This window comes from Apis florea, unplaced genomic scaffold (assembly GCF_048593485.1).
Source record: "Apis florea isolate Af1SG1 unplaced genomic scaffold, ASM4859348v1 contig_1630_pilon, whole genome shotgun sequence".
NCBI classification, from domain to species: domain Eukaryota; kingdom Metazoa; phylum Arthropoda; class Insecta; order Hymenoptera; family Apidae; genus Apis; species Apis florea.
The window spans coordinates 173330-245418 of record NW_028256425.1 but is presented as its reverse complement, the minus strand read 5'-3'; the positions used below and the strand labels follow the sequence as shown (position 1 = coordinate 245418).

Sequence of the window (72089 nt, the reverse complement as noted above, 5' to 3'; positions counted from 1 at the left end):
ATAATGAACATTCACCATAAATATAAATTAATAGTTTTGTATTAATAATATATATTCTTGTACGTGAAATTTTTTTATTTATAAAAAAAAATGATAATAATCATTCCATAGTTTCAATAAAAATGGCAATTTTTTTGAAGCAAATGTTTGATAAAAAGAAGAAGAAAAAATATGGAAAAAATATTTTGCTTCTTTTTCTATATAATCCCTCCCATTACTAATACAGTTTTATTTCCAGACAATTTTTGTGATCGCGTGCAATGCGATCGGTAGATTCAGTGTTTGCTTCGTAACAGTTTTTTAATATTTTAGAGCACAATAGCTCTAATTAAATTTATTTATTATAATCGGGAAATTAGAGTCAGTGTTTGTTCGCCGATTGTAAATTAAACGGACGCGTTAATAGTTTTTTATTTTTATTCTTTTTATTTTTAATATTCGTTTTCGGTACAGGGTAGAATCAGTGTTTCTCGAAGGAATAGGGCAATCATGCATCACGCGAAGAGGTAACTATTTTTATAAATTTTATTTCTTTAAATTTTGCTTTAATAAAAAAAAAATTACACTTATATAATAATGCTTTACATTTTTTTTAAAGATGCCTGACTTTGCCAATATTTATGAACATTTCTACTGGACTTCAGTTTTTGTGACCGCGTGCAATGCGGTCTGTAGAATCAGTGTTTGTTCCGTAACAGTTTTTATTTAATATTTGAGTGAATAATAACTTTAATTAAATTATCATAATTATTCGCGAAACTAGAGTCAGTGCTTGTTCGTCGGCTATGTTTTAAATCGACGCGATAGTTTTTTATTTTTTATTTTATTTTTTTAAATATTTTTAAATATTCGTTTTCGGTACAGGGTAGAATCAGTGTTTCTCGAAGGAATAGGGCAATCATCCATCACGCGAAGAGGTAATTATTTATATATATTTTCCATATATATATATATATATATATATATATATATATATATATATATATATTTTCAACATTTTTAAATAATCAATATTGTGTTTTAATTATAATATTTCATGTTTTGTTACAGTTTCAATTTTCTGATAATGACTACTTTGGCGATGACATCTTGACGACTACGACGACAATGCAGATTCTTCGCATCTTTTGGTGAGTCGCATGCATTTATGTTCCTCCGATCATTCAATCATGTCGTAGGACGAAAGGTCCTAATCGACACGGGTGATTGGTTGTATACGTAGATTTTTGCACGAGCACAATGACCGCGGGTATTTATCATACCCGTGAATAGTAACATTTCTTTCTGTGTTTTATTTATTAGATCAGGATAGATCTTCTTGCACATCGCGTTTTTAAAATAATATTAATAATTAATATTGTATAATTATATATCTAGTTATTTTAGTATGATTAATATGAGCGATACAAATTAGTTTGATTGTTTATAGTTGAAAATGCTTTCGCAATCATTTGTAAAATGAAGATTAAACAACTATATGAATCGAACTATTTGAATAATTATATGAATTTAGTAATAAAAACGAATATTCGAATAAATGAGAAATATCGAATTGATTATAATTAAATCTCTTGTAGTAAAGAAGTCGAATGTCCTGCGACTTTGTTATATAATGGATAAAAATATGCAATAAAATGCATATTATCATTAGTGGTGTAATAAAGATTTTTGAATTTTACTTTGTAATCATAATATGTGATTCATTAATATGTTATAAATCTATAATAAGTATGATTTGAATTGGATTAAATTAAGAAATCTTTAATTTCCTTCGTAAAAAAGAAATGAAATATTATGTGCAAGAAGATATTTCGCGACAGGTAGATTTCTGAATCAGAGCAAGAAGTTTTGCACATAGATTTTTCATTTTCGAATATATGCTTTAATGAAGAGATCGCCTGAGGTTATTTTTAATATTTTTAACATTAATATTTCATTTCGAGTCAATTATTTTTTATTATTAATTATTATAAATAAACATCTTTTTTATTTTCTAAAATTAATAATTCAATAATTCATTAAATTTGTTATGTCAAATATTTATTAAAGAATGACATAGAATGATATAATTTTAGCCCGTTAAATTTGCACTAATACTTTCTTTTTAGCTTAGGATTTTCAGGTTTAACCCTTTCCATGTCTATTGCCAGGATCTCACTCACGTGCCCAAGTGCTACTTGGGTGAGAGAGAGGCGATGGGCATGATGATCTTAGTTCATAAGCTAATAAACATTTTTTAGCGACTGACGATGCGTTAGTGTATCGTGCACGACGTACTTTCCACATTATGTGTGTGTGGTTTAGGCTGTGGAATTGCGTCGTTTCATTTATCATTCCATAACACAATATAACTTGAAATATTTAAAATATTCACGATTAATATCATTACAATTTTCAACAACAATATTTGTACGCAATATTATAATTCTTACTTTCAAATTATAATAATGGTCAATGGTGATCAAATTTTCATGCAACCTTAATAATTTAATTGCCTTAAAAGACATATCCATTCATTGAAATGGAGAGTACAATTAAAATTAAGATATACACCGGTTTTTATCGCATTTCACGCAATGGTCACTAGCCATCGTCAGTCGATTTCAGGAAAATGGTACGTAAAGTTAGAGTGTGCAAGTTGTGTGCCAAGCTCGGGTGTCGGAGGCGTCCCGGGACGCTTTCCCTAGTGTAGGCTTTTGCGCCCGAGTATTATGCGTGAGATTCGTAGAATGAACGTGTTGGTATGCCTGTTTTGCCATTTTTTAAATATAGGGTTAGGTAGGATAGGTAGTATACTTCTGGTGTGTCTGTTAATTATAAGTAGGTAGGGCCGGGCAGGTTGTCACAGTCTCTGGTCGGGTAGGCGCGTTTTCGCGTGACAACTTGTTTCAGGAAATATAATTTGAAAAATCGAGGATGAAGCTGGAACATGCGAATGGAGCATGCCATTCGTATTTGGCTTTATTCGTCGATTTTTCGAATTTCCCGCGGTCGCGGTCGCGAGGTAAATTCGAAACGAACGTTGCGCTCGAGATTCTGCACTTGTACGATCGACGATCGTAATTGATAGTTGGTCGTCTATGTGCATTTAGTTTCCGCGATTTAGTCTTTTTTTTTTTCTTTTTTTCTTTGATCTGCGATCAGTGAATCTCGAGCCTAGATTTAAGTTTCAGCGGGCATCGCGCCCGAAGGAGGAAGACCGAAGAGGCCCCGACAAACTGTCGAGAAGAGGGCTGCAACGAATGGTTTCTCATCTTTTGTATCTGTTTTGGATCCAAAGGATGGGAAGTCATTGTTACTATTTTGTCATTGTGCTCGTTTTAGTATATGTAGTAATTGTTGTTGTGTTGTCTGGCCGATTTGCATGCCGGCCCATCATCCAGCTGGATCCAGTCATCATGGGCATCGCGTTTTTTTTATTAGTGTTGCGATTGATTAATAACGGGTTGAATTAGAGTTGCGTTTTAAATTTCGCGTTTGCATTAGTGTTGCGTTAAATGAAAATCGCGTTTGTATCAGTATTATATATTGTTTTTTATATGTCGTGATTTTTTTTCTTATAAATTATTACATTTTCTTATAAAATATTATTATAGTTTATATTGTTATTTGTTTTTAATTTTTCTATTTTCAATTATTAATAGCTTTCTAATTCTATAAAAATAATGATTTTTATTGAATTTATTTTAAAAAGTAGCGTAGCGTTGATAAATAATCGCGTTTTTTCAAGTAGTGTTGCGAATATTGAATGCCCAAATTTCCACTAAAATTGTGGAAATGCTTATGTTCCTGAATCACCTTAAGTGGCTTAAGAAGCTACAAGGGTGACTGTACGACAGCAGTCGGAGGAGACTGCACTGGATTTTTCGCCATTAGTGTTGCGTTATTTAAATTCGAGTGCATAGAGTAGTGTTGCGTAAATAATTGATTCTCGCGATTATTTCATCTTTTTTTCTTTTTTTTTTTTTGTTAGCTGTAAATTTAATATTGCAAATGTATTAAAGCACTCGTCGCGTTTGATTTCTAAAAAAAAAAAAAATATATTAGTTTATTAGTTTTGCGATATAAAATGGACATTCCACTCACGGGTTTTTGCTCGGGTTCATGTCGAGTGGAAGATATTTTTTTTTAGTAGCCATTCTGGCTACTATTAGATTCTTTTCTTTTTCAGCACCTCTTATCACTTTCTACATTCGCTACAGAAAATATTGCCATGATATACATATTTGTTTTTATCGTTGGTAAGGAATTTTTTTTAAACTTTTTTTAAATTCTTTTTATTAAATTTTTCGTAATCAATGATGGTGAATGTTCATTATACATCTTATATTATTGCAGGTCATAGTATTTGAATTACGATTTTCTTTTTTTTTTTTTTTCGTTTTTCTTAAATTATTATATGCTGATCTTCTAAATAAGTTTGTTTCAGATATATCAACTTTAAAAAGTATCAATATTTCAGAAGAACGTGATACTTGAGTCTATTGCCAATTAATAATTATATCTTATGGAATTTTATTAATTATTCGTTTAGTTTAATTTGTTTTAGATACCATGGAGACTAATCAATTCAAAAGGATGCATACTTCATATAATACCTTTTTTTCTTTTCCTTAATGATATCTCTGTGTAAGAGGGGCCCCTGAACACATCTTAGAATTTTATATAAGTAGATAGGTAGCTCATAGGTATTTTGAGCATTGAGAAAAGCATTCAGATTCTATGTAGATAGGAATCATATGATTGAAAAATAAACTTATTTGTATATGTATTGTATTTGTGTAAAATTAAAAAAAGTTAAGAGTACAAAGTATAATATGTATAAGATCACAAAAGATTAATAAAAATTTTAACAAATATAAGTTACTACAATAACTTTTTTTATATTTTATTTTATATATATTATAAAGTAATATATAATTAATAATAAGTGTTTATATTATATATTGTAAAATAAATTATATAAAATGTTATTGTAGTAATTTATATTTGTTAAAAATTTTTACTAATCCTTTGTATCAGAGATTAATGGAATGAATGTAGAATGAGTTTGAAATGAGTGTGTAATCATTGAGATACTTGTATTTTTTATAATTCCTTTAATTTTATTGAAATTTTTTTGTAGAGTCTAGGTTCACCTATTTACAAATAAATTTTTGTATTATTGTATGGAAAAATCTTTGTAGACTAATGTTAAGAATATCTGTAAGGAATATGGTTAATTATATTCAAAATTAACATATTTCTATGGATATTTAATTAATCACTGATTTGTGAAATTTTGAAAATATATGTAATTGACCTGTAGAAAATTGCTTCTTTAGAAAACTGCTTAATCTGCTTAAAGTAGAATTTGTAACTGCATGCATAATTAGTGGTAATGGTAGTAGTGTTGTTGGTATTAACTGTGGTGGTGGTCAATAAAATAAATATAACTCTGTGTGAAATATATTTAATTTTGTTTCTTTTTTGGTTTAAAATCTCGTAATTATCGATATTTTGTATATTCATGGCAATGAATGTATAAAATATTGGTGTATATACGAAACAACGTATTTGTATCTCGTATAGAGTTATATTTTACATTAGATTAAGATATCATTTCAATTTTAATTTCAGGTTTAGCTTATCGCGTCGGTTTTCCTTTAAATTTCCTTTTGCTGTTTATTTTGCACAATGATCAAAGATTGAACGTTTTGCAAATCTACATCGAAAGGAAGATTTATCATTGATTTGATATAAATTTTTGCGCTAAAGGAGGGTGGATGGGACGTCGTGGTTAGGGTGGGTCTCCAATTCGCAGCAACCTCCAAGCCGGTGAGACCTGGGAAATCATTATTATTTACTATACAATTCATAATTATATCATGTGATACAATTATAAATTTTATAGCAAATAGTATGAGCTAATGGCTGCGAACGCGAATATATTTTTCATATGTAAAAAGTTTATCAAGAAATTAAAATTATACATTAAGTAGATTTTAGCTTTGTACTTTTTACGCGATTTATTTTACATGTATTTAGATTATAACATACTCAATGGCATAAGAATCATTCTTTTTCGATATGAAGTTTTATAAGATATCGCATTTATTTTATTCTTGTCTATGATAAAAAGATTTTTACGTTGTGGATAAAGTAGAGAAAGAATTGATCGTTAGTGCCCTCTACTTTGGGAAAATATTTTTGACACTCGTAAGATAATAATTTTTGTTCTACTTTATCTCTTTCTTCGTTAATAGTATTTTTGATACTCAGTAGATGGCGACAGCGATCCATGTTGCTTCATCTTTCTTTTACTCAATAGATATTTTCACTCAATAGATGGCACCAAGTCCTTAATTGTACCTTCTTTTGCTCATTGTTTTTGCTTATTAATATTTGCAATTATAAAAATAGTAGCATTCACACTTGAATCGCAATATATGAACGAATGAATAATTTATTATTATTATATTTGAATCCGTTTTTAAAAATATTTCGCAAATTATATAATAAAAAAATAATTTAATATAATTCGTAAGTATTAATTTATAATTTATAGGTCATAAATTATAATAATAATAATTTTATATATTAGTTAAAAGTTGAATATAAATATAATACGAATTCAATAATACATGGGAATATGTATCAAAGTATATATAAAAAAGTTATTTTTAAAATCTATTAATGGTTCTAACTTTTGTAATTTAATTAATTATAATTTCTCTATTTTCCATTTTAAATTCTTCTAGTAATCAACTATATTATTATTATTTTTTACTTTTTTAATGGTCAAACTTTTCCAACAATTTTACATGTAATATAAAAATGATACAAAAGAATATTCCCGAATCCGAATATTGGTGTACATGATACACCTTCGTCCCTTCAATTCTTGATTCATCTCATCTTGCTTAAAGCGACAGAAATCTCGCGAAGCATTTATACCATGTTTTAACATTACGTCACATCGCGACTTTCTACATCCACTTCACAGTACTGTTATAAAAATTTCCTCGACATTTAATCATGTGAAAGGAATCTTACAACTCTTGGATCAGAATATTCTTTCTGGCGTAGACTATATTTTTGTAGATCTACTCGAATTAAAAAAAAAAAAAAAAAAAATTCCGTTTGTCGTATTCATCGCAATAAAATATTACGACAACCATGCAGGATAATAGTTAAAAATATTAAATTCATTTTCGCAGCAATTGGAGTTGATTTCGTGTATCCACCGTTATTTCACGTGTATTTGAACATACTTATATCATTTTACGTACATTTAATTATACGAGTAAAACGTATTACACGTCGATAGAGCGAAATATCTATATTTGTCAAATCCAATATTCCTAAAAAATTTCTTACAACTTAGTATTCTGCCATCACGACTTTTGAATAAAAATAAATTTCTATTTAAATTTTTATCTACTTATATCTGATTGATCTGAGAAAATCAATTATTCCCTTTTTTCGTTAATTCTTCTAGAAAAAATTGATATATATATATATATATACACACACACACATTCATTCAATAGATTAACAACGAGTATAGAGTTTGTGTATTTCACTATGATTAAAAATCATAAATCTTGGAAATAAATTGCTTAAATTTCAAAATAAGTTACGATAAGTTCGTTAATAATTGCTGATTTTTTTCCACTCAAATAGAAGGGAAGATAAATATTGGGATATAAAATTTTGGTCTGAAATTAGAGGCTCGATCATAGACTATAGAACTTCCCTCTAAACATGCGTGTCATCCTTTCACGGTTGATTTTACATTGCACCGGAACCGTTTACTTTCTCAGCGGCGTTCTGCCGTAACACGGTGGACACACGTGTCCTCTTCCTGTTTTCCCTATCTTTTTCCCGGGACATTACCCCGCGATTAGATGGCGGAGGGAACGTTACGTGAAATTACGCAAGCTCGTTTCCATGAGTTTCAGAGCGTATTGCTGGCGTAATCGTCGTAAGCCGTTACTTTGATGAGATTGAGCTTCCTTCGACCACCAACCGGTAATGAACCGTATATTTTATTGAAAAAACATTGTCGTTTCACGGAGATCGATGGTTAATAGTTCATAAAGGAGTAACTGTACCTAAACATCGACTTGTGCATATACTTCCGACGAGTGAAAATGTATACACGTAGATATTCAGTAGTAGAAGGGAAGTAGAGAATTGATACCGCGATTATTGTAGTTTTATTAGTGAGGTAAATGGGTCGCGTAATGCAACGATTCGATAACGTTTTGTTGATTAGCACAGTTTGGCAAATATTTTAAATCCGTTGTTGATAAAGTGCAAAATTATCGAAGCATTAAAAATACGTGTTATTCCAAGATATTTGCTATTTTCAAAATGATAAAATGAAATGTTTATAATTTGGATTATTCGTCCGTGTTTTTGGGATTCCAATTATTCGATTATTCGTATTCGTATAGTATATATATATATATAAATATCAGATTTCATCAGATTTTGTTTTTAACTTACCGAAGTTTCTTAAATAAATCGAAATTCTTATATGAAAAGAAAAAGGATTGTTAAAAAAAATTAAGAAACAATTACATTATAACAATATATTATTAATGATAAATGTAATAAAGGCTAGATAAATTATTAGATTATTTTATAGAAATAAAAGTAAATAGGAATATTGAAAATTAGTTTTTCATATTGTGAAAATGATTAATAAGTATCGAGTTTATTTTATAATTATCATTATTTTTTATATAAATATAAATATTAATTATTGCAGAAGCATCAAAAAATATTTAGTTAAAAACTGTGAAATTGAGGAAATAGAAAATAAAAGAAATGAATATAAAATTTTTTCGATTCTCATTCAATAAAGTAAATGTTAAAAGAATTTATTTTTATCTATAATTTAATTGAATTGTCTCATCGTTTCCGGACCGATGAGCAAAACTTGGAAACAATTTTTCAGTGGATTTTTCTTCGCTTCAATTTTAATTCCGTTGGATTTCGCTTTCATATTCTGGTCAAATTGGCAGAAACGTGTATTATTATTTACTCTTAATTTATAATTCCTTCTATACTTTTTATCGTACCTCGAACCTCATTCTTTCTTTAACAAATTCTATCTAAATCTCTTTCGTTAATTTACATTCAAAGCCACTTCATGAATATGCATTTATGCATATTATGTAAATATTTTAATAATATTATATTATTTATAATGCGTGTTATATGTTATGTAAATATGCATTTTAATAATATTATATTATTTATAAAACTTTATTTTAAGTATTTGGCAATAGATGTGACATAACATACCAATATATTATGCAACATATTAAACGTATAAATATTTAATATTTATAAACTATGATGAGGTGATCAAAACTCATGATCGAAAATATTGTCTTTATCGACGCTAATTAGATCGAAGTATTTTTTAAATATTTCTTTTTTTTTAAATAAGCAATAAACCAATAACAATCCTCGAAATCCTATCTGTTAAACTGCGGATATTTGTGCTGTTATTTAAAATTTGAATGTATAAAAACCTACACGTATAAAAAGCACGATATTTTAAGAATATAGCAAGCATATACATGTTACATTTGAAAAATAAAACAAAAATCCCTTTAATTTAAACTTTATCTCCTTTTCGTTCATAATATCGATAGATATTCGATTTTGCATAAATATCGACGGTAAATAAAAATATTCGTCCGTAAAAATTATGCAGAATTGATTCTAAAGTGTAAAAAAAGAATAAAGTAATTAAATCAAAAAGATTCAGGAAACCTTATTTAATAAAATAAAAAATAACAAAAAAGAAAGAAAGAAAAAGAGCTTTTAGCAAGCAATATAATATCGACGCATTCAGTCTTGGCGAAGAATAAGAGGAATACGTTTTTTCCACACTTTCTTATACGCTTCGAAACGATGTGTTATCCGTAAATGCTCGAGTGCTCGAGTCCTTCGCCAACGATACTTAGCGCATCTGGTTAACATTCATGCCAGTGGAGGTGTACACGTTCGCCACTCGCTTTTGTGTATCGTCTCCTATATCGGGTGACCCGAATAAATAATACGCACCAACCTCTAATTTCTCATCCCCTCTAACTTTAATTTTCATCATCGAGCGATCGGATACGCTTGATTGCCTCTGCGAATCGATACTCGTCGATTGAGTAATCCGGCGTTGCTAGATACGACGGATTTTCGTTTTTAATTAACTTGAACTATCGTAACGTGTAATATCGGGATATATTAATCGATTACAATTATGTGATTATATTTTTTTCTCTCACAATAATGCTTCCCAATCTTTTTTTTTTTTTGCTAAACCTTGACATTTGTATATAAAAGTAAAATTAAAATTTAGTAATGTGATATTGGATATTGTGATAATAATTATTGGAATTAACAGAGACTGAAATAACTTTTATAACAAGTGAACAATCTGAACGTTCTCTCTTTGCATTTGCATAAAAATTAATCGATAGATCAATGTTCGACGTTAGTGATATTACGATTAAGAAAAATGTGTATAAATTTATGAAAAACAACGATAATTAATCAATAATTTTATATATATATATATATATATATTACTATTTTTGAAAATAAGTAAGTTTTAAAAAATGTTTCTTTAAAATTTATATTTCACCGTTAATATCGAAAAATCTTCCTCCAGTTTAAATTTCTCGATGCATTATTTCTTCGAGTCGCGATAGAGGAATTCCAAGTTTAGAGATTTATTTCTTATCGATCGTTGAAACATATTTATCGTTCTTGATTATTCGCGGATAATACTATATCGTTATTCCAAAGAAAATTTAATATTACAATTCGTTTTTTTGACTTAGATTGACCTGTCAATGATCCACCAATGCGACCCGTCCTTGCGAATCATCTCGCATATTAACTGACCCGAATAAATAATAAATATAAATGGCCAGGTTTAGTTTTAGCCTCACCTTTCATTTATATTCGCCGATTGCTTCTAATCCGCGCGTGCCTGGTTAACTCAATCTCTCATTATCGATTCTATTCTCGCCCATCTCATGAACTGAATATGCACTAATAATCTATTAATTGATGAAAAAACAAAGACAAAACACGAGAAAATATGTAGAGAGGGAGGGGAAGGGTGGAGTTAAAATTAAAGAAATGTTAATTATAAAATTTTGAAAGCAATTGTCAAATTATCACGAAATAAATCTACTTTTACATCGATGTTCTACTTCGATTTTTTTTTTTTTTGAGGGATTTAGCCGCGGTAAATAACGATAAATGGTGCGAGTCGATCTTCGAAATACGCGCCTTAACGGTTTCAAATTATAGGGCATCGTGTTCTCTGATAGCAAACCGCAGCATAGTTTCATATACGCGCCGTACAAAACGAAATATATCACGTATCGGCAACGATACACCCCGTGGCGAGCACGGGTGAAAATAAAATAGCACAGATATCCCTGTGCAGGGAACCGATATACTCAAATGGCAGTGAAAGTCCCAATCGTGGCCATATATTGCGGTAAAGCTGGCAATGATACCACGTGCTTCGTTATTATTGGTCTCGATTTAATGCACGAAATTAACGCGAATTAACACAAGTTAATACAATTTTTTTTTTTTTTCGAAGAAATTAAATTGAATAAATATATTGCGATTTTTTGGTTAATTTTACGGGTTATTTTTAAAATATAAATAATGCCTCCTCGAGTTTCCGTTTTAAATTTTAAATTATGAAAATGGAATTTTCATTTACCACTACTTATACGATGGCGAATTTGTTATTACGTACCGTGATTCATAAATCAATCCTTCGGAATACGAAATACGAGATTTCGCAAGATTCTGAATTATAATCAAAAGTTAGAGAAAATTTTTCCACCTCCGTTTTCCGAGTATAATTATAATTTTTATGCGCAATGGTTTCGATGGTTAACCTATTTCAGATAATCTTTATTAGTAGGCTAGATATGTTAAGCAAGAGAATGAAAGGTAATTAAAAAATAATAAAATTCTTTACACATTGATTCCTCATTTAACTCAACGCTGTTAATGATAAAAAAATTGATCGACGTTGATCAACGATCGATCGTGCAACAGGTCTTTGCCCTGGTCTTTGCTTAGACGTTAACCTGCATTCCAGGAAAACGGAAAACCGTCTAGCCACGTGACACGTGCGCGCATCGTACACTGGATAAGAAACAGAGTCATTAATATCGATGAAACGTGAACGACCCTGAACGAAACGACGTGTGACGCGGATGAATATGAATTCGTCCTTCGACAAGTAAGAAATTGTAAAAGCCTTCGAGAGAACTTTCTATAAATATGCGTTTTCACGATGATCGCGTAATGTTTATGGCATCTTTTGAATTATGGATGACATTATACCGTATGATGGAGCGATAAAATTGTTTCGTATTAGATAAACTGCCTTTGACAGTCGATAAATCGTTGATCGATCAAATATGCTCCTTTTAATTTAATAGGACTAAAATGGAAGACAACGAATCGGTGTCTATTGGATCTATATTTAAACAAATATTTCTTCTTTTATTCGAATAACGTAATAATCGGTGCGTCGTTGATGCCACGGGTTGGATGATCGCGTTATAGAGAGGAATGTGGACGATGTTATTACTCGAATAATGGCACACTCACGCATCATCTACCTTTGCAAAATCGTCTTCGACTCTCGCGTAATAAGACCGCACAGGTTGGCGTATCTTTGCGACGGTTAATTGCATTCAACATGCACGAACGCACCGCTTCGGTTCGCGCATTATCTGCACGCGAGCGTGCACTAATTCGTATAATGCGTGCAATTTTCTAAAATCGGGATCTTTAACAAAAGTTCTTCAGAGTTCTTTTCTCGGAAAAATCAAATGTTATTTTTACACTCGAGACAGATTTATTTTACTCTTCACCTCTTTACGTGTATTACGTTATATTAATATTAATATTATTATTCTTCGTTGAACGCAATTGTGCGTAAGTGTAATAATAAACTTAATTTTTCTTTCTTCTCTCTTTTATCTCTGTTTATCGCGAAATGAAATCGAAACTCGAAATAAACTCGATTCGACGTATCTTTTCGAACTCGTCGTCGTTGTTGATCGTTCAGAGAAAGAGATAGAAATACGAGATACGTAACAGTGAGATGTTTAGAAATGATTAAAAACTTAAGTAAAACGAAGATTATAACAACGATGATAAGAATTAAAATGAAATTATAATAACTAAGGAAAATGAATCCAATAAAATTATCATTATTATGGAATTTATCGTTATCAGAATAAAATTTGCATCTGCAAAGGAAGAAAATAAATTGTAATTGCGTCGTCGTATTTCAAACTTGTATTTAAACTACGTATCAATTAACGTAGTTTCATCTGTTTCAAAAATTACACATTACCATCCCAATTTCTTTGTCCAATTTTTTCTCAATTTAGAAAAATTAAAAACTATTTTCTTGACAATTTTATATTTATTTATACACCACTGTTCCTTCGGAATTTCCCAAATTTATTCGTCTGTTTTTTCTCTCTCTTTTTTCGTTTATAACTGCTCTGAAATTCTTTGGGATAAAAAAAAGGATATCTCATATTTCTATCTGTTCCTCTACACCCTATAGAAACACCTGGCACTCGGGTTAAGCGAGTATCTATAATACAAGCGCGTAGGTGGAGAGGGTACGGTCCCCCGTTCGAGGCCTCGTCGGCAGAAAATCGTATTGGGGAGTCGTTTTCGAGTGGGACAAGGAGAAACCGATAGCCGAGAGCGAAGAGGAGACGAGAAGAGAGATAATAATGGGACGGAGATGGCGCTAGTTGTGCCCAGAAGAGGAATCGCCCGCCATAGGTCTGTCGCTTGCATTAACGGTAGTGATGGGACTGACTCGATGTCTATCCGTCGGTTTTGAAACGTTAAACGCGCGTTAATTTGAATATTCGTCCGTGTCTCGTAAGAAAAAAAAAAAAAAAGAACGATCAGCAAATATCAATTACTTAAATTACCTACCCCCCTATGGGCAAATATATATTTCGCGTTTACAAGCTTCGTCTCTACGATTATCCCGTAATATAACCTCGAGTTTTAAGTTCAATGACTAATGCTCACCATTAATTTCGCAACATGCGTGAATATGACACATGCGCGCACGTGTTCGTGGAACAAATGGCTCGATTTCATGCGTACATAACCTGACTGACCAGCGGAGAGCAACGTTGAACCTGACACGCTAACATTTAACGGAGGGGAATTGAAAAAGTTGACGAGCAATCGACACCAGCCGCATGTCGTTTCCATCGCTAATCAATGGGGCCTCTCTCTCTCTCTCTACCTGTGCCTGCCTCTCTTAACCTGCCATCCCCTGGTAGGGGGAACGCAGCGCTAAAAAGAGTGGGTAAAGGAGTTGGGACCGAGGGGAGGGGAGAGAGAGAAAGAGCGAAAGAGGGAGGGAGAAAGGGAGGGAGAAAGGAGAAGGGGCCCGGTTCTTCCACCACTCGGCCCTGTTACGCGTCTCTTTCCCTACCTATGTCCGTCTCCGTCCCTCGAGAGGCCCCGGGACTAAAATTCAGGACGGAAAACCGTGCGGTTAGTTGTGAGGCTGGTGGCAGAGAACGCGTTACCGGCGATCGCGAGTCGATCAAGGTGTGGCGATTCGTCCGAAAGAGAGAGGAGAAAGAAAGAGAGGAGAGAGCGCGCAGAGGATCGAAACGAAGCGAGAGAGGGCCCAACGCTGAAGGATAGACGTAATCTCGACTCGAGTCAAGATCCGCCCGTTCTCTCTTCCACCCGTTCGTAAGCTAGCTCCTCCACCTTTCTCATTCCTTCGTCTCTCCCTTCATCCGCGTTTCACTCGAGCTGTTCGCGGAGGATCTCCACCGTGGAGTCAGTATCCCGTGATGGTTAGGTACGCGCGAATCCACTCGCGCCGCGTCGTTGACAAGTGAACTCTGTCTCCAACAAAAGCGACGCCTTTACAGGATCCCTAAGGAAATTTTTCTTTTTGCTTCCTTTCTCTCTCTTTCTCCCTCTCTCCTTCCCTCTCTCCCTCCCTCCCTCCCTCTCCCTCTCTCTTTCTCTCTCTCTCTCTTTTTCCTCCGAATTTCGTAAAAATCCTCGAACGTTCCTCGTGACTCCACGTTTTCGTTCCATTTCGTTTCATTTTCTTTCGTTCCACCGTATTCACTCGAGGTTTCTTCAAGCGTATACACAGAGTAAACAGAGAACAACGCGTAGCGTGTGCATATAAAGAAACGGTGGAGAGCGTGGAAAAGTGCTTTGGACTGAAATCGCGCAGCTGTCAGATCGACCGAAGCGAGCTTCTTTCTTCTTCTTCTTCTTCTTCTTCTTCTTCTTCTTCTTGTTCTTCTTCTTGTTCTTCTTCTTCATCTTCTTTCTCCGCTTCTTCTTCGACGAGCTAGTGTGCTCGGCCAGGATTTGTGTATACACGTATATACGTAACTACATATAGACAAGGTTGTGCATGCTGCAACACGTACGTGGGCCGTACGTACCGTACAACTTGTTCTTCTGCTCACTGAAACCAGCCGCCTCCGCCGCCGCCGCCGTCTGTCTACAGAAGATCCGTTGCCTCTCCGCTGTGCTGCGTTGCTTAATTCCTGTGAAAATCGCGGCGAGCATCCCGGACACATTTGCTGCTGGTCAGTTTTAAAATTTTGTTTCCTCTCATCTTTTTTACGCAGTATCTCTAAAAATTAACATCTTGGTTTTAGCTCAAGTTCTTTCATTTTCTTTCCTCTTTTCTCTTCTTTCTTTCTTCTTGGAAGGAGAATATATATAAGATGAAAGATATATATTCTCGCCAAGTAACTTTTGTATTTTTCGTAAGAAATATTTAGTCACTCCGGTAATTTGCGTGTTAACTCGATGTATCGCTCGAGGATACATGGTATTAATTGGCAGTTAATTAAAATCGTAGATATTCTTGGAAATATTGATGTTGGGATAAAGATAATAATTCAAGTAGGAACATGCACATTATCAATGATGAAATGGTCGATTTAACAGGGAAGTCGAGGAAATTCGTTTAATTATTTCCGGCGCGGTGATGAAAGCGGTAGATTTGAAAGTTGCGATTCTTACTAAATTTGACTCGCGACGTTCGAATAATCGTGGCAACGTTTAAACGATCGTAATTTCCATTCATAGAGACGTTTCGACTATCCGATATGAAGTAATAAATGATTCGATTCCCACGTCATGCGCGCAAAATTTATCCTGTTAATAGTTGCTTCACGCATGCTGCTTTCTTTCTTTCTTTTAACGTTACAACTTTTAGCGAAACGATTAAATTTATTACAGATTATTAATAATTAAATTAAAGTTGAATAAAAATATGTGGGTTATGCCCCATTTAAATTATTCTCAAATATTTTGGATCGTTTTTGATAATTGCATAATATTTTTCCAAGTCAATTTTTCTTTAACGAAATCATATATTTCTGTTATAATAGCAGATCCAATTTTTCATTTTTCACAAAATGTAATAAGGCTATCAATTTTTTGTTACGTAGTTTAACTTTAATTTTGTAAAGCCTTGTTCTTTTATTGGAATCGTCGAGAATTTTTGACCGATTTTTATGAAATTGTTATTATGCGTGTATATTTCTTAAATCATCATTTTGAGAAAATTCCAACAAAGTTGGCAGTTTTGGCGGAAGAAATCAAACCGATTTCCTGTTTTAGCTTTTAACTTTGAATGAGAAAATTTTCATTGATTCGTATTGATAATTTAATATTAACAACGATTAATGTAGATGTCGAAACTATTAATCAGAACTGATACGTTCGATGGTAATGCATAGCCGGATAAATCGAATGCGATTTATCGTTAAAAGAAACATAACTCTCCTCGTAAATAGTGTTGTGTCCCAAGGTAAAGCGAACCTATTACATATTTACGGGTACACGCGAGCGTATAAGATTTCGAAACGCGTGTAATGCATAAATAAAGAGAGCAAACCTATACCGTAAGAGCGGACAGTATCGTGTACAGTTTCGCATGATTCGATCGCGTGCATGTTGAGCGGTTCGAGTTCGAACATTTCCAAAACCGAGAATCCGATTGTTCGCGAAACAAATATCTTTTCATTTGTATTCCAGTCTTTAACTATATGGATTCAAAATTTCGCTTCGATATTCCTTCTTTAATTTCGCATCTCCAAATGTTGGGATAAATAAATAAATGTTTTTAGATATTTTTATAAATTATATCGACGAAGAAGAGGTAACAAACGCGGTAGAAGCTTGAATATTTGAACATATCTTGAAAAAATGAAAGATAACGATAGAATTACTTTTAATGATTTATAAAGATATCATTGTTTTAATAAATAATTATCCTTTGATAAATTTATGTTTACGAAATATATATAATTTCTACGTTTATTCGAATACGGTTAATTATAGAATCTAAAATGTGTTTCATTGGATCAAATATTAATTTCACTTTTGATATATTACAGTATTTTACGTTCGTATTATTGCATTTTCGTATTTTTCCTGTACACGTGTACATAAACATTCGTAACTTAATAGCCGTCAAGTATGAAAAGAATTATAAATAAAAATCAATTTTAATATGTTGTGTAGAGAACACAAAAATCGTGTCGTATTTCTTAAAAATAATAAATTATACTTTCACACTTGTTTAATTATGGATTTTTAAAATCTTTCTTTTTCTTTGACTATGATTAATTTCCTTGAAATATTCTGAAATATGAAATTTTTAACATTCTTCGACTTCTCGAACGAAGAGTTTAATCGTTGGAAGGATGTTTGAATAATTAATCGCGTAGAACGTATGAACGGGTTATGGATGAAAAATCGGTCGATAATTGGTAATACGAGGTCGACATTGATCGTGAAAACACGTTTCTGTTCCGGTTCCTGGGATATTTTCGCTCGAGATACGGCGATGCAGATCGGTGGGAACCGATTCTTCGCGAGACGGTTTAACCATAGAAAACGGGTTTAAGCGTGAAAGTAATCGAGGAAGCGGATGAACAGACAAGCAGTTTGTGTGTACTTTGCCGATCACGGTTGCAAGCTTGCCTGCTGTGGAAAATCGATGTTTTTTTCGCAAGAGAAAAGTTAGATATAGTTAGGTTACACGATACGTCCAATGAGAAAATACTCGGCTTTGAGAAAATTTCAGTAATTACTACGTATAATGAGAGATAATGCACTGGCCTTGATTAGAATCATACTCGAACAATACGTTCGATTAAATGTTGGGAAAATGCTTTACAATATTCCATTTCACGTACACAATATCGAATACTTCGTTTTAGTTTCAAATTTTCAGAATTTTTAACGTTCCAAATATTCGATCTTCTAAAATTTCAAATATCAAAATTTAGAGATTTTTCCATTTCTTCGATAACAATTTTCAAAGGATTCGATATTAAATTTCCTATTTTACAAAATTTGCAAAATTCAACATCTTACTATAGAATTATAAAAGATTCAAATCCAAACCTATATACGCGTTTTCCAGTCACGATATCGCGATCTTTCCGTCTGTTAATCCTCAAAGATTCGAATCGTGGAAAAGAATAAAAGCTGATAGACGATGCGTCTCTTCTTTGTTTCGAACAGTGAGTGATGGCCCTACGTCTGAGGAGCAGCAAGGATGTTAAGAAGAGCTCGTACTACGTTTGGTACTTGGGCGCGAGGGAGGCCAAGGGGGTGGACGCAATGCCCGGTGCCATAGCTTACCTGCTCGAACGAGAACGACTGCAGGAGCCTTTCAAGGTCACGCTACAGGTGAGCGCTACCATTTCGGAGATCCGGTTTCGTGACCGAAAATATCGCTGAAAAAAAAAAAAAAAAAAAAAAAGACTAATTGTTGGGGTCGAAAATTGGGAAGAGCATAACCATGTTTCTTCGTTTCGTTCGTTTCATTTTTTTTTTTTTTTTTTTTTTTTTATAGAAAAGCAGTTTTAAGTGTTAAATTTTTTTCGAGTAATTAAAATGATTACATTTCGAAATTTTATTAATTTTTCGTCCAATTTTTATTTGGGAGTTGAATTTTTTGAAACTTTTATTAGATGACACACAAAAAAAAATAGGAAATGAATAAAAAGTGGAGTTTTATTAAATTTTTCATTGTGGTTTTGATTTTGTTGCGTTCAATGCGCTCGAGCAAGCATTCATCGGGTGGCAGTGAAAGCAGTTTGCAGGTCGAATAAAAATCATCAATTTATGACCTCAGCCTACATACCAAAATCGCCAGGCCTCGACCTGTTCGAGACGGTTATCAGTTTCCTCGAAAACATTTGTGTTTTTCTACGAATTCGCCTCGAAATGAATAAAATCGGAGTTGAAGAAGGGAAGGGAGGGAGGTTGGACGTCGAGAATTGATAGCTTCTCGTAGCTTTTCTCAGACATAAAAAAAAAAACCAAAAAAACGTTATATTTTTGATATGCAAACGACTATGCGGTGATGATGGTGACTAAATTTTACGGTGACGTTATACAATCGAGAATTCACGGCGACAGAATTTAGGGATGGAACAAGTTTTGAGGTTTAGTGGCCATCGTAATCCGAGTTTTTAAATTCCTTTCTCTTGTAGAAATCGGATTTTAGAGTTCTTTTTTATTTAAGTCGAAAACGAGTTGGTGGTTGTTAGAAATGCTACGAATAAAAAATGATACAAGTTGATACTAAAGTATTATTTTTATAATCCTTTGTATTTTTCTCAAACTACCTGATATTCAGATATACTTTAATATACGTTTAAAAGTCTTATGTCATTTCTGTTTTTAACCTCTTAAATATAGTTAGTCTCAGAACGTGGTCTCTATAATGCCACGTATTTTTATATTTATATACTTTTTTTATTATATTTTTATATCTTGTTTTTATTTTATTTCGTTGTCACGATTTTACGAATACATAAGTATCATTGATATAATGAATATATATATGTATTTATCGTTTATAGCAATAAATTCTTATACTTTTTAATTTATTTAACTTTTATTAATTTTGAAGTAATTATGATAACTATTCTAAGATTTTTGAGCAGATTTATATAGCAGGAAAATGATGAACAATCTTATGCGGTTTCTTAAAATTAAGAAAGTTCTATTTGTGAAGATTTCTTCGAAAGTTAGATTCTGTTATTACGAAAACATGCCACGAGCAATTATTGCATCAGAAAATTTTCTGGAACTATGTGAACCAATTCTTCTTTGCCTATATATTATTGACCGAATTTTCGATGATCGATAATTCTTCCTTTTATTTCGATTATTTCATTTTAATTATACAATGCAAAGAGAGACTTGCAAAAACAAATCGAAAAAGAGAAGGATGAAAATAAAGTTTCTTCGTTTCGTTTCGTTTCGTTTTCAAGCGATTAGATATGAATGAATTATTGGTAAGACGTTATCGTACGTACTTAACATAAGTGAAAAATCTGGAATAAAATTTTATTCCTCAAAATTTTATTTTTGGAAGAAAATCAAAATTGAAAAATATATCTACGTTTAAGATGATATTCTTGTATCCTGTCTTCAAATTTAATTTTCTTTAGTTATTAAATAGAAAAATTTTATTCCATCAATCTTCAATCATGATCTATTTCTGCTGATGATTAATTGACAATAACGAATAGTGTCTCATCTTGAATACACAAGCGAATACACAAATTTGACAAATTTGACAAATATCCGTACTCGATTTTCTCGAAAAAATAAATGTTGAAAAAAATTGTATTCTTTCCTCTCGACTCATTCTTCTACGAAACCCTCTCTGAATTACTCTGTATTACTCCATTTAAATAAATCAAACTTAATGTAATTTCCCAGGGTCAAAGATACAATTAAACTGAGATTAATAAGAGATCTCATGGAGTGAGGTTAATTAGATAAGAGCAATAAAAGATTCATTGACCCGAATGTTACGGAAATGGGCACGAAGCTGATACACAATCCGCGTTCAATATGGGAAAGAGAAAATAAATGGATGACACCGAAATTGTATCGCGACCGTTAAGCTGGCATGTTACTCGACATTCCCGTTGCATGCCAATTGAAATTTGCTAAAGAGGGTTGCATGTCCGATTTAAAAATCATCACGTTATCCCTCCTTTCAAATTATTTCTTTATTTCGTGCGAGCATTATTGAATTATTTCTTCTCTGATCATGTACGTGAAATCCTATGTATGTATATGATTTTTGAATTTTATTTTTTTCACCTAAATTGTTGTGAATATTGTTGAAAAATATAAAGAAAATAGAATGATATAAATAGGATATATTTTAATATTTGGATTATTATCGATTATCTTATCAAATTATAGATAGTTTAAAAAAATATTTCAATATTAGAATTTTTATACTTTATTCGAATATGTTATAGTAAACAAATGTGTACGTATTTTCAAAATTTTCACGTGTTTTTTGTTTTCTAAACGAAACCATATATTTTTATTTTTAATAATTTTATTTTTTTTTATTCACAGTTGTTAAAAATTTATAAAAAGGTTATTAGTGTTACTTTTTATCGAACTAAGAAATATAATCGGAATAAAACGTACACCTATAATTAACTATTTTAGATTTAGATACAAAATTTTAAAAATGACTCTTTTTTTTTTTTTTTTTTTTTACAAAGATAGCTGCTCTTTATATGCATAAAGATAAATAATTTTTATCAAACACAAAAATATAATACTTTTGAATCGACAAAATTCTCGAATCAGGATGTGAGTCACAGGTAATTTCTATCGCAAAAAAAAAAAAAAAAAAAAAAAATTATCTCTTGGAATCGTAGTCCAAGGACTATTATTCGGTAATTTATCACACGTTTAAGAGCGAAGAAACTCGTCGAAGCTTCATCGCGTGGAAAACAAAGGTGTTCTCGTATCGCCTCGTTCAATCTTAATGGAAGGTCTTTTGCGTAGATTTAGGCGTTGTGTTAATTCACGGCGGGCATGCTTGTCTGACAGAAAGAAACAGAGAAAAACGAGAATATAGAGAAGAGGAAAGGGGGAGGGGAAAAAAAAAATATAAAATTATTACAAAATCCCGCAAAAGGCCCAGCTAATTATTGTGCAAGTGTAATTGTCGGTACCCGTTGCGAGAGATCGCTTGCCTTGAGAATATTTTAACTCGCCGAATTTTCGCGATGGCAGTTCGCGACAGTTTTAATGAACAGTCTTCCAGTTGGATGAAAATTACCCACGTCATTTTCTTCCCGACCGATTTCTTGAAAACCGCAGACGCGAGGACAGGGACTGATTATTGTTCGTTTCAGCATTGGATTTTGTAATTTTCTTCCAGTATCAAAGATGTGTATGGATAGAAATATAAAAGAGGTCGTTTTAAAAACTTAAAACTCGAAATCTGTATTTTGTTTTTTAGAAATGTTCAATTTTCGTTATTTTTCTTAAAGATCTAGTAGAGATAATGTCTATTCAAAGAAATATTAAAAAAAGTTTTAGAATTTTTCAGTATTTCAGTAAAAAACTTTTCGCATGCTATTAAATAAGAAAAAAATACACAATTTTTTTGTAATTGTTTTTTTAATCAAATTGGATAATTAAAACTCGATGCAAGATGTTTTTTTTTTTTATAATAATAAATCATTAGCTTATCAGAAGCTATATTGTTACTTAATTAATTATTAAACTATTAATAATTCGTTAATAGTCACAGTGGTTTGAAGTTATTTTTAGTCTTTTCATGTTTTTATAAAAACATTCTAATAAGTATAATTTTTCCGAAATTTCAATTTTACTTGATCTATTTTAATCAAGAATAATCTCTTCACAATTATTATTCAGGAAAATGTTCAATTTCGAGAAGAATGGAAAATTAGAAATTTATTCCTCGTGTAAAGTATCGAATTAAAATTCCAGGTATTATTTCTCCGCGATATTGTATCGCGTTAACAATCGGTTATGACGAAAATTAGTTATTCATTAGTTTATTCTTTGATTTTTAATAGATCTTCGCGATCATTAATGAAAGGATACGCAGGCAATTTTAACGCCCTGGCAGACAATAATCATCGACATGCTTGTACGCACATTCCTAAAAGTTTGATCGTAAAGAGAAAGTCTCATTTTTTCGTGTTCACTTTCATCGTTCTGCTGTTATTATTTGCTTTCCAAAAGAAAATTGCCTTTTTACGCATTCATATGCAAAAGACAGAGTATCGTTATTGTTATTGTTACGGGGAAAGTATTCTTTGTTCCCGATGACAACTTCACTTATCGAACATTATTGCTTATCGATACGTTCATGACTATCGCTGACATTGAATTGGAATGTATCAACAGGATATTCGAAATGCTGATGATATAAATGAATCGATGCAAACGTCAATTAAAATATTCTCTACGAAATAAGAAAAATGAAAGAATATGTAGATCGAAAAGCTGAAAATACTGAATAGAAACTTATTGCAATTGTATCTATCTAAAAATTGTTATTATACTATGAATTCATCGATTATTCATCGCAATTTCAAATATTTGTTAAAACGACTGATCCATTGCACAATTGCGAGAAAAACATCAAGAACGAAATACGTGAATTCCGAAGGAGGTCTCCACATAACCGAGGAAAGATAAAAAAAATTAATAACCTAGCATTCCCCCACAGTTTTTCAAGACCGCGTCTCCTTTTGAAGCATAAAATCGAGGCGACGTTTAACGTTGATTAAAACCCGGCTCACCGATGCGTTACAAGCGTGGAAGTAGCACGATCCTCGCGACTATATACGATCCATCGGTCGATTTGCATTTTAGTACGCAATAATGCCGCGCGTTTCCGTGCCCGTGTAACTCATCGTCGATGCTTGGCCCGCGTCAAATCACCGTTAAACGGGGCTGCTCGTTAAATCGGCGACCAGCTGATCGTACACGATTTTACGATTGCCAGGTGAGCAACAAGGGGCTGAAGATTATACAGACGGTCCATCCAGGCGGCTCGACCAGGTCGGCTGTGAAGCATTTAGTGCCAGGACACGCTGTACTTGCGGCCGTGCAACGAGAGGACGTCGTCGCCGCAACTCTTCTGCTTCCAAATCCGGCCACCAACAATCCTGTCCACGTGCACGCGTACAGGTTACCAGAAACTTGAGAATCATATTTTTTCTTCTCTCTCTCTTCTTTTCTATCTTCTATTCTCTTCTACCCTTGTCGGATGTAAGGATTATACCGCGAGGCTGCTCGGTTGGACGTTTCAAGAGAAATATAAAGCTCGAACGTGGTATACCGAAGATTTGAAACTTTAAGCGTTCTTCTACACGGTGAGACTTTTTTTTTTTTTTTTTTTTTCGATCAGATGATAGGATGGACGAGGCTGGAATAAGTCTCGTCATAAACTTTATACAGAGACGAGAGATTCGAAATAATACCAAGTGATTTGCATCGTTCTATATATAAAGCACTTTAGATTCTAGAATATCTTTAGAATTGTATATCGCTTTGACCGAACAGCGCGGGATTACGTTCGAGATTTTAATCGTTCAAGATCATTATACATTTAATCATTTTTCCTCGCCTTCAACGTTTCGTTATATTCCATCGTATTATCATTTTATATCGGTTGAATTTTAATTGGAAAAGGTGGTAGCATAATCGTAGGTCGGATGCATTCGTATTCGTATTCTTTATTTGAGTAATTTCTTGCAATTTCTTCATCGGCCATTCTCTTATTCGTATGATAATTGAAACAGCGAATCGAACGATTAGAATCTAGTTTATTGCCTTAGCTACGGCAATATTGTAAGATAATTTAATTCTCGAATTGAAATTCGAATTGAACGAAAGATGACCAATCGAGGTATGAAGTGAAAAGAACAAAACGACGATTCAATTAACCTCGACCGTCTAGAATTTTTGGACGACATTTCTTTCCTCGAAATATCGGATTTCTTGATTCGTGTTATCATAAATTATCATAAATTAAAGAGTATCTAATTAAAGAGTATATCGCGCGAAGCAACCAGTTGGCGCAATCTGATCGCATTAGTACCAATTAACGGATAATTATCCGGAAAACGAGGCGCGTTACCAATTGCATGGATCGTCGTGAGAGATCCGAGATCGAAACGCGTTAATTTCCTTCTCTATCTCCTCGTTAACCGTTGTCAGCGAGTTCGAAGAACGGAGAAATCCCTCTTCGAATCCTTCCTTTCTTTCCTCTTTTTTTTTATCCGCCAAAGCGGATAAGACGAATCGAGGTATGCAGCCATTTCATTCAGATCTCAGGCATCGTTTGTCTCGCTAATTAACGAGCTGCGCGATTCTAACGGGTCGCTAATAATAAATTCTTGAGACGGTGTTCGCACCGTGTTAATCCTATCGGCAAGAGAACAGCCTTGGCATTGAAAATTCCCGTATTTCCTTCATCTCGTGAGAAGAGTCTCGTGTTTCTCCACTATTGCTTCCTCTCTTTCCTCTTTTTCTTTTTTTCTTCTCTTCCATTCTTTTATCTCCTCTCGCATGGTGGAACGATTTACCATACGTAATGGAATCGTGGATTATACAACGTTGGCATTGAATTAGTGAATCGGCGGTTTCGATCGAAACCAGGTAAATGGTTCATTCGTCGTGCTGGCCGCGATTTCTTGCCGAGTTCATGGAAAATAATAAGTAAAGGTCATCGATTACGGTGAACGTTATCCCAATGCCGGGTGATTAGAATTTAAAAGAACGGAAACTAGGGATTACGAAGCTTAGCCTTGACTTCTTTTTCTACTCTATAGAGATAATGTAATGAAATATTTAAAACATTAGAACAACCAAGATCGTATAAATCAGTCAATAGTTGCTCGATCTTGTAAAATTCTCCCAAATTTTCTTAATTTCTTTATATTCGAATTAACATCGAGTGATAACAATTTTCAAGCGAATGATCCGAATGGCACGAAGGCTGCCTTCCTTACGGATTCCATTCTCTTCACTTTAGATGCGACTCGGTGGAAACGGCCGAATTGTTGGGCGGCCAGTTGAAAGCACTGGCGTCGCACACGGACAACTTGGCAAGGGTGAACTCGGTGGAGGGCAGAGCTCGTAGCAATTTAGGGAGCGACGGTCGAAGCACCAGGGAATCGGAATCGTCGGAAGGTAGCGGTGAACTCAGACACGATTCCGTGCAGACCACCACGATATACGAGTCCTTGGCTGCGGAATTGCGTGCCAAGCTGGGTGAGTATTCCCTTTCCGAGTTATTTCCTTCTTCTTCTCTTCGAATTGCGTCCTAGAAACGTCGTAGAAACATCCTATCTACTCGAAATTGAAATTATATTTCGTTATAAAAAAAAAACGCAGTTGCGTTTCAAATTACAATAACTTTAAAAATTTTGCACCGCGCGTGTATTTTAAAAGGATTCAATTTCAAGTTATACCGACTTGTGCTAATTGCATGTGTACGTAAAATTGCAATCCTACAACTAACATTTTAATTGTAAATTTTATCTGTATTTTCAATCGGTGTTTAAGTGCAATTGCAAATGCGAAAAATCTGCACCGTGTAACACATAAATTATAATTTTATTTACATTTCAAAGTTCAACCGTGTTTGCATTTTTCACTGCAACTGTAAATACAAAATTATAATTTTTTTTTTTCTACATTTCAAAGTTTGCTCGCATAAATATATAAATCGCGTATACATTGAAGTACAACCGAAGTATATTTTAATGGGACGCGATTAATAATAAAGGCAGAAGAATTACAAATTAGAAAATAAGAAATTGGATGGAAAAATTCAAGCAACAGTCTCGACTTGCTTGTTTTCAGGCAGAGGGAACTCGGGTGACAACGACGTGGGTCCAATTTTGCTACCTCCGCGAGATTACGATACCGTGCACAGACACAGAGGCAATCTGGCCGGGATCGAGTTCAGACGTTGCTTGAATCAAACGATCGTGGGCGGTAGCACTACGATCGACAGGGGAGGCACGAGAAGCGCTGCGAGCAGCGGGATAGGATCGGATAGCGCCGCTACTCCTCCGCCCTATCAGACCCATCATCCTTTGGGCCCCAGACCCTCCAGACCTTCCAGAGATTCCTCCTCGGGTAAGTGCTTTCTTATCTCGTATTTTTAAACGATCAATAATTATTGCGGATAATTAACCACGCTTTATTATATTTTATCTCGTGAAAATCCATCGTCGAAACTCTGTCTAACTAATTTTAGAGTTCGCGCTTTCATTTTAACTCGTATCTACGCGTTTATCGTAGAAGGTTAAATAATAATTAATTAAATATTATATCGTTAAATAGGTATAATTAATTAAAGTGGATAATATAAATTGAACACTAATTGAAATTGTTATCGAATTACGATGTTATCTATGATTCGATAATAAATTAGTTACGAATTAATCAGACGGTTCTTTGCTTTCTCTTCTTATGCTTCTTCATTTTTTCAAACATCGAGCCATAAGAAGGCAGAAATTCGACTTAATTGCAAAGCAATCAACAATGTATTAACGCCAGAAAAAAAGGAAAAGATTCGAAGGTTCAGTCTGTTTCATCCAAGTTAGCATAACTGTAAGAAAATCCTCGTCATCGTGACTCGTCAAGTCGGTCAAAATTTCGTGTCATAATTCGTTCACAATTCCAAACAAATTCACGATCACGAGTCACGTTACTACCCACGAGACTCTTCAAATTTTATTTTATATATTCGAATCGGTATCGCGAATTTATCGTGAGCGAGATGTCACGTGAAATTTTGAAATTTCCATAACGAAAACGTTGGCAAATAGCGCGAGAGGGAAGAAATTACGACAGCATGGAGGCGTTACGTTCTCGATAGTCATGCTGAGCAAGCTGTGAAATTTATCGCGAATGAAAAGCGCGAGTGTTCACCGTGACCGCGGTGCGAACGATACGTATTTATTTAAAAATCTCGATTCTCGAGTAATTGAAATTAAATTTACTCTCGGTTGCTTCTCAGCCGGAGCAAATTGTCCGAAGAGGCAATTAGAGGGACTCGTTCGTTTCATAACGTTCAATTACGATTCGCTAGTGGAATCGTGATCCATATAAGACGAGGCGCTGTTATTCCGCGCGAGTTTCAAAATATTTTGCAACCCGTGATGCAAGGATTTCGTTGCTGCTACGATATTCGCGCCACCGCTTTTGAAATGTTCTTCATTCAGAAAAGTAAACACGTTTCGGATCGTTGTTTGAATGAAAATCGTTTGCCTCGACACTTGTGGTTTTTACGCGAAATTATATAATACGTATATACACGTGGATCGATAAGACGTGCATATATCTGTATCTGCATAATAAACATAATCACGTAGATATCGCGTGTAAATTTGAATAGTTTTTTTAAAAAAGATTAATGGAAATATTATTGACAGATGCGCGAGGAATGTTAAACTGTTGAAAAATTAAGAAAGAATATACAGATTTTTATATCTAATAAATTTTCCAAAAGATTCTTTTCGATCGTTTCGATCATTTTTCTAGATTTCGCGATAATTCGATCGCTTACAACGTTTTAATAATTATCAATTATCCCGATGTATCAGTTATATACGAACAATAAAGTGTTTCTCTACTTTTCGTAGATTTTCAATATAAAGATATTACGTTTCTAATCTAATTATCTAATAATTTTAACTAGTGTTTTAATTTTCACGACACGTTTCCGTTCGAATATTCGTACGTATCTTACGTACAAACTTTACACGCATTTTATAATTGAAATTTCATCTTACGATTAAGTAGATACACGGTGCAAACTTTCGTTTAAATGGAACAGTCGTTTCTGAAGCACCCCCGTGTTATTACAAGCACGGACTACCTCGTAGTTTCCTTTCATTCTACAAGGATCTACACGTACCACGATCGAGCACGATCCTTGAAACACTGAATGTTGAACTCGTGTAAACACTTTCGAGAAATGGGAGATTTAATTTCATAAGGAAGCGCAACACGATTGATCGATTTTGGTTGGGTTGGCGAGAGGGATCGGGAAAACAAGAAGTGGAGGACTTTCACTTTCGTGCAGCATCGAGCGACGCGCGATCGTTTAGCGGGCGTAATGGCGCGTTCAACCGGATCGCCTAATTTCCTAGGAAAACGCTCGAGCCGCTTTCCACTTGGCAATTAGACGACAATAGCGCGCGATTATTCTCCTCTCCTTGCCACCACGAGTCGAGACTTTTTATTCGAATCACCAAGATTCCAGATCCATACGATACAACTGTGAAAACTTTCCGCTCGATATGTACTTGCGTGTTCTTGTAATTATTTTGACGATGCTTCTGCTCACAGATTTACAGAAATTTATCAGATAAGAACGAGTCTTGTATTCCTGGTCTTACATACCTATAAGTATGACAGGTTAAATGTGCTTGGTCATTCTGCTTTTACCGTCATTTAAGAATTTTTTGAAAGTTATACGGAAAGTTATATAATCTTGAATTTCTACACCCACTGTTTATTGTACGCTTAATTATCGATTTATTCTTATGATATGATTTCGTTATTATTCTGTTATCTATATTTCGAGATATAAGTAGAAGAAAGTATAAATTCTCTCATCTATATGTTTTGGAACAAATTAAAATTAAACGAATAATTTTGGAAATAATTTTATGTGAATATTATATTTAACTCTTAAAACATAATTGTAAAATATATATAATAAATTCAAATTAATATTCTATTCGTATTTATATTTTCTTCTCTGTTAAAAAAAAAATAATAAATGACGATTTAATTAGGACGGTTAAAGTTCTAAAAAAAAAAAAAAAAAAAAAAAGAAAATGCGAAGGACTTTCTCCAAAATTTCGATCGCGACGAAAAAGCCGGCAAATTCGAAGTAAAAAAAAAAGGAGATCCGGAAGATTGGTGGCGATGACAAAAATTTGGACGCTTTCTACCTGTGGAACAGGTGGCCGCGTGTGTTCCGCCTCGAATCTTATCGGTGCTCGTAGAAAACCGGGCGGAAGGCGACCCGGTAACCCAGTTTCTCGTCGTGCTACGAAAAATCGTTTCTTCGTACACGTTCCCTCCTCTTCGTCGTCCACCCGTCCTGCTCCTCTTCGATTTTTCTCTGTCCGCGTCGTTGCTCCTCGAGCTGAATGCAAACGCGCCTCTAACATCTCACCCGATTCTCTCATCTGCTTTCACTTCGAATCGGTCGGCGACGATTCTTCTTTGGAATTTCGTGCCGACAAATTGTTGAACCATACATCAATATCGGAGAAAGTTACGTTTTTGGAAACTTGCTTCTCCACGCCTCCTTTTGACTCGAACTTGTGCTCTTTCTTCTCCATTTTCTCCATTTGCCCGATTTTGACCGATCCGCGATACGAAAATACGTATCTACGTGCTTCTGCAACTCTTCCGTATTTTTAATTTTTAATCGGCGATCGAAAATCAAAGATTGATATTTAATCATTAATCGCGGTAGAATTTGTCATTCGAATCGCCAATCTGTTATACTTTTACGCGTTGTTTTATATAATGGTAATGATAGTTAAAGCGGTGTCGATATATCTATTTCAATTTCCGGAAACGTTTCTCCATTTAATCAATATTCTATTTGTTACCAAAGACCGTCCTCTTGATTTTATTGCCTCGAGAGTAGGTCTTAACATTCTACTTTCTAATCATGCAAGGTATTTGATTTTCACGAAAACGAAGTCTAAAGAATGTCGATAATTTTATTCTTAATTTCCGACATATTTTTACACCCCTCCTTTTATTCTCTTTCATCTTACTTTTAATTGTTTCAAATCGTTGCTTTCGAGATTAAATAATATTTCTTCTGATCTATCAAATTAAATTTTAAAACGACAAGTTGTTAATCGTGGTTAAAATTTATAAGAAATATCCAAGGATCGAAGAAATGTCAAAATTGGCTCGTTCTCGTTCGCCATACAACGCGTTCTCCTGTCTCACGTGGTGGAACGTGTTTTTGAACGGACGACTGACCCATATAACGAATAATCGAATAAATTTCGCGGACGAAGATAAAGAAAAGAAGGGAAAAAAGAAAGAAAGAAAAAAGAAAGAGGAGATATACTGTATATTATACGTCGACCTGACTTCGTATTATAAGTACGTGCACAGAGGGGACGTTGGTATTGGGCACCTGTTACGGTGGAAGGAATACCGTTAGGACGTCGTGTCAGCGGCAGGTAGCGGCCTACAGGTACACGCATACATCTTACCAGGGCTCTCTGTCGCAAAAATCAAGCCGCTTCGACACCAGGACCCGATGTCGAGACGCTGCGCTGCTACTCGAATCGCTACACGGTTTCAGGTGGCGTGTACCTGTTCCGCTAATTCGATGTCTGTCATCCGATTAGGACTATCTGTTGCGTATCTGCGTGATGTATTGCCAAGCAGAGTACGTATTGGGAAAGGATTTAAGGACATGGACGATAATTATTGTATATATAAAATCTGAGAAAATTTTTTTTATATAATTGTAATTATGTAAAAATGATATGATGAATTGCTGATATGTAATACGTGTATTAGGGATGAGGTTAATTAATTGAATATGGAATTGTGGACGATGATGCATGGTTTAATGATATATTTCATTAGATGAATCATTTTATTTTTTAAGTGAGTTTTATAAAAAATGAAATGAAAATTGGAGAATTATGAATGATACATCATCAATAATGTATTTATGATAATACACTGCCATATATTATAGGAAAAAGTTATATAAGAAAGAGATACGAGGTACGAGAATGTGGAATTACGGATGATGATACTTGATCTAATGATATATTTTAGTTTTAAAATATATATATATATATGGATATAATTATGAGAAAATAGGGGAATCATAATAACAAAATATTATTTTACATAAATAATATATTTACTTTTTGTTTATCGATTAGTGTTATTCGATATATAATAATATAATATTATAATATTATTATAACTAAAAAAGATTAAACGTTTCAAATGAATGTAAAAAAAAAAAAAACTTATGATTTATGATAAATTATTAAGCAAAGAAGTTTTTAATGTTTATTATTTAAAAGGAAGCGAGTTTTTACCGATTATTTAAGACTCGAAACAAATTTTTAATCTAACGAATTAAATTGTTTTGGATTTATAATTAGATTTTTTAATAAAGTTACATTGAATAAATTCCTAATTGATATTTTTCCAAACTCGATAAAGATTTGATGTCGGTATAACATTACTATGTTCCTTGATTTAAATAAGATAAATACATCGATTCGATGAATTTATTTGAATATCGAATTATTGTGAAATATTCACAAATCTGACTAAATCTGATAAAAATTCTAATTTCAAAATACGATAGTTCGTTCTTCCTGTCCAGTTTTACATTAGTTATCTATAGTTTAAGATATTCGTTCTTCCTGTCCAATTTGCATTAGTTATCTACAAGTTGAGTAAAATAAATTTAAATGTTATGATTGAGAATATGTCCAAGCGTCGAATAACTGTTTCTTTGTTCAAGACAATTAAATCGTGAATGGAACGAGAATCATTTGATTGATTTACAACACGACACGAAATAATTACACGATTTTTCACGTGGTTATGCGATGTTTCCTAACTAAATGTGCCACTGACCGACTAAAGCGAGTTATCATCGATGTTATTTTTTATGGGGACTCGCTATTAATCTTTCTTGGATTTTCGGGCTCGATTTAATCTTTTTACCTATAGTGTCTATTATACAATTATCCTAATAAATATCTACATACATCGTACATCGTGTATTTTAATACTTTAAATGTACACGAATATAAATTATACTCGAACAAATTTTCCTCGAACTCTAGTTTATTCTAAAATCTAAAAAAAGATGAATTGCAAGAATTACATACTTCGATAAAATTTCATGTAAATGAGGAGAATTTATAGTAGAGTTTCTCGATCTATCTAGAAATTACGATCCAATATTAAATCGTCTTAAATTTCTTTTAATAATGAAACACGCGAATCATTCGATCATCCGATACAGTTTCAAATAAATATGATACAAAAATTTCTCAATTCAGAAATACAAATGTTATTTTTGTCACATTATTGTCACATAATTTTGTACCATAGAGGAAATAACATAGAAATTGACAAACCAGCAACATAACCAAAATCCATTACCGAATTTTACTAATAAAAGTGAATATTAAAAAAATAAGATTAAAGATGCACTACTATTCTGAATGAAGCAAAAATAAAAAAATAAAAAAAAAAACAAATATGAAAATAGGGTGTTGATTTACCAACAATGGGCCATAATATCTATCTTTTCCTCTATCATTGGTGTTTTACTGGCCATATAGGAACCCGTTTCGCAACAGGTGTCTCGAGGACATGGCTCGATCACGATTTCCACGTTCGTATCTCCATATAAGCGGCGCTTCTGGCTTGTTCGCGATCTGGCACACTTTGCTCACGATCCGTGGCTCTCTGTATCGCCTCTCGCGCGTTGATGCATCGCGTGAAACTATCCCGTGCTCGCAAGATTCCGGCCGCTGATTAAGACGATTAATTTATCGCCACATTCGGTAGCCGCTTTACTTTTGATATGTTACTTCGTTCTGAAGATACTTGGCACAAGCTTTGGCTGTGGGATCATCGAGTCGAACGAAAAGCAATAACGTTTTATAGATTCTTTCATTGAATAGCTATTTCTTCTTTCTCCTTTTTTTTTAAATGTCGCGTATGATGTGAATGATGTTTTTTTTTTATCGTAGGAATGTATTTGCAGAGTTTAGTGGCAATAATCGTATCTTAAAGTTTTTTTTTTTTTTAAATTATGTATCGTATTGACTTATTTTAATTCTAATTAAAAAGAGACAAAAGTATCAGTGATCTTAACTCGAAAGATTTTAAACTTTTAAAATGAATGATTTTAGATATTATTTGTCGTTGAGAAGAATTTAGAAATTTATCTAAAATTTTGAGATTGAATTAATTTTAGAGAAATATTAATCGATCATAATTTGTAAATGAACGAATGAAACGCTAACACAAATAGAAACATAACTATATAAATGTCAGCTATTTATTTCTATCTATTTCCTAATTCTTCTTCTTGCTAGAAATATACTATGTCGATTGACAGTTGATGCTCGATTTCAATAGAATTTTATGATCCAATGATTACGATTCGTAATCCAATTCAATTGCCTTCCATCATCGAGTAACAATCACAATTTTCAATCCATTACGAATGGCAGAACGATCGAGAAAAATCGATCAAAACGATACACGAGAACAGTGGAACGATCTCTTCTCAGAAGCCAAGGATCGTCGTCGATGATATTCAGAGGAACCTCGGGCACTTTGCCTTTTAACTTTTACCCATTGCAGCATTCCACGGGATTACGCAAAGCGACAACTCTCGAAAGGCTGATTTCCATGAGGAGCCTTCCATTCTCCTCGTGTCCCTTGCCATTAACCATCATCCAGCTCACAACGATGATAACGATGACGATTGACGAGATATACGTCATACTCGGAATATACTTGATGAATTCGCATGGAAATTGACCTCGTGGAAGGTCAACAAAATGGGAATAAAGTTCCGCATTCTCGGCCCACAGCCCGAGGCAGCTGTTAGCCTGACTCCTCTTTCGGCCTCTTCCGCCTTCCTCCTGCCTTTTCCATCTTCTCTTCCAACCTTTCCGATCTTCCGCCAAACAACTGACAACAAGACATATTGGTCTTCTCCTTTCCTGATCTTTTGCGCAAGAGAAAGACGCATCTTGACTCTCTTCTACAACGTTCGTATGCGAGAGAAAAATATATTTATCTCTCTTGCTTTTGGATTTTCTGTACTTATAATAATTTTGGGCTTTTGTTGTTTGTTGCAGGATAATCGAAATAATTTAGGATAATTTAGGATAAAAGATTTTGATTTTAACAATTAATTTTAATCTTTATCCGATTTTTATGAATTAGTTGGTCGAAGAAATTAAAATCAGATATAATTAAAAAAGTAGATGAAATCAACAAATAACGCTAAATAGAAAAACAAGAAAATTATATATAACAGTTTTTTGATCATTCCATTCCTATTCAAACTTAATAAATAATAAAAAAATTTATATCAGACCATACGTTCAATTATTGATGAATAATTATCGATAAATATCTCTTTCGTTCGATTCATCGTTCGAATAACTCTCTGAAACGATTCGTGGTTTGTTTCAGACGACGATTGGGGAGCGCCAGCAGAAGAGAACGATTATTTACCGGAAACAGAAACGACTGGAACAAGTCTAACGTTGCCAAGATTAGCCAGAAGTCCCGAAAGATTGGCCAGCCAGGTGAACAGAGGTGTTTCACCGAGTTGCAATAGAAGTCGCAGGGCACCGGAATTCAGGCAACGGTCGCCTAGCCCTCAGTATCAGCCTAGAATCAATCCTTGCGAGGTGTCCAGTCCCAGAGAGAGATTCCAAGATGCCAAGGAGATGTTCCGAGCCATGGAGAGAGAGGCCATCGCAAGGCCTGTTCTTTCACGACAGAGAGATGTGGAAAGTCATCCTGTTCACAGGTACGGTTTTAAATGTTTCTGCCACGTATTCGTTTTCTTTTCGCATTCCCATTAAATTTATTATACTATAAAATTGTATACAAAACTGTAATTTTACCGCGTATAAACCTACTTAACAAATTTAAATCTTGGCTAAGGATATGTGTAGATTTTTTTATTTATTTTAATTTGTCCGTTCAATCTATTTATTTTGAGATATTTAATTTGTTTAAGAATATATAAATGGAGGAAGTGGTAGGAAATTTGTTCCTATTTGTTTCAATTCTTGGATTATCGCGAAGCAGATCTGGGTTTTATTTTAAATTTTGCAAAATAATTCTGAAGAAAATTTACGATATTATTTCGTAATGCAATAAAAAAATGTCGTTTCAAAAGTGCGTTTTTCAAAATTGCTCGAGTCTGTGAAGCGATGCAAGCGTCACAAAATGGCATGTCGATGTCTCTCTCCTTGAAAACAATCCGGTTAGAAAGCCTTGAAATTGAAAAGAACCCGATACATCATCGAATAAAAAGTAAAAAGTCAAGGTATGTGCAAAGTCGATCGAAAACAGCTTTCAGTACCACAACCGTCATTATGGTAAGCGTCGATCTTAACAAGTTCTGGGTATTCGTTTTCTAATCCAGAGAATCTGTGCACCGATCCCATTGTAAGAGAGGACCGTTCCCTGCCGCTTCTCATTTTCTCTCGAGCCGACCAGAAAGACTAGTTTTAAAAGGCCACGCGGTTGCCTTTGCTTTTTCCCTGGCTGACATTCGTTTTGGGCCAGCAATCACCGGTGTCAATCTCGGGTAAAAGCTGTCCAACCAGCTGGAGAACGGTCTCGAAGCACGAAATAGTTGAAAAGTCGATGATTATTTCGTAGATACACGCTTCGGTCCATTGACAGCATCTCTCATTCAAAACACGAGGTCGAGGATATACATCTCAATAGTTTTGCTCGACTTGATTTCTATGAAAAATTATCTCGTTACTCTGAACCTGTTTAAGATTCTATTCTTAAAGATTAGATGGATTAGAATATTCAAACAAGTTGACAAACGTTCCTGTCGATTTATTTTGCGAAAAGCAACTGTCAGGACTGGTACGTGGCAAGTGGAACAAATTCGGAATTGGCACACGTACCTTTCCAACCTTCTCCAAACGTGTCTGGAAATTTGCAGAAAATCTTTTCTTTAATTTCATATCTATTAATTTTTATTGGACGCTCAATCAACGAAATATGAAATATATTAACTCTAGAAAAATTTAAAAATCCATTTAGGAAATTTTCTCATTAAAAAAAATGTTTTCTTAATTAAAAAATTTCCAAAAAATTACTTATCACCATTTTTAATTTCAGCATTTATGTATATGAAAAAATCAGTAATTTAGATATATTTCTTTCCATTTTTCTATCTCCTATATACGATCCCTACTGCATCTCGATCTTCTAGGATTCCTCGACTTTGATCAATGTTGATACTAATTCATGTGTGAATTTTTTTATACCAACAGGGTTGAGTCAGCAAGACAGAGCCACGAGGAACAACCGAGTCGTCAACATCCGGCGAGCAACAGTTCGACAACTGGCCACGAACATTTGATCAGACGGAATCATTCGGAGGTATCGGAACGGGAGAATGATGTTTCTTACAGAGCTCGACCACGGCCACGAACCCATCATTATGCGATGGAGCGAGCAGCGGAGCAAGAGATCTCGAGGCCTCGGCCGAGAAGCTTCTACGAAAATCCAACGGTTGGAAGAGACTTCCGAGAGCAAAGAAACATCGCTGATCCGAGAGAAGTAATGACCATTGATTCCACGATTTCTCTCTCTGATGATCGTCACATTCTGTTCCTTGAGATTTCTGCCTTGAAATCCTGTATAGCGTCGTCGAGAAATTACGTTTAACTCTCAAAGAGTTTTTTAAAAGATTAGACCTTGATAGATGTTTGATCTAATCTAATTTTTAATTTTAATCGATTTATCGATATATCATAATTTTGATTATTTCTTGCTCCAAGATTTTCAATTCTGCGAAAGTTGAAGAAATTTTTCTTCGAATTAAGTTTGGAAGATTTAACTTCCTATTATTATTTGTATATTAACTTTGTTATTTAAATTTTAAATTTGCAAATCTACTGTAGGATCTTCAATTTTACGAAGATTCCAAGTATTAGTTAATTGACATCTTTGGGTTTGCACTTTCTAAAAGATTGATTTTGTAAGAAACTATTAATAGCTTCTCTCGATGACGAAAAGTGGATTTTCACTTTTGCTGGTATATTATTTGCTCGTGAATCTGTTCCTTGTGTTCGTCTATTTTAGGATATAAGCAAATATAAATGTAACTAACCATTCGCAAATAATATGTAACTTAAATAACAGTTACTTAAAATTATTCAATTCGCGGATATTGTTAATAGAAATATGTAGAGCTATTCTAATTACTTTCAACGCATTTCTATTTCACATATATAATACTCGCTTCACCCTTATTTTATTATATTGATTCTTATAGAATTCATATATCAAATTTCAATATTATAAATTTTATATTTCATGATACTTCGTTTTAATCTTTCGATCGTCTATTTTATATAATTTAATTACAAGTATATTCCTTTTCTAATACTATCTTTAAATTCTTTACAATTATCTATTCATTTCTTCAACTTTTTATTTTTACATATTTATGTTAAATTCATATGACGTTACCAATGTGCTCTTACCAATATGATATTGATATTAATTTTTTTATTTCCATTTTATTTTTTATTTCTTGTTAAATCAGTGATACGTTTCTTCAATTGAAGATTTTATCTTCTATTAAGTTATTAATATGCTTTTTTTTCCCCCACAGGTTCGAGATTTCCGTGACCGCGCACACATGAAGGAAATACGCGAGAAAGTACGCGCCAGGGCAACCACGTACCAAGAACTTTCTGAACACGAGAGATATCCAGGTTTAGACCGTGACAGCGCGAGACCACCCTTGGAAATCGTGCCCACCCCGGGTCGATATCGACACAGCTATGCAGAGCCCCCCAGACTTGGTTTGGCGGCTCTCCATCCATACTGAGTCGATTTACTCGTTGTTAACTAATAAATTATTTAATTAATCGACCGTATCGTTATCGTACGATTCTCTAAATGGCCGTCCTCGACGATATTTTATGCGTCGAATAATTAAGGGGAGCAAATGAAAACCTGAAAAAGATGAATCGTACAAAATCCATTTTACAAATTGTGCTTTGTTCGTTATGGAAACTTACTTGATCGTAAAGGATAAACTTGCAAACTTTTAGACCTAGACATTGATATTATTATGTGTATACAGATGTCATTTATAAATCATGTGATTTTTTTCAATTATAATTTTCAATTCCTTAATTTAATTGAATTCCAAGTATTTTCATCTTCATCAATACGTTTCCTCGATATTATCTGAATATTTTTTCAATTCAATCGTTGCTGTGGTTTTTTCGAAAATAAGTTCACGTACTGAAATAGAAAATAAAATAAAGATTCATTACAAGAGATAATAATTATGAAGCTTTTGTCTCTTTATCATTGTAAGGTTTCATTTGCCCCGCTTTTATAAATTCTAAAAGGCTTGCGGATGATTTTTGTATTCGTCGTTTTATAGACCTCGATCCTCCTCGAGTCGTGGGTCTTCTGTTGATCTCTGACCCTGACTTACGTGCACTATATTGATATCCGCGCCGGATGCCAGATTAATGATAATGATAGGAACAAGTAACAAGCAATAATATTGACAATAACAAAAATAATAATAACGTTAATAACAATAAAGATTGGCATTATTTTTCTTTATCCTCTTTATGCATTCTTTAGACTAATTTAAAGTCTTCAATTAATTAAGGAATAGTTGAGGTAATATTTTAAAATAAATATTTATTAATCTAATGACATTTTAAATGCAATATTTTTGTTTTATATAAAAATAATTAAATGGATATTATTTTCAGATGAAATAATATTTTATAATAAATATTTATTGATAATATTCAATTTCTGTTTAAATAACGATAACTATTTGAATTATATCATCATTATTATAAATTAATTTATGAATTCTATTTAAAAAAAAACAATAGAAGCAATATTTTAAGATAAATGTTTATTATTGTTATCAAACTGTTTTAGATGCGGTTTAATAACAATTTCTATTTTTATTGTTCGAACAAAAATAAATATTTGAAGATAATTTATAAAGGATAGTGAAGAGGAAGATTTACTTAATAATTCATGATACATGATTTGGGGAAAAGTTTCCAAATATATATATTTAAATAATTGAAAGACCATGAAATAAATGTTTCATAGAGACAGAATCCATTTCTTGATGCGCATAACACGAATTGCAGTCGGATTCCTTTGTATCTCTATTGTCTTTTGTTACGCCTCCTTGTTCCAATAGCTACATAATTGCCACGAATTATCTTAGCGCAATACTTTTCTATCTAAAATACCGTTATAATTTTTTCTAATCGTTTGAATTAGAAAGTATTTCCTGTCGTTTTAATTTTAGAGAAAAAGGTTATTGATCCTTTTCTCGCGAAACAATTTATTTTATGATCCAACAGATTATGAAAATTTTTAACTTGAGAAAATATAATTTTCTCCTCTTATGTTTCGATTATTATATATTCCATTTTTAGCTTCCACGTTTTACGATCTTTATTTTTGCTTTAAAACGACAAAGAAAAAACACTTTAAAGAAAATTAGAAAATTTTTTTTATTTATCATAATATTAATACTAAATTAATCATTGCTAACTCCTTGTTTTTTCAAAATTCAATTATAAGTTATAATTTAGAAATACTTTTATTAAATAAAAAAGAAATATAAATTTAAAAGCACAAATTGAATTAATTTACACAATCATTAAGATTAAAATTAAAATAGAAATGAATCGTCTTTCCTCAAGTTTGAAAAATATTCAATTTTCATTGTTCTTCCTCTTAAATTGTATTTAATTCTAAGTAAAGTAGAATATAACATTCTGATGAAATATGAAAAATAAAAAATCGATGCATTAATTTTTTACATTTGCTCACATTTTCTTCCTGCAAGTTGTATTCACATCGATTCATTAGCATCGTTTTGAGACGAAAATTTCTTTGATAACCGACTGGCATACGTCCACTGAATCACGTACAGTGGCTCGTTAAATTGCTTTCATGGTTAACGGAGCAGGAAGTGGCCGGTTTGCATTGTTTCGGTATCTATAGTTGTTGTACGAATAATAAATGAATAGAAAGTTTTTCATGCTAGGGAGACGAATAAATCTTGGGTCAGTTGCGTTTTTCTTTCGGTCTGAATTTCCTCTTGGATTACGATTTCAGTTTTCTTTTGACGAAGGGATTCGTATACAGAAATTTTTTTAATAATTTTTATCTTTTTTAAAAGTTTCGAGAAATTTCTATCGAACCGCCAGTATTCATAATCATCGTAATCCGAAGTAACCACCGAGTTACATCGGTGTAGACGTACTCACCGCAGAAGCCAGATCCATTTACCCCCGATTTCTAACGCGTCTCGGTTAACTCGTGGTTTTCCTCATTTCTCTCTGGAATTTCGCAAGTTTTTACTCACAAGTCGTTATGTAAAATATACCACGGAATAGTATAGTATAGGAAAGGAAAATTTATGTATATATTTCTTTTATTTTTCTATTTTGTTATATCCTCGAATTTTACAAGGAAATATTGGAGAAAAATCACGTTGAATTCTAATAAACATTTCTGATCTTCTATATAAAATTTAAAAAATCCTTTTTCTAATTTAAACCAAGATTCCATTTCTTACGAAGAATATTTCTTGTAATTTTAAAGAAAAATAAAACATTATTTCGAACTTGTTCAAATAAACAAATTTAAATATTAATTAATAACATTAAAGAAAAATTAAAGAAATTATTATAATATTGGGATCTAACGAATATTCCTGGTTAGAAATTCTTTTTTTCTTTATGTTCAGTCCAAAGTACCATTTTTCATCTCTTTTTTAATCATTTTTATCTTTGATTTCACATGATATCGAAGAAGAATAAAATATTTACATAAGATACATAACGTGAAGTATTTCGAACATTTCTCGAATGGAGGCCTTAAATCGTGCAGAACGCTGTTCGATCGCGGATCAAACCGTTACAGGTAGGACGTGGAGAAACGGTACCGTGGAGTAGGTCCGGCTATCGTGGTCGGATAATGAAATTCGCGTATCTAATGGAATTCAGAAATTTGATTACCGTTGCCAACGATTACGCGTCCTGAATGGAGCGACACCTTGGCCTTGGGGAACGAGCGAGGACAATATGATTCCGGTGGAATGTAAGAAAAGAGACGAAACCTTGAAAACTTGAGGGAACCTGAGGGAAAAGTGACTCGTCGGAATGTTGAAATAACAAAACCGAGTATTCGTTGATTTTGCCTGAAAACGCGGAGAGAAAGTTCTTTGTTCTTTTTTTTTTTTTTTTATTTCGAGATGGAATCGCTCCATTTTGGAATGTAAATGTAGATTCCATTTTTAGCCGTCGAGGAATTTAAAAAAGATACAGTGACATTTACAAGGGAAACCTTATAAAGCTAAGTCTGATGCATACCGATTTCAATGAAATTTGCAACTTGCCACGAATTATTCACACACGTTTTCTTATTCTTATTTTTAACGAGAATCGATCGAAATTCTTTTTGAAATTTGAAAGATTTGCTTTAGTTAATTAAAAAAATATTAAATAAATTATATTACATACACGTAGAATAAACGTTATATTTTTTCAAAGAGGAGGAAACAAAGAATCGATGGAAGAATATCGTTGTTTCTCACTGTTAAAGGATACATCGATGTTTAAAATTGCAACACGTAAATACGTCGCATCGTATAGGCCGTGAGAGAAACAGATTTACGGATTGAAGAAGTAAGTTGGTGGTGGATTGTGTCGGTAGAAACGTACGTGGAATAAAACGGGGATCCCCTTCTCCCATAAAGAGACCTGGAACTACCAACCTGCTTGCTTCTCTCGATGGCAGTGACCTGTTACAGAGGATCTCTCTCACGGGACCTAAGTGGCTTTATGCTCACGTGCAATCTCTCGGTTAAATGTCAGCCTTTGCACGGTTAAAAAGTTCGTTCGTCGATGTTATTGTTCAACGTTGCGCAAACTTTGAGAAAATTGACGATGAAACTGGGCGAGGAAACCGCGAATTTCATTCCATCGAGTCGCTCCATTTTCCTGATTCCCTCATTTTTTAAACTTGATAATTGGAATATTTTCTTTAAATATTTCAATCGTTTTTATTAATAAAATTATTCAATCGTTGTAATTTTTTCTAAAATGTGTCTCATCATAAGAAGTTGATAAATTTATTATCTATCGTACTATAAATTTAAAATATTGCATGTCTTTGCTAATTGCTATACAAAAAAATTATATAGTCAATCACAAACTTTCCAAAAATTAAAAATTATTAAAGAAGCTTTCCGTTTCTATCCTTTGGCAAACTTTCTTAAATTGATTAAAATGATCGTATAATCTCTTAAACAGTATTAAGAAAATAATAGTAATAAGGAAAAAATTTCATATCGAAAAAAAATCTCTCAACAACAAACTGGGATCAAAAAATCGATCATCGCGAGATTAGGGGCAAAAAGAAGAATGCCTGGATGCGCACAAAGCCCCGATGGGGTCGTAGAAAGAATTCCAAATAGTATTCCGTGAAGTGTTTGTGTCTGTACACGTCATTCTTGGCTACTTTCGCATGAGTTTCATGCGTCGGCCCCTGCCATCAATAGTCATGTCGATGTATTGCAAGCTATGACCCGCTGCTATCTAAAGGCACACGAATACGTGACGGAAAAGCGGATACTTGGTGTCGGAAGTTCCGTTGCTCCCGATGCGCCTACGAGAAAGAATTTTTCTAGTTTCTCTTACGGCATTCGCCTCACTTATGAATATAATCCTTCATTCTTGACTTATGCCAGACTACAACGAGGCAATTAAAACGTGGATAATAATTAATTTGGGAAGAAAGTCGAATGAAAATTTATTGTTTCTTTTATACATACATATATATATATGTGGAGAGAGAAAGAGAAAGAGGTATAAATTAAATAGAGGAGAGGATAAGGATGTATGAAATATTACCTCTTTGTTTTTGATGATAAGATTTTTGTTAAGATAATTTCACATGAAAATGTATGACTTTTGAGAGAGAGGCATACGAAATTGCATTCACAGGTGGATTTAAATTTTGTTATGTATTTCTTTTCTTTTCAAATTTACCTTTTTAAATGAATTAATTAAAAATTATGAGTAAAAAAATTTGATTATTTATTAATAAATTTTAAATATCTTGCATTATATATTATTAACTCAGCATTTTACTTCATTCTGTCATTATATCATAATCATTTCAAAAACATTTACAACTTGAAATTTACTTCTATGATTATTGAATAATAACATAAATCTTTGACAATCAAAAAATAAATTAAAATAAATTTCACTTAAATACTTTCTATTACTATGGAAATAATAGACATTTAAATAAAAAATATTAATAGAATACAACAGCTTTGTTGTGTTGTGAAAGATCATCGTAATTTTCATTTTATTTAAGTTTCAATTCTTATTAAAAAATTTCACTACTGTAGAAACCACAGTATCTCGTATTTCAATTCTATCTCATATTTCTACCTTCCCCTCTATTAATTACTTTCGAATGCTGCTTCTCTTCTTGAAAGACGATCAAGAATCTCTGGATCGTTCTCGTGCATATTAATGAACAGTTAATTAATGACAAGAATGTTACAGGTTGAAAGACACCCGTTAGATTGGCAGGGCAACGGTGGATTAACTCGACCGCATTAGTAAAAGTGAACCGCTAGTGAGTAACACACCTCATCTCTTTGCCTTCCGTTATTCGAATAGGCTGGAGATTTCGATGCGCGCATGTGCTATCAATGCGATTCACCGGCACGAAAAATATTACGAAATTATATTAAATATAAAAATAAACGTATTACATAAATAGATAGATGTGTACCAACTTCCAATTTATTATTATTATTATTTTTTTTAATATCCTAGTTAAAATAATAAGTTAAATTAAAGAGGAATAAGTTAAAAAGTAATAAAATCAAAATTGGTGAGTATTAATGAAAAATTAATAAATTAAATTCACAATTCTTTCAATTTTCTTTCAATTTAATTATATATTACTTATAATTATATATTATTTCGATTATCTTGTTTATAAACGAGAAAGTTTCGAAAGAATCGAACAATCCTCTTAATACGCGAAACATTCCAATGTAATTGCAGTGATTAGCAGGAACAATTTCACGTTTCTCAGTCACACTTTCCGAGCGAACAGAACGTTGAACCGAATCATTTCAATTAACACCCATTTCACCATGCGATTAAATATGCCGCGATACGTAACCGGAAGAGCGTCCATTACGTCAAGGCAACCCCTATTTTTTCATTCGAACAACTTTCTCGCCTCTTGAACGATCGTTATGTTCTTGCTCTTCTCGATAGACGATCTCCGCTCTTTCGACCAGGCTTCGTTGGAAAAACGATGACACGAGATGGAAAGTATAAGAAGTACCGATGAAATGCCAAACACGAGAGAGATTTGTCGATTTTTACGCGCGCTGCTTATAGCTCGCGGCTTATTTGCATAAAACTTTCGAACCTTCGAGACGAGGTTGGCGTAGAAAGCAGTTAAGATCGGCGACCTGTCTTACAGCAAATTGACTCGAGGATTTACGATACGCAACGAAATTTCAAGGAAATAATTCCAACTATTTAAATAGAAGAAAAAAAATCATATTGAACGAATTGGATGTTAAGATAATATGATTACAAAACGATGGAAAGAGAAGAAGAATTTCGAAATTCCATAAATTTTAAAAAGAAAATGTTGAAAGTAGTGTTACTATTTATGTAATAAATGTAATGTTTTTTAAATGATCGAGTGTATACGAAATCAAATCCTTCAAAGGTTTCAATTTGATCAAATTTTTATAAAAATTCGACAAAAATTTATTATTATTTTTCGATAATACATCGCTCAACTTTTGATGTAACTTTAGTAATTATGTATTGATGAAATTTTAAAATTAATAAATCTCATAATTCGATAATAAAACTTTGATAATGTTTCGAATAAATTATTCGAAATTTTATTCGAAGAATATTGCGTACGCGTTAATTTAATAAAATTGAATGCTCGTAAATTTTTATCATTTTATTCGAACAGATAGACATATTCTTTTTTTGAATTAAAAATAAAAGGTTCAAAAGAATCTAAAAAGGGACATATTTCTCTTTTTTACGAGGAATTTAAAAATGCCACGACTTTTATCGTAGACCTCGGACAAGAAACTTTCTTTTCTTTTTATCAGGGTACTGTGACTCGAATCGTTAAAGGAGAGCTTATTTTATTATTATTTCTTGCATACAAGATTTTCTGGATATTTCGTGGTTTTTTTTTTTTATATAGATTGTAAAATACATATTATAAAATCACTATAAAATGACTCGTTAATTCGTTCTCTTAACTTTTCGTTTGAAATTATATCTTTTTAAAAAATATTAATCATAATTTTTAATTTTGAATTACGCGTTTCGAGTTTCTAAAAATATATAAAACATTTTGATAAAATTAAATTTTAAATTTAAATTTAAAATAGATTAATATTATCGATCAAAAATTTGAAATCATTGAAATAAAGAAGTTAAATCGAAATTTCACGATATTAATGAATTCTTTCGTGAAAAATTTATTGAAATTTATCATTGTTATCTAACAATTTCAAACGAATATCAGAATTAGTAAAAAATTCAACGAAATAGAAAAGAAAAGCGATTTCCAATAATTATAAACAAAAATGTATTCAATATTTGTTATTGATCAATATTACTAAATTTTCAATATTACATAAATTTCTTTATGTTTCTTCATTAAAACTTAATACACAAGAAAAAACAATATCAAAAATATTGTGTTCATTCAAAACAATTACATTAACAAAAAGTAATTCATATTTTTAAAAATATTTTTAATTAAACTCGAAAACGATAAATAAAAATTGTACGCTACAAAGTTAAAAGTTACTGTCACAACGACTAATACATGTTGACCGATATTTCTCTTAGTCATGAGAATGTTTTTTATTTTCAGCTCAAACCGATATCTGAACACGCTCGAACGGTAATTCCAAAAATATGTCAACGTTCCTCCTCGCAAAGAGTGCAATATCATTTATGCATCATGATTTTTTTAACGGTATTACAGTTAGGTAGTCGTGGAACAGAAAATATTTGCGAAATTCGATATGTTTCCAGGTTACAAATGGTTGAAAGATACAATGTTGCAACGTTCGAGAAAAACGAACAAGTATCCTAACATCGTTAACCCCGAAAAAGAGAAAGAAGATTGCCAAGTATCTTGAAAGCTTTCTTTGCCTACCTTGTGACCGGTATTGCTCTTTACTGGAAATACAACTTTGAATTTTTTGGTAAAACTTCTGATATTATTTATTCGATTATCATTATAAAAAAATCGATTCTTTATTCCTTTGAGCCTTATGTCAATGTTTATAATTTTCGATATCGTTAAATTTCTAATTTTAAAATAATTCTTTATTAATTAAGATGACAATTATTTAACTGAATTGAAAAATTCATTTGAAATTGTAAGTTTTATTTTAAGTAAACAAAATTCTAAGTATTTACGAAGTGTTAAAAATTTCAATAAATATATATCTTTCTCGACTAACAATTGTTATTTATTTTGCAGGAATTTTTTTTTGACAACAAAATTTGAAATATTCTAATATTGGTCTTGTATAAAATAACAAGGAAGAGTAAAAGAGAAAAGAATTCCAAGGAGATGATTATTCGAATTGGATGCAGCCTCTGAATTCTTCGTAATTAACGTGACAACGACCCACTAACCCACTCGATCGTTGATTTCAGGAACCTTCGAAATCTCAAGATACAATCCGGTCCTTACTCTGTACTGAATTCATTTCGATATTTTTTTTTTTATACCAAAAATCTTTTCATTCATGATCGTAAAGTAACTAATTAATTTTCTTCTACAAATAGAACTCACTTAGAATTCTATATTTATTTGAAAAAAAAAATTAACAAATCTCTAATTCATCGAATATCTTTATTTTTTTTTATTGTTTTTCCTTTTTTATTGAAAGCGATGTAAAATTATTTAGGATTATTAACACTCAAACACTTTTCGATCGATAATTATCCTATAAAAGAAACATGGTGGAAAAAAGGCGCGACTGGTTCCAAAGATCATCCTTCGAACGATCTCTCGTGATTTCATCTTCTGGAATAAATATACGAACAAACAAAGATTGGACCCTACAATTTACATGCTAATTTTCCAAATTGTTGATCCGTTTAGCATATTTTCGGTGCTCATTCAGCTTTTGCCTTCAAAAGATAACGAAACGAAATCGTGAATCGAAATTTATGCTTGAAATTTTTCTGTTTATAGAATTTAACGATTCCATAGAACCTATATAGAATTGATAAAAGTATCAGTTTTTTTTTTTTTGTTTTTTATAATAAATGCATTCTTAACTTAAAAGTTTATATTTCAATATATTTTATAAGAAAAAAGTTTTTTATCTTAGATAAATTCTTTTAATCTTATATAGAAGATAGATTCTCGTAATTATATTAATTTCTAACAAACTCGTGTACAATATATGACGAAAATAATTGTACGTTCTTGTTGGAAAAGATTCGTGATATGAATTTCTATGTCAAAGTCAGTTCACATTCTATTAAAATAGACGATGATCAAGTAAAGATCTTTATTAAAAATATTTTGCAAAACTTAAGATATTTAAATAAATTTTTGAGTAGAAATTATTCATAAAAGTTTAACTAAATTTTCAAAGTGAATTTTTTAAATCTGATATTTGGAATTTTTCTCAAATCACTATAATTCATCGATTTTATTCAATTTTCAGTATTTTTATCATTATTATTCTTACTTGTTATTTATTAGATATTATTTTCTATCGTTAAATGGCAGAAATGAAAAATATTGTTTCGATATCTTGGGAAGACACGTTTGAGAAGAAAAAAAAAAAAAAAAAAAGAAGCTATCGAATATCCTGTTCGCAGCGTCATAGGCAGACCATGAACAATCCCGGTTGGAATTTCCGGCGTGGAAGAGCCGTTTCCCTTGATATTCCTACGTCTTCCCCTCGGATCAAAAACGCGGTCTAACGACAAAACCGGACGATGTTTTCCATGTAATTAGCCACAAGTGCAGGAAGCGACGAGGAACGCGATTGTGTCACGAAGCCAGAAAACGTGGAATCAGGATCGCGTGACCGAAGACCCTGACCATGGCCCACTCGTGAGATTTTGTACTAGAAAACCAGTTATGAATCACTTTTTACAACGAAGAAGAAAAAAAAAAAGAAAGAAAGAAAAAAAAAGACGATTATTAAAGAATTATTTTGAATTTTACTTTTTCCTAACTAGAAATAAAAGGGAACACTTTTTAAAATGAATTTTTACTCGTATATAATAAATAAAATTAATTGATGTTTTTTTATCTATATATTATCTATATAATATTTAAAGTCAATTAGGTGCTTAATTGAATATTTATACGGAATCACACGAAGATTTACGCGTTGTTTCCTCTTTGGAAGGAAGAAAAGGGGTTTGCTGGGAATAAATGTTATTTAATGTTCAACAAGCTTTAGCGATTAAAAATCTAAACGGTGTATTTTAAATTTATTTTTATAGAAATTATGAAAAAATATCTTCGCTCAATTATATCTTGCGAAATAACGGAATGTCGTGCAAATAATAGTTACTAATACGTCTTTATGATGTAAAATTTCAAATATCTAAAGAAAAACATCCACATTTATTATTCATTAATATATCTTTTCACAGAGGAAAAGACAATATGATTGATAATTTTGCCAACATTTTGAATGAATTGGAAATTATGATTATTGCTTTTGTACGTAACAAATTACAAAAAATGTACACAAAAGCGAATAATATATTTAAAAATGTAATATTTGAATTTTTTAAAAATCTATCTATTTTTGATTGAATAATGCATATTCTCGGAACAAGAGAAATTCAAATTTCAAATCAAGATCATTCATTCGTTCTAAATCTAAATTTCTTGTAAATAAAACCAAGTATTTAATGATTTCCAAAAAAATTTTTATATATTTAAATATTTAAGAAAAAGAATTCCATTCCGGATGGATTAGATTTGTCAATATCTTTGAAATTTAAAAAACAGGAATGTAAATTCTCAATTTTTCTTCAAGATTAATTTGTTTCGTAGTCAATGAACTTTCAAATAAAACGGTGACAGATAAGGAAAGAGTAATCAAGCGGTGTGTTACAAATACATGGTTAGATGTATACATGTAAGACAACGCACACCTGCCCTTTATAGGTCAGAGACTGCACGGGTACCGTGAACGAGGCGAACGTGCACGATTCTCTTTTGACAGAGGCCGATTCGAGGTCTCCAGGTCGACTCGTCTGGATGTCCGCTCCGCTTCGTGGCACGTCGCGTGGCCACGAAGGCGAAATCGCGAATATTTATTGCGCAACTGAACGAATCGGAGCGTTTGCCCGTTAATCCTCGAAAAGGGAACACGTGAATTATTTCTACGAGATGAAAAACGAATCGTGTTCGGTGCCATTTAATGGCCATTCATGAAATAATTACCTTCCTTCTCGAATCTATTTTCCGTTTCGAAAGAATTCGGAACTTGCTGTCTGCATTTTTTTTCTTACAAATTGAAATAATAGTTGTATAAATTCATTGATAAATAGATCATTTAATAGAGGAGATGCAATATTTATCTCTAAAAATATCAAATTGTTTTGGAATAATATGATTTTTCCAACATAGATTCAAATAAACAAATTCTAACAAAGCAATAGTTGCACTGAAATGAAATCTAATTAAAAATAGTTGGAATATTCGCGATAAAAATGTGTAGTTCAAAAATAGCTTTATATAAAAAATATATAAATGTCAATTATTTAGATTTGACGCAATCGATTCACTAAATTACGTTCTATCATGTTTCAATGATTTTATGAAACGAAACAAATCGGATCTTATCGAAAGAATTGGAAAAAACATTGATTCAAGTGTATTGTATTCTGTAAAATTTATTTCTTAAAAAGTTGCATAAAATATTCTATATATAATAATTTAAATAATAATCTGCAATGTATTTCTTCCTATTTTTTATAATTACGTGGCATAATCTTTTTACAACTTTTTCTATTCTCTTTTTATAAAATTCCATTGTTTTAAATTCAGCACTGAAGAAAAACCTCGTTATTTACGAAAATTTAATATTTTATAGTTCGGGAACTAAAATTATTTATTCATGTTTTAGACATCGATGCTTAAATCTTTCTACGAGATAGATTTCTTCAATGAGAAATTGCTGTGTTAAATATTTATGAACGAGATATCCTCTACTCGCGAATTCCAGGAATAATCTGTATTAATCCTTTCTCTCCAATTCATTCATGAATCTTTCTGTTTCGAACAACGATTCGATTGAAAATTTGTATAACTTTATAATAAAATGATTTTTATTAATCTTTTTTTTTTCTTTTTTTTTTTTTTTTTTTTTGTAATTTCGAAGAACATCGATCACTCGAAAACTTTCTTCGCGACACGAGAACGGAGGCCAATAAACGCGTACTACTTTCTTTTCTCATGTTCTGGGAGATTTAATCGATTAAAATTGTAAAAGTGTCCCTAAAGATAATTTATAATTTATGGATAAATATAGGCATTGGTCGTTAAATTGTAATGATGCGTATAAGTTTCATTTTTCTAATTTAATTTGTCAAATTAAAATGGCAAATTGTGTTTCAAATTATTATCGAATTAAAGTTCAAGTAAATTAAAGTGAATATAAATGAAAATATTACAAATTATACAATGAAATTGAATCGAAATAAATTCTTTTTTCATTTGTATTTAAATATTGTATCGTATGTATAGATATTTAATTTTGTTATCAGATCTCACACTGTAAAATAACTATAAATTATATGCAGGATTCTTTTTCTTCTTCGTCGGTTATATAATCTGTCTATGAAATTTATGACATTCTATAATTTAAATTCTATAATTTAAAGACATTTTGGATCATGAAAATGATATATCGTCTGCTTTAAGTCAATTCGAAACGCAAAATAACGAGTTGCATCTTTCTCGAATTAACCATGATATTATTTTCAAAATTGTCCAATCAGAAATTCTCCAGCATCTATGTCACGGATAACTATTTAACCGTGCAAATGGATAGAAGAAAACAACACATTGTTGCATCACCCGATTCGGAGAAAAACTTGTAACGAGAGAAAGAAATCTCCATGTTTCCTACAGAGAGGGAGAAAAAGAGGGAGAATGTATCTGCGTTCCTTCATAAAATCGGCTGGAAAGAATGTTCATTTTCCTCGGCACAGTTCCAAACACCCCATCGGGTGGCGAAGGGTTCTCGAGGCAGGTACGGCTTGCCAGGGAGTGCCTCTCTCGAAGCAGAAAAGTTGCAGAAAGAGAAGGAGAAAGAGAGGAAGAGAAAAAGAGGGGGAGGGGGCCTGGTGGCACGTAGTGGGGCCCAGTCGGTCGGAGTCTCACGCCTTCCGTCAGTCCTCAGTCCGACGAGGAGCGTACATCCGTGAACACCTTGTTATTCCATCGTTACCCGCTCGATTCGTGCGCGTTCCATTATCAAACGTCACTCTGGCTCGCGATAAACAACGTCCCTTCGATTCTCGACCCTCGAATCGGCCCTTCCAGACTCTCCATATAGGAAGAAAGTTGGTTAAATAGGAACCAGTCGTCGGGCGAAGGCGACAACAGCGCCATCTACGCGGCTAAAGGACAGCGATCATCGAGTGATTGGGAAAAATAACTTGGATAAATTTGTTCGGAATACAAGAACGCGGAGACTCGGACATCTTTTGGAATGTTGACCGCCGATGAGGCAGCGAGGAACGTCGGATACGACAGCCTGCGTGGCTGACGAAGGCTGTCGGCCGCGCCTCTGGATTCCAGCAGCGGCGACACACTCAGCGGGCCCGTTCGATTCCACGGCGTGTCGGTGAGCGTTGCTCGTTTCTTGTGTTGCGTGGAAAGAGTGTGTAACCTGTCCGCCGCGGTGGATCGGTACACGTGGAGGTGAGGGGCGACCAGGAGGACATAGACGCCACTGGTGTATACCGCATACCACAGGAGGACCTGGCCTGAACGACCAGAAGAAAGAAGAGGGAGGAGGAAGAGGAACGGTGGGGGGTTAAAAAAGGTAGGCAAGATTGTGAGCGGTGTTGGAAGAAAGAAGGACGAGGTGGCTGGAGGATCGAGGAGAGAAGGCCAGGTAGAAGAGGAAAAGGGAGTTACGGGCAGGTAACAGTTGGTGGGGAAGCCGTCAGAAGGCGGCCATAATGGCTTGACGCGATCTCGAGCGAGCGGCGGCTACAGCTGCTGCGAAATAGCCGAGAGCGGCTCTCCTCGTTGTCCACGCACACGTATTTTGCAATCGCGGACGGGCTACGTCTTTGGAAAGTGACTGCGTAATCGCGAGTGAAGTGTGTTACCGGGTGGAGTCCTCTCTAACGTTGTTCCGTACGGTCACGAGTGTGCTCCTCGAATTTTATTTTCAATCGACTCGATGCTCGAACGGTGTTCGATGATTCGACGGTTCTGGATCGTTGCTAGCTGTTTCGCTGTTGCGCGTACTTCGTTCCGTTTCCTCTTCTGAAGATAGTTCATCGGTGAGACAGGGAGACGCGACCCGAAACGTTTGGAAAATCGTTAGTAGTCGCAACGAGGATCGTTTGGATACCTTTACCGGTGCGATCCGAAGAATCGTTGACAAAAATGAGAGGTGCCAATCAAGATACCGCGACACCGTATTGTCGTTGCAGAGTCCTGTACTTGGGTAGCTCCGTGCCCCATGCCAGCAAGGAAGGTTTGCTCGGTGTGCAGGAACCTTTGAGGGAGTTGTATCCAGAACAGGGCGCTCTAGGAGCACGTGGACTCGACTCCTGGCTGAGCGTTTGGAGCAATGGCCTGTTATTGGAGAACGTGGACGAGCACCGCAAAAAGGTTACCAGGTTCTTTCCCATCGAGGCGCTTCACTATTGCGCCGCGGTCAGGCACGTCAAAGGCGGAAGCGGTGACTCCTCGAACACAAGGTTTCTGCCTTTAGACTCGCCATTCGCCAGGACGCCCAGTGCCAATCATCCGCCTCTTTTCGCCGCGGTTCTTCGACGAACTACCGGTATCAAGGTTCTCGAGTGTCACGCGTTTATATGTAAACGCGACATGGCGGCCAACGCCCTGGTCAGGTGTTGTTTTCACGCGTACGCCGACAGTAGCTATGCCAAGGGTCTGGACCCGACTACCACGACTAACGGAGTCACCGGTCATCCTTCGAACAACAGTCTGTATCATACCTTAGGTGGATCTAGCACCACTTTAGACAGTCCTCAGGCGACGCGTTTGGACGCCACTTCGACGGACGATATCAGTCTGTACAATGGAGATGAGAATCACAAAGTTTGGGCCAGGGGTCGCGACGAGGTTGAAGGTTTATACCAAGAGCAAGGCACGCTGAGGAGTACCAAGGGTTCCAGACCTCGTCAGCTGGTCGCTCCACCTCCTCCGCCGCCGCCACCGCCTCCACCTTCTCAACCCCTGCTCCTCGAGGAATCCTCTTCCTCCTCCGTTCGCAGGAAAGCCAACAAAAAGTTGAAGAAACTGAAAAACCGATCGGCTCACGAAGATCCCTTGCAACAGGCGCATCTACACCCTCAGCTTCATCAGGGAATATACACAAACGGCCATGGACATCATACTTTGGGTCATCCGGTCAGGCAGCAACACTATCATCCCCATCCTCTGCCACCAAGCAGTCGATCCGTAGCTGGAACTCTGGCCAGACCAGCGCCAGTTTTGTTAGTCCCCGCTGCCACTTTACCCAGGAAGGCTCATCATCATCCCAAAGGGCTCAGACCGATTCCAGCAGCTGCTCCAATTGTTCCGGTGTACGCTCCCCTCCCGGTAGTGCCTCCTCCACCGGCTGCGGCTATTTATCCGGCTGGAACTTACGGGACAGCTGGGAACAGAGGCAGAAGGCAACACGCCGACGCGGATTCCTCGACCTTAGGTGCTTCCAGGAGGCTGGCCGCGTCTCACGCGGACCTAACTTCCGCCGAAATGAACAGAGCGGCCGACAGTCCAGAAAATGAATCGCGTTTCGGTACCGGAATCTATCGGCGGAAGGGCCATTTGAACGAGAGGGCATTCTCCTACAGTATCCGTGCGGAGCATCGTAGCAGAAGTCACGGAAGTTTGGCTTCTCTAGGTTTTAGCGCGCAAAATGGCAACGCGTTGCCCAAAGAAGAGAAGAAGGACAGGGAGATAGCGCAATTGGTGGCTGGTTTGAATTTGGATGACAGCCCGGAGAGGGCACAGCCGCCAGCCAACCCCAGGAACGGTTATTCCCATCATCAGCAACAACTTCAACCTCTTCCCAGGCCTCGACCTCGTTAAGATCATTCGATATCATTCGATTCTTACTGTAGTCACTCGTCGATCCAAGTCTGGAGATCGTTGCACGGTCGATCCATAACAGAGTCAAACGATGCTTCGTCCGAAGTTTGGCTAACGAGGACGCTCCTTATTCCCTCGTGGAAATGCGAACGATTATTTAGAATTATTTAGAATCGGACCGTTCAGTCAGAAATCTGAGCTGACAATGGACTTGAGATCGATTGTCTTTCGTTGAATAACGACACGAGATAGATATTGCCTATCCATCGTTTTCCAGAAGAAGAAGAAGTGTGTTCGTAGATGGAAATTTCGAAATTTCGTTTTTCGAAATTTCTGACTGTTAATAGGAATATTCGTTTGAACGGAAAAATACGAGGAAAATGATTTGTCGCGGCATTAGCGTGGAAAATCGCGATAGGTGGTCGAGCTATGCCCAACTGGTTCAGTTGGCTTTCGTTTCTCGGAACAACCTTCCCCGAGTAGGAAAATTACGGACAGGTAAAAAGCTGACAAACATCAGGCCTCATCTTCGTCGTGCAGGTTTCTACCTGTGACCTCGATCATCTTATCTCGAGAGTTGGTTGCCTTTGTCGAATTAAGAACTTGGATCGTGGGATGCTTTGGAAAAAAATTGAATATAAGTTTGTTTGGAACAAATTGATTTTTTTGAATCGAAAAGAAATTTATATCTTAAGTTTTCTGAAGTTTGCCTCTGACAAAATATAGCAAAATTATATACTCTTGAAAAAATAAGTTTATCAGATATGATCCGATTAAAATAAAATATCGAATGTGATTTTGACTCGAAAAGATTAAATCGATAAAAGTTCGATGTTTTTTTTCTTTAATTGATCATGGTTGGCGGAAAAGATTGATGTAACAAAAAAAAGTCCTTCCTGTCTAATTGGACAAGCTCGAATTATTGTCACCAGACCAAGAAGATCGTTCTAATGGTTGGAACTCGTTAGACACCGTACACAAGCACGCAATCTATATAATATTTCCTTCAAGAAAATAATAATTTTGAAACTAGAATTTTATATATCCATTAACGAAATATTATTTATTACTTAATTTAATGTTTAAAATTTCTTCGGTTAAAAATGAAATTTTCAAGTAATAAAGATCGTTTATTGTTATTATTTCAATTTTAATGAATTCGATCGAAAATTTATTTTTCATTGTTCAATGATAATGGTGAACAATTCGTTACTCTTTTAAAATTATCGAAAAATCGTCGAACAATTTTCCCTTAGAAAACTGATGGTTTGATTTGCCGACGCACGACTTTCAATTTGCTCGCTCGTGAGAACGCAAACGTTAATCTTAATTGCATGAGAAAAAGTTATGCCGCAAGGGAAAAGAAACGAGAATTTTGAGAGATTAGAGAAAACAAAACTTACATATTTCACCGTTTACTTACAAATTTTCTTTCTTTCTTTCTTTCTTTCTTTCTTTCTTTCTTTCTTTCTTTCTCTCTTTTACGATCGAAACAATATTATCAAAAATATTATCAAAAAGTCTTTACATTTTTCTTGCCAACGATACGCATAAATCTCACAATAAGAGGAAACAGATATCAACGCGTGAGTCATACACGCGTCAAGTTTTATAGAAACATCGCTTTCGTGACGAATTAGATTTCATAAGCTTGATTAAGTGTGAATCGGTCTTGCGGTACTAGCCTTAAATCCAATTACAACTATTAATTACCGGAATCTATAAAATTTCCAAGAGAATGCACGGTAATTACGATCATTTGCATGTTTCGAGCTGTTTATTTTTTGTTCGATGTTTCACGCGTGCAGCGCAACGCGGTGGGAAAATTACTCGGGTTGCAGGGGCGCCAACCATTAACATAAGGGAAACGGTGTGTATCGCGTTCCTTTGACACACGGCCCCGTTTTTCCACGGGAAAAAACAACTATCGTAACGAACGAGTATTTAATAACCGCGGAGACACGGAGATTACTTAAGCGTTCATACTTTGATGCGACTCGCGCAATCGCGTGTAGAATCGTGCTCATGAGAACCAAATCTGGGAAGCTTGAAATGCAATTGCTTTGTGCAATAGTATCACCGAGACGAAGTTGGCAATATTGTTCCGCACAATTAACCTGATGATTGTAATTAGTGCGCGGCTTAACAGGGGAAGAAAATCGGCGAAACATTTGTTTCTTCACGCTCGGGTCAAAGATTGAGCAAGTATCGAACTTGGGAAAAGTTAATACAATAATTTTCAACGATGATAAATATTTTCTCCGTTAAGATTCTCCGAACGTCGGAACACGAGGAATTCTAGGCGTAATTAACAGTCTTTGTAAAACAAGAGAAACAAGTCTGAATTAATTAATCAATTAATCAGAAACGAGTCCAATCCAGCGATTGTTTATTTGGGCATCGAATATATCTATTTTCGAAACTGATCATAGATATCTTGCATGCATGAACGAATACATTTTTTCTATGGACGAGTATGCATGTACTATTAGATACTTGATTATTATCGATTCACGGCCGATTATACACACGCCATATATTTTGTTATTAAACTTTTTCTCGATTGTCTCGCTTGTTGAAACAATTTGCATAATGAAAACAATTTGAATAATGCGTGATATCGTCATTTCGAGTATTTGCTATTTCCTAAAAAATCGATAATTTACTTCTACTGATTTATCGGATCAAATATCGATCTCTTCGATTTGTGAATATGATAATTATTCGTTATTGGCGATTTAAAATTTTTTAAAATTATCCTGTGGTACGTTAAAAGAAAAGAAAATAGAAATTATAACGTTTGCGTTCTTTTTTTGGATTGATTTTTATGGAGATTAGAAAAAGAACGATTTATAAACGTGGTTAATGATCGGCAAATGAACAAGTAACGTGGAATATTGCTTGGAAACTATTCTTTATACTGCTCGCGCTTCATCGATTGCATTGATCGGCTTGGTGAAAAGTGTCTCTTTGATTTCGTAACGAGTTTCTTTATTCTCGCAACGCGTAACTCGTGAGGAGGATAAAAAAAAAAGGGGGAGAAAAAATAGTATTGCGTGGTTGCTTCAAGGTATCGCGAGTGCAATGGACCGAATTATGCCATGGAATGTATAATTCTTAGATAGCAAAACCTGCGTATGATTTAATTTATAATTAAAGTTTTAGATAGAAATGTTGAAAGGCAAATGAAATATTTGAAATGATTTTAATAAAATTTTAATAAAAGTTTAGGATTTTATGATAGAATATTAAAGAAAGAAAAAAATATGAAAATTTACAAGAAAAATTCCTATAGAAACAAAAAAAAGTTTGTAAATGTTACGAAAAAGAAACATTTATAATTAATTTTAATTTTGTTTATTCCCTTTGATGCGTGATGCGTTTTTTAACAAACGTAAGCAAAGCATAGAATCGCTTTTAAGTAAACGTGTTCGTGGTCAGAGAAAGAAGTTTATGAAACGCTGACCTGACCCACTGACACTTATCATGTAACAAATTGAACTCTTTGGCTTACGACATCACGAAAATTCTTTTCATTGGTTACAAACCAATTGTCTTCGAGATTTCTTTTCAGTTCTAATGACATCATTGTTGTAAGCAAATCGTATCTAATTTTACCGCCATTGCATCAATCAAAACGAGCCAAAGAATTACGTAGAAAAAAAAAAAACTGAATATCAATTTCAATTTTAACGATGCTTCAATTGCTTAAAGTAATAAAAGAGATTCGTTACATTGATTATCCAATTTTCCACGCTAAAATTGCGAATTTTTCCTTTTAAAAGCAATTATTTTGTATTGTTAATTATACATGCGACCACCGTATTTTTCCGTTTCTTATCCTCTTGTCTCTATATAAATATAAATATAGATGAGTGATGCGACGTCGTTGCTATTTTTCCGCGTTAAAATTGCATAATTCGGTTAATAAGTTACGATGCAATACGATGTGAGAAATACTTCTGTGAAAAATAGAGATATCGAATCACCGGATGCGAAATCGCAACGATGTCGCGTCAGTCGTTTGCTTCAAAGTTAAACTAGACAGATAGCGCCACCAAGTGCTATCCCCCGAATGGTCCAGAATGGGAATCAGTGCCAAATGCCATAAATTGTCCGACTTTGCAAATTGTATCGACATTTTTTTTTTTTTTTTTTTACCTCTTTCAATTCTGTCGTTTAATTCTTTCGGTGTGCTGAATTTAACAGAAATATTCAAAGCTTGGAGCCTAATAAGGATGATACGCGAGTTTTCGTAGATTCGCCTAGTCATTAAGATTATCAGGCTGGAACGAAAGTTCCGCTGGTTTGTCCTTTGTAGTTGACAAAAATAAGACTGACTTTGAAAAAAATAATCGTTCATCTTTTCGGCAAACGATTCAAATATTTCCTTAGCTTGATTTTTCTTTTCCTTTTTAATTTCGATACAATATTTTGTCTGCAATATTTTTATTTTTCTTGTTATTTCTTGAGTCTGATTTCAAAAGAATGCTCGATACCTGATTATCTTTAACGTCCTCGATTTTTAATCTCGAGTATAAAATAAAGAGTTTCGTGATGGAAAACAGCCTGGTCTCGGAACGAGAGGAAGAAACTTGCGAGTCGGACAAAAAAATGCAACTGGAACTTATTTATTTAATCGCATGTGCCAGATGAATTGTATAGGAGAAGTCATCCCAGCGAAGTATTTTCAACTCGATGATATATATATATATATATATTATAACTTAAATTTTTCGAATAGAATCGTGTTATATATTTGAAGAGCAACGTCTAACGTCCCTTCTATTATTATTTCCTCTATATTAAATTGAATCCTTTCGATAATAAACACCGTTTTAAGTAACTGATGTGACGTTTTGCTCTGCAAATAATTACACATTATCGTTAATGGGTTACGAATCGTTCACGATCGATAATAATTACAATTACCTTTTTTTAAAGGATTTCTCTCGGAAATTATCCCATTAACTCTTCCTTTGATAACCTCGATGAAATTAAGATCAAGATATCAATGGTACGGAGACAAATGGCAATGGCTCAAACGAAGAGTTAAACGGTAAAAATTAATCGAGATTTTCGCGAAGCGTAAACGATTATTTATTTATCGTGATCTGTGCTCGTTTCGCGGACATGTATCGTAATGAAAATGTATTTATATGATTTATCGAACGCGATGGAGTCTCTCCGCCTTCGCTTTCTGGAGACATTGTAAACTTATCTCGTGACATACGTTTACACGTATGTTACGTGTGTCCTCTTAACAAGCCTTTAAACATCACCGACCGTAATTATTTCAATATTTATATTGAATTTAAAATTACAAAATATTATTATTAAACATATGGGGAGAATTAAATTCAGATGAAAAAATGTTCAAAAATGGTAAGTTTTCGTAAACTTTGTTTCGATGAATTTTATGAATTTCTGTAAAGAGTTTTTTGGGGAATGAGTTTGATTTTAAAGGCTCAAAATCTAAGAAGAGAGCAGCACACGAGAAATATAGAAGACGGATAACTGGAGATCCATCCCATCCTCTTGAATTACTTGTGAACATATTATGTATATTGTTACGTGTCGATTGCCATGCAAGATTAATTAATAATAAACTAACAATGCAATTAAAGTAGAAAAACGAAATTTTATTTTCATCGAAACGAAAATTCGAAATGACAAATATCCTGTTTTATTTGGAATTTCTTTTTTTAAAACTACACTTTCTATTGAATCGTAAAAATATCGAATATTCATAATATTGGTGGAATGAAAGAAATATATCAAAATTAATGATATAATGAATCGAATTCTCGTCCAAAAATTAAAATTCGACTGCAAAACTTTTACTGACAAAAAAAAAAAAATAGAATTCTTTCTTTTAAAATTACAGTTTCTAATTGTTATAATCCATTTTATTATCTAAATGATAATAATGATTCGAGCATTTTTAACACCAATCGATTTAGAGAAATTTTTCAAGAATATTATAAATTCAAGGAATTACGATATAATAAAATCTACTTGGCCAGAAAACCAATATTTAAATATTCACCAGCACTTATCAAGATTTAGAAGTCTTTCAAGAACTACCATGATAAATTTATATCTGTATAAATCAAGGAATCAACGACAAGTTTGGAAAGAAAATAAGAAGCGATAATTGACTATTCATAGCATTGGACATCGACAAAGACGTAAAAGAGTGTTCCAACGAGTATTTCGCGATAGATTTGAAATCAAGCGTTTCCTGCTCGATATATTATTGGCGCATACCTGTGTGCTCTCGGGACGAATACACGCGAGCCTCTATCGTCGACCACATTCCGTTCTCGCGTGTAATTTTCAGGGTTAACCGCAACCGACGATATACGCCGGTTTCGCGATCGCGGCAAACGTTCCTGGAATGCAAATCGCCTTGATTGGCAGCTTAAGTGGAACGCCTTTTTCCTTTTTTTTTTTTATCTTCCTCCTGTTCCTCGCCTCTTGAAAACGAGTCTCGTTAAACTCTACTATCGGAAGTCTTTTCCTGTCAGCCATAAGTTGAACATGTTTGATTTCCTGATGTCATTTTTATAGAAATTTCTTCGAGTATCCATCCTATTTTAAATGAACTTAAAAAGGAATATGGTTTCTTAGAAATAGATACATATATTTGAAAACCATTGATCATTAACTACGATATGCTTTTAGTTTCGATATAAAGATTTAAAAATTCTTGTAAGTATCTTTTAAGTATTACGTATTCAAATAATAATAATTTCGTTCAATTGTTCTCTATATAAATAATTTTAATAATTCTTATTCTGAAAGTAATCTCTACATTGATTATCTTTTTGATAGAAAGAAAAGATTCATAGATTTGTAAAAATTTTTTTCAACAAATCATTTCTATCATATGTTTTCTTCTTTCTACTATATTTAAAATATATTTAAAAATTTGAAATCAAAATTTCCAACGTGATTGAATCAATTTAATCAGTTTTTATCTTACGTATAAATTTTTTTTCAAGAAACTTTATCAAGGATCAATAAACAACAAGTATCCTTTGATCCTAGGTAAGATAATTTTGCGTTCAAATCACGATTAATCGTAGCCAAAAATAGCTTCACGGATAATCAATCTTGGGAATCGTATAAAGCATGGATCTCCATGATTCAAACGATGACACTGTGATGTTTAAACTCGCTAACCTTGCATTCAAGTCGAGTGCATCCAACCACGAACGTCAAGTGCTAACATGGCACTCTTCCTCTTCCATTAATGACTCGATGTTAAATACTTGGAACATTCATCTAAATTACGATTGAAATTACACGTTAATAGCTCGACGAGCTTCTGGAATAGTCCTCGATTATGATTGGCGATTACTTTGAACGATGACACGATATAAAAGGAATAGAAATACAGCCTTGGATTATGGATGCGCGAGAATCGACTTTTATTGCGCATCCTCTATCTGACGTAACGCAGAAATTCCGTGTTTCATCTTTTGATTTCTATACGATTATTATTATTTTTTTCTTTCATTCCTGTGAATAAATTTCTACTGAAATTATTATTTATTATTTTATGGATTGAATTCTAAAGCAATCTTTCGTATAAAAATTTATGCCAGATTGTCTTCGATGTAACTTTAGATATATTTGCTCTTGTCATTGTATTTAATCAATTGAAATTTTTATTTATTGAATTTTAATTTGTGTAAGATATAACAACAAGAAATTATTCGTGATTGTTAAAAACAAAAACACAGATGATTTCATAATATTAAATGTATTAATCGATCTTACGATCTTACATATGAAAGATATTATAAAGAAAAAGAACATTGATGATCGAGGAAGAGAAGATAATAAAAAATATATTATATCGTTTAATTAAAAGATCATGTTAAAAGATCAATGTATTGATATAATCATTCTCAATATTGAAAATAATATTATAATTATGTAAGATTGCAATTAACATTTCACGAATATCCATGATGTATATGATAGCATTATTCATAATTACATGCACGTCACTACAAATCTTTATTGATGAAATATGATGATTCCTCGACGCGTTTATTCTTTTCATAATTTTTATGAATTCTATGTTGTTAAGTAGAAAATTATTCAAGTAAACACATAAATATTTTCTTTTCTTTTCTAATTTATTTAATTAATACATCGTTTCAAGGAATTTTTATTTTTTTAATAAAATTATTTTTCCCAATATTATACCATATGCGTGAGAGTGAATAGAATAACAGTACTGAAACAATGCTAACACACATAGTCCCGTTATAATTTGTAATTTGTAAACATGAATTACCAAGCGCCACGAATAATTCATAAATTATAATCTGCGAAAAACTATCAATAACTCGTGGGATTTCTATATCTGTAAATTATAAATAAGTTATAAATTTGAAAATTGAAACGACGAATTTCAAAAAACAAAAAAAAAAAAAAAAAAGAAGATTTTCTACGAAAAAATACTTTCTTGAAATTTTTGATTATGTCCATATCTTATTTAAATTTATTCTAAATCATTGTTTAAATAATAAAAGGATTTTTCATGTTTTCAAATATCTATATTTTGATTAAATTCACAGTAAATCAGTATAACGATTAAAAAAAAAAAGTAGATTTTCTTTCTAAGAATATGTTTGGCTTACTTTTTAAGAATATTAAAATATTTTCACTTTTTAAAATTTCAAATTCTCTTTCAACAAATTTTCTTCAAGAAGTATTCTCTAGAATGAAAATGGATATAATCATCATTACGTATGTACCATTAATAGATAATTACATTCCTCGTTTTTCAAGACAGTACAATAAAGACATGTTAAGACGCATCTGCGTCCAAAAGCGAGAGAGAAGGGATGAAAACGAAGACTGTGAAAACATAGCATACGTAATAGTTACTCTCGCGTTGAAGGCAATTGTCGATTGGAATGCGACATCGAGAAAAAGACTCGTTACGTTCTACGTGTAATTTAACAATTAAGAGAAGATCAAAGGTGAGGAAAATCTTCGGAGAAATCTTCAGAGAAATCTGTACAAAGTTCAATATAAGTATATATAGAATATTTTATATATAGAATAATATATATTCTAAAAAGTAAAATCATCTTCATTCGATTCCCATGTAATTTCGCGATGGAAACATCAATGGCCCGTATTACAGTTAGACGCGACAATTTACAGTTACATACACGTGTGTACGCACATAAGCGTAAATGGTTTTAGTTAGGTAGAAACAGGGTCAGCAATGGAACAAATTCATTGGATATTTGCTGTCGATCGAAATTTAATTATCGATAAAATTCATTTTTCCTTCTGATCTTTTTGCGAGTTTGAAATATTATTATGGATAAAAAGAAATTGTGAAATGTGTATTTTCCGATATTTTCCTTGTAACAATGATTAGAAACAAATATCTATCAAAACGAGAAATATTTCGTGAACTTTTCCATAGTGTTATTAAAGCTATTTTTCTAGAAACACTATCGTTTAATGAATTAGGACTTATAGAGTTAAACTTATAAATTGGACTATATCAGAATATATGAAAAATATTTTTCCTATAATATAATCCAAAAATTAAAATCAACCATCATATTGCTTACATATATAAAAAAAAAGTTTCTCAAAATTGCCCTTAGCAATATATTTCAAGCTTATAAAAATCGATGAGAAAGCGATACATCGATGGATTGACCCATTTTTTTTTAATGATATCAAGAGATTAAAGTAATTCAAATTTATATCGTTATTATTATAATTTATTGGAAATTTTTTTTTCAACATAATTTTATTATACTTATTTTTGATCTTTTAATTAAAAACTCGAAAATTTTTATACATTCATAATAAATAATTTTTGTAATATAAATTGATTAAATATTTTTAAGAAATATTTTTAAAAAATGGTAAAAAATCTTGATTTTTATAGTCGAGGATACAAAAGTATATATTATACGACAACCTGTATATTACTTCGGATCTCAACCGTTGACAATCGCACGTTCCTTTTCGTATGAGCCAGACTGTGTAATTGCATCACACATACTCGCGACTGATGTTTGACTCAAGAGGAAACAAACAGAAAACACGAAGAAAAGATCTTGGATTGGACTGAATTGTAACAAACATGAATGAATAATGAATTTCTATTTGAATTGAAATGAGAAGAAAAAAAATCTACGAGATGAATTTAATTAAAGTTCAAGAGGAAGAGGTTGAATAAACGGCCATATCAAATTATATCGTAAACTTTCTTATTGATTAATATTTTTTTCTTCGATAAATTCTCTATTTTTGTAGGATTTAATTGAAGAACAATTATCACAGAGCTATAATATTTGAATGTTCATTCCATGTTTTGGGAAATAATAAGAAAGATAAGATATCATAATTTGGAATAAATAATATTTTCAAGTTAATTATAAATTTTCAAAAAACAAAGAAATTTTTCAAATCTTTCCTATCTACTTATAGGAAAATCTTGTAAACGACAGCTGCGAAAGCGAGTCGATGAAAAATCAATAGCCGCGAAAACTTCCGCCTCGAAGCAATGTCTGTCAGTTGTCGTTTACCCACGGCATGTAATAGTACAATGCATAAAATAACATATTATTATTATAAAATTGACGGTACGTTTTAATCAAGAATGTCGTGAACGTGCTAAAGGAGGCACTTCTTCAAGCTTTTGAGAAACCGAAAAGTATGATTTTCTTTTGAAATTTTTTCTCTAGATTTTTTCTCTATTGTTTCTTATTATTCTACCTTTAAAAAGGAAAATAAATGTCGAATTAATTAATACTATATATTCTTTTTTTTTTTAACATTTTAAAGAAAAAGGATAATGAATTTATAAAAAGAGAATTATTAAATGTTTGTTCCTGGAACAGTAGAAAGCAGGAAAAATAGCTGAGAACGCATTTATCATTCGAACGATTACTTTCACACCGTGTGATGAAAAAAGGGAAGCAGATACGAGGAACGTAAACAAGAAATTAAAGTATGCAAATGAATTTATGGGGAACACGTAATTGAGCATGCTTTATGATGTTCTGGTACCGTATGATGTATTGGTTAAATCTGCAATTTCAAGTCCATCTTATTCGACGATGAACTTTGATCCCACTAAGCGAAAGCCATCATTATGTAAATATGATCTATCTAGTACGTAACATCAGTATCAAGTTCAGGAAACATGTGCATAGAAAATTTTTTTCTAAATCGAAATGTGAACTAAATCCTTAAAAAATATATTCATGTAAGTACAGTTTGTGTATCTAACGTTTCAGTATCATGTTCATCAGATGGAAGAAAAAATTTATTTATACAAGGAAATTTTATCGTGAAAATGTTATCTAAATTGGATTTTTTCTCTAGAAATATAAACTAAATTCGTGGAAAATTAAAATGTATGTAATGTATGCAAACTTTAAAATTTGCAAATATTTCTCAATACTTCAAAAAATGTGTAATACCATTTATCACTATAACGAAGATCAGATTGTAACTGTAATTGCTTCCTATTTTGCTTACCTTCCATCTACATATAGGGGAAGAAAATAATGCGAGATAATTTTATCACTTTTTTCTTAACCATCTTTTTATTCGTCATTTATATATTTTCTATTCTATTCCTTAATGCTTTTACAAAACATTATTACTCTTACTTACTTACTTGAGTTTCCAATAAATCTCATCAACTCATAGTTAAAACTTTCAATTTTTACTTACGTGACATCTAACCTTATTGTCTAGAAATTTTATTTTCTTTTTATCGAATAGAAAATTTAATTCAATCTCTAGCTATCCAACATTCAATTCATCATTCTTTGTATCATTATCAGAATTCGAGAGAATATTCGACTATTTTTAATTTCTGTAAATTGATTTTACAAACTCGCTCTAAATCCTATAAATCCTCCATGTGACTAAGCGTTAACCCCCATCCAATTTCTAACACTTAATCTTGTAACACTTAATCTATCATCTATCCAAAGCTCATTTCATCTCTTTATCTTCATCTAAAGCTCATTATATATATTCCCAAGTACATCAGCTCGAATAATTATCATCATATCACTGTCATTTTCAAAAGAATTCTCATCTAACCTGTTCTTAAACGTATCACATCACTCGATCCATCATTACTAAAACTCATCCTTCTCCATTATCTCTCCTCAACCTAATCTAGCAAATGTCGTAACAGTTATATAATCAAATCACTGTCGTTTTTGTAAAAATTCTTATCAACGATCTGCTATCTATTCTTCCTCGATGTTCTCGACGTTCTCGACGAGCGCTAAGGAGCGACTAACAACCGTCCATGTTGCTTCACGCTTGCCGGGTGGCAAAGGAACAGGACGAGAAGGAACGACGACAGGAGTGGAACAGAGAGGAAAGCTGCATCGTTGGAATAACAGTACTCTCACATTGGTGAACGCCGTCGAAGCACAGTACCGTTATCGGTTACCGCGTTACTACGTCGAAGAGGACCAGCGATGGAAACCAGAGAATCCAGACTGCGGTTGTTCAGCTTCTCCCTTCATTCTCATCCTCTTTCCTCGTATCTTTTTTTTTTCTCTCCTTGTTCCCTTGACCCCAGCCGTCCTTTCACGATCGGAATAAAAATGTTGGTCACTGGATACAATGTAATAACGTGTAACAGAACGCCATATAGATCTCGTTTTAAGTGATCTCGTATCGATCTTTGGAACGAATACGAATAGTCTCGCTTCATCGATCAATCGCGTGAAATTTGAAACGTATACGCTTTTTTAGGCTAAGCTTAGATTTTTTTTAATTTCTACTTTGATCCATGTGGTACCATTTGGATAGGTATAAGGATGAAGTGAAAATTTGTAATTAATAGGTAGTATAGAGTGAGTTTCGATTTTTTAATAGATCATTCGTGAAAATCATCAATTATTTTTATTAATGTTCCATTATAGAGAATAATAGGGAAGTCAGTCTTTTCCTGTAATTTCTTTTCGATGCAAATAAGTTGAGTCTTGAGTTAGTATTATAATGGTAATGAATAGGTATCGTGCATTTTTCAATTCCTTGGTAATTTAAGCATTTCCTTTGGATAATTACACGTTAAATACAGGATAATTTGCATAATATACGTAACTAGTTTTCGACCTACTTTCCCGCTTTGTCGAATTTCTTCTCGCTAAAACGCAGAAATTTAGATAAACTTATAATTACGGAATGCATGTTATAATCTTTTCCTTTCGTAAATAACTATTCTTACGTAAAAATATCTAATCGTTATCTTTCAAATTTCTGGAAATTAATAATCCAAAGTATCCCACTTTTAGAAAAGAAAATAGTGGAGAAAATTCTATGAAACGTATTGGAATTCACAGATCGTTCTTAACCCATAATTTTAATAAATTATCAAAAAAAAGAATTACAAAAAGAAAAATGAATGTCTTCCAGAGAGGTAATCATTTCACTCTCTCAAGAATTCCAAAAATAGAAAATTTTCCCTTTAAACTACAACTTTCTATTTACCTCTTGAGCGTCATATCTCCAGAAATTGAATAAAGATCGATAGTAAATCGATTAATCAAAATGATGCGTACGTGTCATCCGTGTGACTCGAGACAAGGTTTCCGGTAAAAAGCTGGGGGACCAGACGTTCACCCTTCCTATGAAGCACCGCGAGGAGAGCAGAAAGTCTCTCTCCGTCGATCTTCATCCTCTTGTTCCTCCTCCTCCTTCTCCTTCTCGTTCCAGCGTGGAGGAGCCGACTCACTGGCCAGAGAACTCGAGTCTCTCCTGCGGAACATCCCCGGCAGTTTCACGTCGACGGTCATCCGGATCGACTCGCGGCCAAGGTCGTTCGTCAATGTTCTCTTCTGTGTGTTCACCAATCGACGTAGGGAGACGTCGATTTTAAAGAGAGCAAGTTCAATAAAATCCAAGTTTCGATTTGTGAAACAAGAATTTGGAATCGAATTGTGCTTTGATCTTTGATCGTCGAAAGGATCGTGTAATTTTCGATAAATGAAGAAGATGGAAGAATCTGGAGTATCGTGGATCGACCAGTGATTTTCACGATGGATCGGATTAATGGTGGTTGTGCATCGGTGTTTCTCGAGAGGATTTTGGATATTTCTATGCTTGAAGATTTTTTGGGAATAATGAGATTAAGGGATCGATTGGGAAAGTAAGTGGAATGAAATTTTAATATATATATATATATTCGTTATTAATGTATCGTTATATCATATCATGTGTCATTAAGAGGGATTTTAGAAGAATTGTCTTCTTCTCGTTCTCGATAATAATTTCTTTGATTCAGAGTGAAAAATATTTTTTAAATATAAGTGAAAGAGAGAGAAAGATTCGATGTTCTTTTTTTTAATCGTATAACAATATTATCCATATAATTATTCATTTTGTCGTTAATTCTATTACAATAATAAATCTCATATATTTAATTTGTTCAGTTCAAGAATATTTCTAGAAAAAAATGAGAATAAAGTTTTTCCCATTTAATATATTTATAAATATTCTTTGAATAAATACTATTAAAATATCAAAAATAATTATCTTTCTTAAAAAAAAATTAGTTCTTCAAACTGAAATTGAGTAAAAATATGCAAATTTTATTTAAAAAAAAAAAAAGATAAATAGCGACAAAAGAAATTAATGATGTTTGTTTATTTGAGTTCTTACTCAATTTCACAAAGATCATCTTATTCATTTTAAACTCTATTTTCTTCAACTTCCATTTTTCCCCGATTTATCCAACCATTTATCTGAATCGAGATTTTCACCTCGAAGAAGTGAGCGAGTGAATTCGACACGATTTTCCTTCGCACGCAAACAGTTTCGTGTGACCAGTTTTAGTAACTTCCGTCTATTTATTCGATTTTCATCAGACTGAACTCGGCCGGCAAACGAACCATAAACTTGATAATTGTAATTTGAACGATCCACACGCTTTAAATCAAGAAACTACTAGCTTCTTCATGCGATTCGTCGACACGTGATGTTGATATCCATTTGTCGACCTTAATATTCATTGCCTTTGCCGGCCATCGCGTGAACAGAGATACATACTTCGTCATTCGAAGAGATGACAGGCGTTTAAATAATCAGCGGTTGATTTTTATCTTGTAATTAGTCCGAAATTTATATTTATTAAAATGATAGTTAGAATATTTAATGAATTGAGAAGATATTTAAAAAAAGGAAAATAAAATCATTTTTTTGATAAATCAATTATATCTATTTATATCTATAATATATATATATATATATTTCTTTTGATTATAATATAATATAATATTATTTTATTAAATTCTAACTTTAGATTATTATTATTATCAGAAGAATATTATTAAGAAATTAACAATAAAAATGGTAAATACAATCTATCTAAATTTAGTCAATCGTTTTTTCTTATAAATTATTTATCCAAAAAAATTTATATTATATATCTCTAAATTTATATATATATATATATTATATATAATACTGATAACGTAGTAGTTTTAAAAAATATTTTTCGTTGATAAATTAAGTTGATAAAGAATACAGAAAAAGTAGTAAAATTAATGTTTCGTGAATAGATTTCGTTCAAGTTTATGGACCATTCTTTTGTTTGAGTTACGTTTAAAAATGAAATCTCGTTCAGCGGCTTGTTAAATAGACAATTAAGGCATGTATTTAATTTTAACTCGAGATAAGTAACGATTGAATTTAAGTTCTTCAAATATTTTCATGTTGTTCATATTTTTTTTATCAATTTATTATTTTACTCGTATGATGCATAATTATCTGTGATTTCACATTTATAAATTAGCTTTTTCATCTTCGTATCGATTGAACAAGTATAATTCATATTGATTTAAATTCAATTAATAAAAATTGAAAAATTAAATATTAGTTCTAAATCATTTCCTTTAAGAAATATGCGACTTTCTTTAAATCCTATGGTCACATATCAATCATTAAGATTTTGATCATGGAATAATTAAAGCCATTTTGTTAAGAATAATTTATCAATTAAAATAAACATTATTGAATTGACAAGTTAACAATTAAGTTTCTAAGTACTTCTTTTTTATAATTTTTCAATTAAGACATTATTACTATATTTCATTATATCTGTCACACAAAATTTATTAGAATAGATCTATTACTTGTGAATTTTATAATAATATTTAACCCAATTGCTCAACATTTGTCCCCAATATTTGAGACGAACAACAAAATTTAAAATTCATTCCCGTTTGTTGCAATTAGCAGACAGAATAATTGTCCAATTTTCGATAATCGGTCACGACTTGAGCGTGCAACGGTGAACATATGAACAGATGGGCTTCGTTTAAGTGCTCGTGTCAGCGACAGTTATTCCCCATAATACACAAGTTGAGAAGATAGCCACCTTCAGAAAAGTCGATCCGAATAACTGTACAAGATTTTACACAGCTTCGTTTTTCAGAAGAATTCGTAAATTAGAAATTATAATTACCATATACTATATATATATATATACTATATTCTTCTTCGACTTATTCTGAACGGATTCTGACATGGCCCAATACATATAGATATATCAGAAGGAAATGATTCTTTATTGGTTTTTGAATGACATTCACAATTTTGGAATTGAGGACCGATTAAAATGATAGTGACTGAGTTCTTTTATGGATTGCTTTTATACGAATCACTTGGAAGTCAAAAGAATCAATACTTGTTACGATACGATGTAGATAAATTTGCTTTTTGAATATTATTAAGTTACGTGATTCGATATTTTTAGAGAGATCCATTTAACAGAGTTTAAAACTTGATTTAATTTGTTTTAAAAACAATCTGAAACTTTCTTTTTGAAAAAATATTTCTTTTATAATTAAAATTTTCAATAATTAATAATATTCTCATTGTTGTTTATATATTAT

At 33.0% G+C, this 72089-nt stretch overlaps 2 protein-coding genes across 2 annotated transcripts; both read left to right on the top strand.

Annotated features, from left to right (window-relative positions):
- The first annotated feature begins 14589 nt into the window (after positions 1-14589).
- Positions 14590-39324, top strand: LOC100867207 (uncharacterized). Its single transcript, XM_086907460.1, has 8 exons — positions 14590-15659; positions 18619-18786; positions 23918-24102; positions 25952-26190; positions 26785-27063; positions 35185-35527; positions 37023-37311; positions 38372-39324. The coding sequence occupies exons 2-8, from the start codon at positions 18625-18627 to the stop codon at positions 38588-38590; spliced, it is 1716 nt and encodes a 571-aa protein (XP_086763586.1). The 5' UTR covers positions 14590-15659; positions 18619-18624; the 3' UTR covers positions 38591-39324.
- Positions 39325-52265: 12941 nt separating this feature from the next.
- Positions 52266-60796, top strand: LOC105735860 (uncharacterized). The gene has a single exon (XM_031917345.2). The coding sequence runs from the start codon at positions 53485-53487 to the stop codon at positions 55159-55161; it is 1677 nt and encodes a 558-aa protein (XP_031773205.1). The 5' UTR covers positions 52266-53484; the 3' UTR covers positions 55162-60796.
- The last annotated feature ends 11293 nt before the right edge of the window (positions 60797-72089 follow it).

What these genes read in the sequence shown, in the direction of transcription:
- LOC100867207 (XM_086907460.1), top strand. Translation starts at nt 18,625, where the DNA reads ATGGCCCTACGTCTGAGGAGCAGCAAGGATGTTAAGAAGAGCTCGTAC. An exon ending in GGAATTGCGTGCCAAGCTGG is followed by an intron (nt 26,191 to 26,784) that starts GTGAGTATTCCC and finishes GCTTGTTTTCAG; the next exon opens with GCAGAGGGAACTCGGGTGAC. An exon ending in GAAAGTCATCCTGTTCACAG is followed by an intron (nt 35,528 to 37,022) that starts GTACGGTTTTAA and finishes TTATACCAACAG; the next exon opens with GGTTGAGTCAGCAAGACAGA.
- LOC105735860 (XM_031917345.2), top strand. Translation starts at nt 53,485, where the DNA reads ATGAGAGGTGCCAATCAAGATACCGCGACACCGTATTGTCGTTGCAGA.